The sequence below is a fragment of the Lathyrus oleraceus genome, chromosome 5 (assembly GCF_024323335.1).
Source record: "Lathyrus oleraceus cultivar Zhongwan6 chromosome 5, CAAS_Psat_ZW6_1.0, whole genome shotgun sequence".
Lineage (NCBI taxonomy): Eukaryota > Viridiplantae > Streptophyta > Magnoliopsida > Fabales > Fabaceae > Lathyrus > Lathyrus oleraceus.
In genome coordinates, this window is record NC_066583.1 from 479,693,146 (window position 1) to 479,765,234 (window position 72,089).

The 72,089-nt window shown below is 35.9% G+C and overlaps 2 long non-coding RNA genes across 3 annotated transcripts; one reads left to right on the forward strand and one right to left on the reverse strand.

The window, feature by feature from the left end:
- The first annotated feature begins 34,764 nt into the window (after positions 1–34,764).
- Positions 34,765–35,983, forward strand: LOC127085569 (uncharacterized). Its single transcript, XR_007789181.1, has 2 exons — positions 34,765–35,737; positions 35,837–35,983. It is a non-coding gene; the product is annotated as an uncharacterized LOC127085569 (long non-coding RNA).
- Positions 35,984–36,542: 559 nt separating this feature from the next.
- On the reverse strand, positions 36,543–39,354 carry LOC127085568 (uncharacterized). Of its 2 annotated transcripts, XR_007789180.1 has the most exons (7): positions 39,035–39,354; positions 38,854–38,884; positions 38,648–38,720; positions 37,429–38,243; positions 37,218–37,299; positions 37,009–37,108; positions 36,543–36,844 (listed from the first exon to the last, which is right to left on the reverse strand). It is a non-coding gene; the product is annotated as an uncharacterized LOC127085568 (long non-coding RNA). The 2 variants fall into 2 exon arrangements; XR_007789179.1 differs by having other exon boundaries at positions 38,648–38,884; positions 39,035–39,352.
- Between the last annotated feature and the right edge of the window lie 32,735 nt (positions 39,355–72,089).

Genomic DNA, 72,089 nt, shown 5'->3' on the forward strand with positions numbered 1-72,089 from the left:
AAAGACCACAGTTTCCAGCAGGATTCCAATTCTCCCCTCTTTTTCCAACAGTTGGAAAATACTCGTGAATCCAACACTGTTACAAAATAAAAACATAATAAATAAAACAAATTAAGTTACAATATTTTATAAAATGAATCCAACACTTAATTAACAAAATTAAATTATATACCTGTAGGAGAGTAGGATATCCACCGAGCTGTTTGCAACTGTACATGGACGCATCTCCAAGATATCGGTAGAGGGTAACTAGTGCAGCTGCTCCCCAACTATATCCTGAACATCCATCCAAGTCCCTAAACAGGAGGAGGTATCGTGCCTCTACAAGTGTAAAGGTCTTATCAGCAAATATGGTGGAACCCACCAACATCAATAGATATGCTCTAGTCGCATATGCCCAGCTGGAAGCAGCCCTATGATGTACGAATATATCATATAACCACTCCAACTTGTAATACGACCCCCTGCAGCTCCGAACATGTGACTGTGCCTGACCCTGTGACACTCCTAGGTAGTCAACAGCAAGTTCAACAGCTAGCTCTTCAGTCACATCCTGAGGACTCCAAAAGATACCCCTAATGGGCAAGTGAAGTAGACATGCGACATCATCTAAAGTAATGCTCATTTCACCAAACGGCATGTGAAATGAAGATGTCTCTAGATGCCATCTTTCCACAAATGCAGAGACAAGATTTGTGTCTATCTTGTTCAGACTCGTTCTCTGCAGTGAAGCTAAACCGGATCTAGATACCCAACTCTCCATCTGTGGTGGAAGAGCCAATGGAACCCTAGAAGTCAACTTCAGTCCATGTCCGGCAACCTTCAACTCTTTCTTTGGTCCTCTTTCCTAAAAACAATTAAAACACATATTAGAAAACAAATTATAAAATATTCAACTATTATTCATTTTCAAATATAGCCCGTTTACTTACCTCACCGAACCATATATGTCGAGCAACATGATGCTCGTACTTCACCAAAAGAGACGTATCGTACGGCCCTCCTGGATATCCAGTCGGCTCAGCTGCAGCTGCAGATGAAGATGCACCCCGGTCTAACGTGCGGACTGGAATCCGGCCATCTGCACCTCTTCTTCGAACCACTGCAAAAATAATGTTAAAAAAAATAATTAAAATTAAAAATAATAAAATAAAAAAAAAACGTACCGGAACACTTCCAAGAAGAGTTCCGGTTAGCAAAAAAACAAAAAGCCTTCCGGAACACTTTCTTAAAGAGTTCCGGTATACATCAATCAAACCGGAAGTCTTGAAGAAAGTGTTCCGGTATACAAGTATACAAACCGGAAGACTTTCTAAAAGACTTCCGGTTCAGTGTCCATTAAAGACAACAAACCGGAACTCTTTAGAGAAGTGTTCCGGTATACAAATATCCAAACCGGAAGACTTACTCTTAAGTGTTCCGGTATACAGTGCAAAAACGCCTAATATTTGTCTTCTCCGGAAGTCTTCAACTAAAATGGTAAAAAAATTTTGAAAGAAAAAATATACCCTATTTATATGAGGGTATTTTGGTCAAAAAAAATTTAATGTAGGGGTATGGGTACAATTGTAGGGGTATAGGGTAAAATTTTCTCCGTGGATGTGTGACCCGTGTGGGGTGCTTTGAAGTTGGACCTTTTGCCCAAGAATCTGAGGGCCCAAGCGTTCTTAGTGTTTATCCATGCCTCACCCCTATTTGATTCACCCCCTGGCCCATTATTGTTATGTTCCTAATCAAATTTTAATCCCTAATCCCCTTCTAATCTTAATTAATTAATTAATTTATTTTTAGTGTTTAATCATGCTACTTTTGCTTCTTTAATCTTGGTTAAAATTAGGATTTTTCTTGGTTTCTTGTTAATTTGGAATTAATATAGTTTTTTGATAATTAGGTTAATTCATCATTAGAATTGATTAGGTAATTAAATCTTGATTTTTAGGTTTAATCATCATGTTGACTTGATCTTGTTTTTTTTTCCAGAATTAATTCAATAGTAGTTTAATCATGTCATGCTCTAGTGTAATTTTTCATTAGGTTTTGGTTAGTTCTTTTCCATTTTATTCATGATCGATTAATATGCTTAATTGTAGAATTTTATCATGATTCGTTCTTTAATTACATTGTGATTTTCATGTCCATGTTCATGAGATTCAATTGTGATTTAGATTGTCAATTTGCCTTTGACTAATTTGATCCATAATCCATGTTTAGGTTAATTTTTCGATCGTTAGATTTAGTTAGGCTTTAATTGTCCATTTAATCGATTCATTTGGTTTGTGATCATCTTATAGAAATTGAAAATGCCATTTCAATTCATGTGATATATGCCTTGTGTATGTCCATTCCATTTGCCATGATCATGTGATTAGTCTTTGATTGTTTGTCCATGGTTAATCCATTTCCATTTGAATTGATAAAAATCTTTGAACATGTTTACATTTGGTGCATCATTCTTATTTGCCTGAATTTCATACTAACCCCACTTTCATGTATGTTTACATGACCATTCAGATTTCAAGTTTTGATCCAAGATACTATCCTTTAACCATTCATTTGCCTTGCATTGTTTGAGGGCACCATGCCACTTGATTTTTTTATGCATGGTGTTTGGTTTGTAACTTGTTAATCTTCATTCCTTACCTTTTGTATTGTATGGTTCCATCCCCCCATTATGGGTCACATGTCCCCCCATCTCATGCAAGTGTAATAGTTTAGGTTTATATGCTTTATAACTTCATGCATTCTAACTAAAAGATAAAACTAAATGATAAAAGCAAAACTTTCCAAAAGACAAAAAGCACATTTGATCCAAAGTCAAGTGTTTTCCAAATCAAACTTACTTCATAGCAATGCAAGTGCTTGATCCAACATCAAGTACCTCATTCCATTATCTATCATACATTCCATTCTATTCTACTTCTATCTCTATCTACATTCTTCTTCACACAAACTTTTTCACAATAAATTCTAAACACTTGATCCAACGTCAAATGCCTTTTCAAAACAACTTCTCGATAAACTGGAATGCAAAAATGGGGTGTACGTACTTATACACAACATTCAAGTACTTGGGTTATCGGTTGTACCTAGCTTGGGGGCCCGATGCCTGACTTTCCCCTCAAAACATCTAACAATAAAACAACTTCAATCCAACTCTCTTAAGAGAGAAAAAGAGTGGTTAGGATGCCACTTTCCTCTTAACTCCAGAGTATTCTAATTGTGGTTGTACTTAGCCAATGGTTAAATGCTTGTCTTCCTCTAAGTACCAATGATTAAACTTTCCAAATAATTTCAAAAATCAAACTTCTTTTGGATGAAAAATAATGGTTAGGATGCCACTGTCCTCTCAACTCCCAAGTATTCAGATTGTTGACCGTACCTAGCCAAGAGTTTGATGCTTGTCTCAGTACTAAAATCAACCCCAACCAGTCAAATCAATTTTCCTCCTTAGGTCATTTTTCAAATCTTTTCAGAAAAGGCGTGTTACTTCCGTTCTACCGTGAACGAAGCTTAAGCCTCAATGTGTGAGCAAGTAATGTTTGACTACTTTAGTGCGATCCAAGCACATCCATTCTATCACAAACAAACAAACACTTAACGCTCCCATGCTCAAGCATACAAGCAAGTGAAGAGTAGAACGTGAACGTCAACATTGTTTATAAAAACAACCAAACGAATACTCCATTTTGTAAGCGGAACTACGAAACTCTGACTTTCTTATTGCACAAATGAGGATACATAGGCACAAGGGTTTGAAACCTTGGCTAGCACAGTAAATTAAAAAATTATTTTCTCTTCCTATTTTATTCTCATCTCATTTCCCGATAGCAAGAAACATTCAAATAAACAACATCCATATGCATTGATACAAGCTAGTGGTTTCCATGGAGTACCATGGATGTGAGGGGTGCTAATACCTTCCCCTTGCATAACCGACTTCTGAATCCGCTCCTGGTTGTGAAGACCATTCTCTTTGGGGTTTTATCACTATTTTCCCTTTCCTTTGGAATAAATAAATTCCGGTGGTGACTCTGTATTTTTCACGGCGTAACACATGCCCTTCTCTTCTATGAGGTTCAATTGATCGAATCTTGTCTGTACCCATTCCGCCTCTTCCAATTTAGTTTCCATCAGGACTCTCAAAGAGGGGATCTCGACTTCAATAGGTTGTACCCATTAGGTGCCATATACCAGAGAAAAAGGAGTTGCTCCTATCGAAGTGCGAGCTGAAGTTCTATAGCCATGTGCCATACCCTAAAAGTTGCCTCCTCTTTCATTTTTATCTAAATTTTGGTTTGAGGTTCATCTACATTCATGAACATCCATATCACCTAGTGTTCTAACTGTTAATTCTCTATATGTGTGATTGGAGGTAATTTTGGTAAAACTAACTTAGCAGCAACATTTTGAACAAGATGTCCTAACATATGAATCCGACATCTTATCTGTTACATGTTTACATCTTGGTAACAGTTCGTTTGATTAACAGGTTACTGAATATTCTGGGAATATTAAGTAATCCTATATGGCATCCAAGATTGAGGAATCAAAGGTTCTGTTTCTATTTAAGTTATTCTGTTTTTCTAAATGTTGAGACATTTTACAAAACCCTTGATTGAAGACCTAATTTTATGTAGAATATTCTGCAAACTTTTAGCAACTGCCTTGATGCGATTTTGAAGCCCAAATCCAGTACATACTATGGTTATAAATAGAATGCCACAAACCTAATTGGAGCACATATCAAATATTGTTTCACTATTTGTATGTTCATGTTAATTGTTTGCCTCTCTAATATCATCATGGTATAAGAGTAAGACTGTCTCTATTAAGTTGTAAGTTCTGTCAATCACTCTTAAGATTTTAAGCATTGAGTGATTGTGTGTCTTTGAAGTGTAACTTCTGAAACTTTCAAAATAGTATTGTTTCATCACTGTTGTAATTGAAAGAGAAGTGAGATGGGTATCATTTAAGTACGGGTAGTGATTAGGGAGTAGATTGTAAACTGGAGATAGTTTGTTGAAGGTCTACAAACTGATACTATTTAGTGGATTTCCTCCCTGGCTTGGTATCCCTAAGATGTAGGTGGTGTTGTACACCAAACTGGGTTAACAACTATGTGTGTTCTATTACTTTCAGTACTCTTAACTGTATGTTATATTGTCATTGTGTTTTGGTCAGATATCAGTGTCTTGACATCTCTTAGGACATCTGATATCTGCATACCAAAATTTCAATTGGTACCAGAGCAGGCATCCTGCTCTGTATCTGGGTGAGATTCAGGGAAGATACTTTCTGGTACAATGGACAAGGAAGGAGGATTTGTGAACAGATCACTCATTCTTGATGGAACCAACTATGACTACTGGAAAGCTCGTATGATGACCTTTATTAAATCCATGGACAACAAGGATTGGAATTATATGGTCAAGGGATGGGATCCACCAATGGCTAGAGATAAAGATGGTAAGATTACTGATGTGCTGAAGGTTGAGTAAGACTAGGATGATGAAGATGATAAATTAGCTCAGGGAAACTCCAAAGCATTGAATGCTCTGCTCAATGGAGTGGACAAGAACATCTTTAGACTAATAAATAATTGTACTATTATTAAAGATGCTTGGGAGAACTTGAAGACTGCTCATGAAGGAACCTCTAAGGTGAAGATGTGAAGACTTCAACTTCTTACCACCAAGTTTGAGAACTTAATAATGAAGAAGGATGAGAACATTCATGACTTTCACATGAATATTGTTGAGATAACAAATGCCTCAAGTGCCCCGGGGGAGATGATGTCAGAAGCTAAGTTGGTCAGAAAAATTCTCAGATCTCTTCCAAAGAGATTTGACATGAAGGTAACTGCCATTGAAGATTCCCAAGATATAAACATCTTGAAAGTTGATGAACTTATGGGATCTCTTCAGACCTTTGAATTAGGGATAAGTGAAAAATCTGAAAAGAAGAAAAGCATAACCTTTGTTTCTAATGTTGAAGACTTAGAAGATGAATGTGACCTGGATACAGATGAAGGGATATCTAATGCTACTGTGTTACCTGGAAGACGATTTAACAAAGTGATGAAGAAGATGGACTGGAAGACAAGATCAAATGTCATGAACAAGTCATTAGACATCAACAAAAATCAGGATTTTGGGAGAAGGCCCAAAACTGAAGAAAAGTCTAACCAAGGAAAAGGAATCTAATGTCATGGATGTGAAGGGTTTGGACACATAAGAGCTGAGTGTCCCACTTATCTCAAGAAGCTGAAGAAGGGCCTGTCTGTGTCATGGTCAGAAGATGATTCTGAAAATGATCCTGAAGTGGAATCTGCCAAATAGGTTACTGCCTTGACTGGAATTTGTGATTCTAATGAAGAATCAAATTGCGAAGAACTCATGTTTGAGGAACTTGCTGAGTCATACAAGGAATTGTGCCTCAGAAGTGAAGAAGTGTGTAAACTAGGAGAAGATCAAAAGAATGTCATTGCTCAACTATAGGCTGAAAAAGTGGAGCATCCGTCTATCATCTCTAATATGAAGGATGGAGTTGTATTGCTCAATTCAAAACTTGACAATATGACTAAGTCTGTAAGAAAGCTTAACAGTAGTTCTGATGGTGTTGGATGAGATTCTTCAAACTGGTAAGAATGCTGGAAATGTTAAAGGTCTTGGTTATGATAGTCAAGTTGTGATAAACAAAGGAAAATGACCTGCAATGAATTTTGTTCATCCTAAAATAAAACAGGAACAAAAGATGCCAAATATGTCCCAACATCAGCAAAGACATCAAGATGATTACTCAGAAAGCAAGACCCAACAATGGACATGTCATCATTGTGGAAGGTTTGGTCACATAAAACCATACTGTTATAAACTATATGGCTATCCCAAACCTGTTTCACAATCCAGAAGAAAATATACTATTGTTAAAGTAAAGAAAAAGTGGATTCCCAGAAATGGCAATTCTGGACTCATAGCTCACACCTCCCTTAGAGCCTCTGCTAGAGAGGATTGGTATTTTGATAGTGCTTGTTCTAGACACATGACTGGTGTCAAGAAATTCTTGGTGGATATTAAATCATATTCCACTAGCTATGTCACTTTTGGAGATGGATCAAAAGGTGAAATAAAGGGTGTTGGAAAGCTGGACTGCCTAGTCTTGATGATGTTCTGTTTGTTAAAGGGATGAATGCTAATTTCATAAGTATTAGTCAACTTTGTGACCAAGGTTTCAAAGTTAAATTTACTAAATCTGAATGCCTAGTAACAAATGAGAAGAATGAAGTTATCATGAAGGGAGCCATATCAAAAGATAACTGCTATATGTGGACTCCTCAAGAAACAAATTATTTCTCCACATGCTTGATGTCAAAAGAAGATAAATCTAAGCTATGACATCAAAAGCTTGGTCACTTACATCAGAAAGGTATGAAGAAAGTTTTGTTAAAGGAAGTAGTTAGAGGTATTCCCAAACTGAAAAATTGATGAAGGAAGAATCTGTGGTGAATGTCAAATTGGGAAGCAAACAAAGATGTCACATAAGAAGCTCCAACATCTGACCACTTCAAAAATTCTGGAGCTACTTCATATGGACTTGATGGGACCTATGCAGGTTGAAAGTCTTGAAGGAAAGATGTATGCCTATGTTGTTGTTGATGACTTCTCAAGGTTCACCTGGGTGAATTTCATCAAAGAGAAGTCTGAAGTATTAGAAGTATTTAAAGAACTTTGTCAAAAGATTCAAATAGAGAAGGATTATGGTATTGTCAGAATTAGAAGTGACCATGGAAAGGACTTTGAAAATAGCAAGTTTAATGAATTCTGCCCTTCTGAAGGGATTAGTCATGAGTTTTCTTCACCCATCACCCCTCAACAGAATGGTGTGGTTAAACGCAAGAGTATGACTATTCAAGAATGTGCCAGGGTCATGCTTCATGCTAAGAAACTACCATATCATTTTGGGAAGAAGCCATGAACACTGCATTCTATATCCATAATATAGTGACTATCAAATCTGGTACATCTGCTACACTTTATGAATTGTGGAAAGGAAGAAAGCCAAGTGTGAAGTATTTCCATGTATTTTGGTGTAAATTTTATATTTTGGCAGATCGTGAGAAGAGGAGGAAAATGGATCCTAAAAGTGAGGAGGGAATTTTTCTGGGATACTCTACAAACAGTAGATCATATAAAGTATTCAACTCTAGAACTAAGGTGATAATGGAATCCATAAATATTGTTGTTGATGAATCAACTACAAAAGCTGATGTCACATATGATGTTGAGACATCTATGAATGATGTTCCTAAAGATGTTACGGACTCAAGTGGTAATACTAAACCTACAGAGACTGGGTCAGCTAACAAAGGACCTCCCATTAGAATTCAGAAAGATCATCATAAGGAGCTTATAATAGGAAATCTGAATGAAGGGATAAGTACCAAATCAAGGGAAGTTGTGTCAAATGCCTGTTATGTTTCAAAATTTGAACCCAATAATATCAAGGAGGCCTTCACTGATGAGTTATGGATTAATGCTATGCAAGATGAACTTGGTCAATTCAAAAGAAATGATGTTTGGGATTTGGTACCAAGACTTGAAGGGACAAATGTTATTGGTACTAAATGGATGTATAAGAACAAGTTAGATGAACACGGTGTTGTTTCCAGAAACAAAGCCATGCTTTTTTCTCAATGATACACTCAAATTGAAGGATGGGACTTTGATGGAACATTTGCTCATATGACTTGCCTAGAATCTATCAGATTGCTACTTGGACTGGCATGTCTTTTAAAGTTCAACTTGTTCCAAATGTATGTTAAAAGTGACTTTTTAAATGGATATTTAAATGAAGAAGTGTATGTTGAACAACCAAAAGGATTTGTTGATCCTACTTTCCTAAATCATGTGTTCAAACTAAAGAAGGCATTATATGGTTTCAAATAAGCTCCAAGAGCTTGGTATGAAAGTTTGACTGAGTTTCTCATCAACCATGGATATAGAAAGGATGGAATTGATAAGACTCCATTTGTAAAAGAGAATGATGGAAAACTTATAATAGAGGTTATGGTAAACATCAACAAGGAGAGCAGGTACATGATCTTCATCCCCAACTTTTACGACAAAAAACAAATTGATGGCTGTATAATCCATGAAGTCCTTTTCCGTGGGAACATGTATTATTTCGAAGGCAAGGAGGATCATGATATGTCCAAGGCATCCCACTGTAGGGAAGTTACAAAGTCATCGAACCTTTTCTCTAGATACTCTCTCGGGAAGCCCTTGAAGTCTCCACAAACCCTTAAGTTGGCTTGCAAGTCAGCTCCATGGATGCTAAGGTGATAAGCCATTTCTTCCACTGTATGGAGATACCCTATCATTTTGAATGGAGCCTTTTTGGGTTTAGAAGTCTATAGGATCTTGAGAAACTCTTCAAGAGTCGGAGCCAATTAAAAATATTGAAACTGGAAACACCTAAATGTAGGGTCAAAGAATTATGCTAGGGCAGTTAAGGTCTCCTTTTACACAGGGACACTCAAGAGGTCCAAGACTTTTCCATATTTGTAATTCAGAGAGTTCTTCGTACCTTTGCTCAAGCTCATGGCATAGTTCCATAGGTTATCTGTCTTAGATTCCCTTATCTTGAACTGAAGGGGCTTCCTTTTACCAAATTCTATTATACTTAGGGTGCTTGGATGATGATTAAGATTCCTGAAATGATTGAATGAAAAAAATGATTTTGATGGGAATGATGATATGATTTGTTTTCCCGTTTTTTTAAGGATAAGGGTAATATGCAAGCATGACCTAGTTTAGGGAGTCTTCTTATGATAGGCTAGCTCTACGTTTAGAATACCTAATCCCCTCACTTGTGAGATATAAAGATCAAGATAGTGGCCCTAAAGACATGGACCATACCCTTATTTTACCATGAGAAGGAGTAGGCCCTCCTATGGTAATCCTTCAGGATTAGTCTCATCTGGGCAGAACCCTAGTAACAACCCTTGGGGGTTGATAACATAAGGTCACCATGAATAGAATAGGTTCTAGAAAATGGTTCTCAAAGTCATGGACCACTTCCAAATCATTAACATATTAGGGGCTATCCCTACTATGAGGATATATTCGGGGGGTTTATTATGAGTGTAACTTCCATGTATCTTTGAGATGTGGCACCTCATAGAAAACATTTCAGTTCTACTTCTTAACTTAGGTTTTTTCTCCAAGCTTGGGTTTTAGTTTCTCACATAGTAACTTTCCCATCCAATGACGTGATAGTATAAATAATAAATTTAAAATAATAATAAAGGCATAACATATGGAAAGGAAAATAAAATAAATAATAGAGAAGAAAATAAATAAATAAAATAGAGAAAGAAAACACACGAAACCCTATAGCTAGAGGTTAGGATAAACTCTCTTTAGGGAAGTAGGACTCCCTAGCAAAGTCGCTAGTTGTCCCGGTTGGAAAATCACAGAGTCACCATCATATTTTATTTGTTCTTTAGGAATAGGGAAATAATGATAAAACATATAGTTAAAGGGAGAGACTAAGGTTCGGGAGTCGGTTAAGCAAGAGGAAGGTGTTAGGCACCCCTCACTTCCATTGTACTCAATGGGATCCTCCTTTAATTCTAGAGTTAATGTGTGTTTCTAAGGAAAGTTTGCTTATGTTATTTATTTACAAAGGCTTAAGTTATTATTCATAGAAAAAATTTATTATTACATAAAGACAAAGAAAAAGTTTTTGGTTATCATATTCGCTAGAGTGCTACGACTTTGTGCCTACGTACCTTCATGTTAGATGAAGGATCAAAGCAACATAGTTCTTCTAAAAATGTTTGTTTGTTTGTTTGATTTTAGATCTTTAAAAGAATCTCAACGAATCGGGGGCAAAGAAAGTGTTTAATTTGAAAATTCCTCAACGCACAAGGGCAGATGACTTAGAATTTGAATGTGTCGAGTTGATTTTAGTTAGTTTGTTAATTGCAAAAATATTACAAATACGTTAATTATAAATTAAGTCAAATGCTATATATTTATTAAGATATTACATATAATTTATTAACAAAAGAAATATTAACATCATCCTGATTAAACCCCTAATTAACCCTAATGACGTCTAAATGCAAACCTGAAGATTAATCACAGAATTATCCTAATAAACCCTAATTATAAAACATATATATATTTTTTTATTTTTTATTTATTGATTAGAAATAAAATAAACCCTTAATTATTAAAATTAGTTATTAGCTAATTTAATTAATTATTGATTAATTGCTAATTATAGAAATAAATTAACAAAACTATTTATTAAGAAAATAAGTTAAATGAGATAAATTAAATAAAAAGGACATGGGGTTGTATTTCGTATTGAAATAGCAATTGGCCTTTTGAGAGGGGTTTGTGAAAAGCAATAGGGCCTAGGCCCATTTTCTTTTGGAGGCTCACGCTGGAGGGAGGGTCCATGAGAGAGAGTCAACAATTGACTCTCTCTAGGGCGTCTGATAGCAATCTAAGGGATCAAGGTAGTTCATATCACAACCACTAGTTTGGTATACTGGTCAAGGTAAACACAATGAAAGGTTGATATTTAGAGTCAACACGACATATGATGGACGCATGTATACTAAGATTGGTCAGACTATGCAATTTCATTGGCTGAGAGAGACCCATGTGTCTCTCACCAAGCACCATCCATGGGGTGTATATAATCCATTTCCCCCCGTTTTCCATTTCATTTCCTCACTCTCCTTCTCTCTATTCCCTCTCGCTCTCTCTTCTTTCTTCTTCTATGAGCCTTCCTTCGACCACCACCCTCAACCCACAACCGCCCCTAAAACCACCACTAAACCCCAATTTTCGATTGAAGTTCAACTAGAAACTTCAAACCTTCATTTGGAATTTCCAGATCCCTGCACATTTCAAGAACCCTAACCCAAAACCCTTTAAAACCTAACCCTGGATGATGAACCCTAGTTGGGTTCAGATGAACCCTAACAACTTTGTGAGGAACCTTAACCATAAGAAGATGAATATTCATCTTCTACCTCCACCAAACCCTAACCTCTGCCCAAATCTCACCTTCTTCCACTCAGATCCACACAAAACCTTGGCAGATCCATAAACCGACCTTCCCTGTACCTTAATTAAACCTCCAAATTCTCAAAATCAAATAAAAAAATTACAACCCTAACCCTAAACCCCTTTTTAGTATACCCTAACCTTTCCCCTAAAATCAAACCCTGAACAACTACCACAATAAAAAAACCCACAATCAAGTACAACATTCTGTTTTAGGGTTTTGCAGAGGCAATAATGTGCTTAGGGTTCTAAATTTTTTCTTCCTCATTCTGATTTTTATTTAGGTTATTTATAGATTAGTTTTAGGGTTTTGATTTTAATTAGATTGATGTATTGGAAATTTGTAACCTGATTGATATTTGATTGATTTGTATTAGGAGTTTTAGGATTTGATTGCTATTTGATTGTAATTAGAAATTAGGGTTTCCAATTTGTAATTGATATGATTAAAATATATTAATGGATGTTTTTGAGTGAATTTGAAATTGTACAACTTTTGATTTACTCTATTGCCAATCATGCACGCCAATTAGGGTTTCTGGGGTGGAATGAGGAATTGGGAATGATTCTGGGTCATGGACTTGACTCGGTTCAACGACAGAGTTGGGTCAATCCTGACCCGACTCACTTGGACATTGGGTCATCCAAACTGGCCCAACTGAAGTGGACTGGGGCTTTGGTTCGGTCAACCCTTGACCAACCCATTAAACAAAAATATAAATATTATCAATAAGTCTGACTAATTAAAATAATAATCTTATTAAAATAATAAAAAATATCCTAATTACCTCATTAAAAAATAATTATTCCATACTTATTAATTTAGTTAATACCTAATGTATTATATTAATAATAATGTTAATCAATACTCTAATAAAAACTAATGAACTTTATTAATAAATATTAACTTAATTAATTTTAATAAAACTAAACTCCCTAATCCTTAACATAAATTAAACCATATTTTATTAACTTAATTCTAATTGATTTATTAATAATAATATAACATTTAAAATTACCCAAATTAATTCTACGAACAGAATGCTATCAGTTAACCAAGATGCATTAGAAAAAAAGTCAAAATGGTCCTCCATTGACTTTTTAGGTCATTGGGACTGACCAAATGACTTGTACCGGCTCTGAACGTGTTAGTGATCTAAACCTTAGGTTAGGATATAGGTGGTCAAAATTTGGGGTGCAACACTTCGATAATGCCAATGAACTCAATATTTATACTAGACAATGCTACACACTTTTGCATTTTGGACTACCAAGCCACAATTTCCCCAACAAAATTAATCACGTAGTCCAAAGTAAAATTTCTTGAATCAATGTCTCTAGCCATATCAGAGTCAGAGTATCCACTAGATTATGCTTATCTCCTCCAAAAAATGTTGCAGAAATAGTACCACAAAGATACCTTAAAATCCATTTTACAACATTCTAATGCTCTCTACCTAGATTTGACAAAAATCTACTGACTGTACCAACAACATGTGCTATGTCTGGTCTTATACACAACATTGCATACATCAAACTATCCACAACAGACTCATAAGGAAATTGTTTCATATAAAATGCTTCATCTTCACTTGAAGGACTTTGCTTAGAACTTAGCTTGAAATGAGTAGCAAGAGGAGTGCTTACCGCCTTAGAACTTCCATTTTTAATCTTTACATCACTCTTTCGATATAATATTCTTATGACATCCAAAATTTCTTCACTTTTCTATCACACATAATTCTAATGCCAATAATTTGTTTAGTTATTCCCATGTCTTTCATGGAAAATGACTCTCCTAATTGCTTCTTTAACTTGTTAATGTTAGAAATACTTTTCCCTACAATAAGCATATCATTAACATATAACAACAAGATAATGAAGTCATCGTTAGAAAATTTTCGAACAAAGACGCAATGATCTGAAGTAGTCTTCTAGTAACCTTGATCACACATAACAAACTCAAACTTCTTGTACCACTGCCTTGGAGCTTGCTTCACCCATATAAACTCTTTCTCAATCTACACACATGATCTTCTTTTCCTTTAACTTGAAAATAATTAGGTTGTTCCATGTAGATCTCTTCCTCCAAATCACCATGAAGGAAAGGCATTTTCACATCCATTTGCTCAACCTCTAAATCAAGAGTAGCAACCAAACTCAATACGGTTCTAGTCGATGACATCTTTACAACATGTGAGAAAAAATTGTTGATTCTAAGTATTGGCAGCAATTTTGGTAAAACAAAGAGTATTCACAAGATGTTATGTGTGATGTCTTAACATGAGATATCCTATGTACCTGCTGGAGTTCAAGAACATGTTCATGCAGGATTGTTTCAGAATGCCACATACAATGCCATGGCTTCTGATATTGGATGTACCTGCTAGAACTTAAATGAAAGACATGTTCATGCAGGATTGTTTCAGATGACATACACAATGTCATGGCATCTGATATGGTTGTACCTGCTGGAAGTTATAAAAGGAATTATTGGATTATGCAGGATTTTTCCAGGATGTCAGACCCGATGTCATGACATCCTGTACACAGAATATTCAGTGTGAATGTCTGGTGTTTTGTGATTGCACAATTAATGGCAATCTTTGTATGATTGAAGATATAATTAGCTGGCGCATTCAATCATGGATTACAACCAGATTTACTTATTTTCCAAGGAGATCTAACCAGCTGTTATAAAAAGATTTGATTGGAAAATAGATTTAGGGTTTTCAAGATGTCCAAGCCCAGCTGAAAGCTTCTATAAAAAGGGACTTAGAAAACCTGTTTGTACACACAACCAATACTGAGCGAAATATAGAGAGAGAGCTAGGGTTTGTGTCTGTTTAGTCGTGAGACTTGTAGGTCATTCAAGTTATCCATTGATGATTGAATTGGACTGATTTGTGGTTGTAATTTGTCACTCTAAAGCTGTTAAGCAAGAGCGTGTGTCTTCTTGATCAAAGCTGTGACGGAAGATCAAAAGTGTGTCTTCTTGATTGAAACTGTGAAATAAAATCAAGAGTGTGTAATTGAAAAGTATTTTCTTTTCACAAGGGATTGTTGTTTAAAATCACTGGTGTGTGATTGTAGGGAAGTGAGTGTGTTCTCATATCTAAGAGTGCTTAGGTAGAAATTGCACGGGTAGAGATTAGGTGAGAAATACTGTAACTTATTGAAGTGTACGGAGAGTCTTTGAACTAATTCTATTTTAGTGAATTTCCTTCCTGGCTTGGTAGCCCCCAGACGTAGGTGAGTTGCACCGAACTGGGTTAACAATTGCTTGTGTTATTTGCTTTACCATTCTGTATTTTTTTATCCATTGTGTGTTAACAGATATTAGTGTCGTGACATTACCTTCGACATCTTATATCTGATACCAGAATTTCAGTTGCTATCAGAGCAGGCATCCTGCTCTGGTTCTGGGTGATATCTAGGGGCAATACTTTCTGGTACAATGGAGAGAGATGGAGGATCTGTTCATAGGCCACCAATTTTGGATGGTTCTAACTATGACTATTGGAAACCTCGAATGGTAGCCTTTATGAAATCCCTTGATAACAAGGCTTGGAAAGCTGTGTTAACAGGTTGGGTGCATTTTGTCATTACTAAAGAAGGAGAAGCCACCACTGAGAAGAAGCCTGAAGAACAATGGTCCAAGGAGGAGGAGGATCTTGCTCTTGGAAACTCTAAAGCCTTGAATACAATATTCAATTGGGTAGACAAGAATATTTTCAGGTTGGTAAACAACTGTGAAGTGGCCAAAGATGCTTGGGACATTCTTAAGACCACTCATGAAGGCACCTCTAGGGTAAAGATGTCTAGACTTCAGCCGCTCACCTCCAAGTTTGAAAACTTAAGGATGAAGGAAGATGAAAACATTCATGAATTTCACATGAGTATCCTTGAAATTGCTAATGCTTCAGGAGCCCTGGGAGAGAAGATGACAAATGAAAAGCTGGTAAGAAAAATACTCAGGTCACTCCCTAAGAGATTTGCAATGAAGGTGACTGCCATAGAAGAGTCTCAAGACATTTCCAACATGAGGGTAGATGAGCTAATTGGTTCCCTCCTAACCTTTGAGATGGGATTGAATGATGGAACTGAAAAGAAAACCAAAAGCATTGCCTTCATATCAAACACATAAGGGGAAAACAGTCAAGATGTGGATAAAGAGTGGGCCAATGAAGTTGCAATGTTGGGGAGACAGTTCAATAGATTGTTAAAGAAAATGGATGTAAGATCCAAGGCAAATGTCAAGAACATCTCATCTGACATCAGCAATGGAAGAAGAGTAAGGTCATAGGAGAAACCCAAAGAAGGAAAAGAAGTAAAGTGCTATGAATGTGATGGGTATGGACACATTAGAACAGAATGTGGAACCTACCTCACGAAGCAGAAGATGAGTCTTGCTACCACCTGGTCAGATGAGAGTGATACAGAGGAGGCTGCAAATCTTGTGACTGCTTTGACAGGAAGATGGGGATCTGATGAAGACTCAAGTGATGGTGAAGTAACTTTTGAGGAATTGGCCTCTACCTACAGAGAGTTGTGTCATAAAAGTGTAGAGCTGAGCAAGCAGGTTTTAAACCAAAAGAAAGAAATAACTCAACTTGAGAATGAGAAGGTAGAATACTTGGAAACCATCTCCAAATTGAAAACAGAAGCTGTGGCTCTGAAGGTCAAGCTAGATGAGAGTCAACAAGTTAAGAGCCAGAAGATAGTACAACTGGAGAATGAAAAGGCAGAACATGTGGAAACCATCTCCAAGCTAAAAACTGAAGTTATGCTCTTAAACTCAAAACTAGAAGAGACAACCAAGTATGTAAGGATGCTAAACAATGGATCTAACTCCTTAGACAAGATTCTCCAAACTGGACTAATCACAGGAGCCAAATCTGGAATAGGGTACCATAAATCTAAGGCTGAAAGCAGTTACACTGGTTGCAAACCTCAAGCTAAACCTAAATGCAGCAATAGTAAGAGCAGTCCTAAGATGTCACATCATATGTCACATCATCAGAAGAGAAAACAGCAGAAAGGCAAACACCAAAGATGGAGATGTCATTACTGTGGGAAATTTGGACACTCAAGGCCCTTTTGCTATAAGTTGTATGGTTACCCTACCCCTGTTCATCAACAAACTCACTATCAACTCAGACCCAAACATCACAGACCTATCAACAAGAAGCAATGGGTTCCTAAGACTAATGTTACAAGTCTAATAGCTCACAAAGAAGAGTGGTATTTTGATAGTGGATGTTCTAGACACATGACTGGAAACTCAGACTTGATAACTGATCTTCACCCTCATGACATAAGCTATGTAACCTTTGGTGATGGAGCAAAGGGTGAAATAAAAGGGATATGCAAGCTTGAGTGTCCTGGATCTCCTAAACTTGACAATATTCTACTGGTCAAGGGCTTAACTTCAAATCTAATAAGCATCAGTCAGCTAGGGGATCAAGGTCTGAATATCATTTTCACTAAAACTGAATCTCTGATTATTAACAAAGACAGTGAAGTAATTATGGAAGGAATTAGGACCAAAAACAACTGTTACATGTGGAGCTCTCAAATGGATGACCCCTCTAAGATGAGTACAGTTGCTAGAAGAACCTTCAAGGGAAATGAAAAATGTCAGACAAGGATGTTACACCAGAAGCTAAGACCTAACTTCAAGGAAGAGAAGGTCATGATGGCCCAAACATTTGAAAAAAGGGAACATGTGACTGGTTGTATGCAGTCTGAAGTTAGTGAGAGCTTTGTTGGAACTGGGACACAAGGGGCTATTGAGATAGAAAGTATATCAGATGAAAGCAACAATTCTCAACCAGGTTGGATGAAACTACTGATAATTATATACAATGTCACACTCGATGCATGACATTGTATTATGACAACCTGTATGGTACAACTATGTCCAAAGATCATATTCAGCACAGTTGGACCAAGTACATTATTTGCTGTCATCACTCATTTAGAAAATATGTGGAAAACAAACTCATAGTTCTACAGCATGAAATGCAACTAACTAACAAGGCTGCAAGGGATTTGTATGATGTCCAACTAAAATATGAAAGGGGGGAATTAGGTGCTTGGTTTCTTGAGAAAATATGGCAATTAATGTGGAGTGGAAAAGGTAACAAAAATATTGTCTGTCCAATGAAAAGAAAAATCCACATTAATAATGAATCATCACCTAGTATTGGAAATAGTATCTATTTCATTTGCACGCTCTGCCTGAACACAATTCTTTCCATCTTCATCAAACTACTCAGAGAACCTCTGCTAGGGCAAAGAAATTTTCCTCAAAAGTTCAACAAAATGTCTCAACATCCATCATCATCTAGCTCAAAACCCCTTCATACAAGAACTCCCTCCATGGAGTTTCTAGATGAAGACTTGATAGACGTGACTCCTCTGCGTATGATACCAGGTGGCGTCCCAGGCTCCTCTTCCATGGCTGGAGCTAAGCAAGGTAACACTCCTGAAAAATCTTCTGATAAAGAGGACATGCACCTTACTGATCGCACCATAAGAAACCTAGTTACTAGGATACTGAATGAAGAACATGGAGTCAAGGATATGTTTACCCCTCTGTCCAGAAGGGATCCCTCTCCTGAGGTGGAAACCCAAGCTGAGAAAGATGATGACTCATCTAAGACTGAAAAGGAAGTAGCTGCTGAGGGACTACGTTCTCTTGGAAAAAACTTACCTAGCAGGTCTCCTGGTACTGCTCAGGATATTGAGGAAGAAAGGTCTGAGGAAGAAGATGACACTTTGGTCAATCTTGTGAAAACAAGTGTAGCTAATAAACTGAGAAAAAGGAAGAGTATGGCTGAGATAAGGACAACTAGAAGAGATAAAAAGGTTGCTGATATAGGTCCCTCCAAGTCTTGGAGTAAATTAGAGGTCAGGAAAAGGAAAGAAAGTGAAAGCTCTGAATCTTATGAGGATGTCGAAGACGATGTCCCAGACATCTCCTTTGTTAAAAGGAAGGCTGTAAAGAAGTCTCCAAATAAAGTGGTTGCTGTTCATCTAGACAATATCTCTTTTCACGTAAAAGATGGTGCTGCCAAATGGAAGTTTGTGACTCAAAGAAGGGTAGCAGTTGAAAGAGAATTGGGAAAAGAGGCAGTGGAAGTAAAGGAAGTAATGGAGTTAATTAAGGCAGCTGGTCTTATGAAAACTGTGACTGCTCTGCCTCAGTGCTATGAGGGGTTAGTAAAAGAATTCATCGTGAACATCCTTGAGGAGATTTGTGAAAGGAGCAGCAGGGAGGTCTGCAAAGTTTTGTGAGAGTTAAGTGTGTGAAACTTTCACCAACCATCATCAACAAGTTCCTAGGGAGAGGAACTGATGAAGGAGTAGATCTAGAGACCACAAACAATGAGGTCTGTAGGATTATTACAGCTGGCCAAGTTAAGGAATGACCTAGTAGGAAACACCTATCAGCTAGTAAACTAACTGTCAAATATGCCATCCTGCACAAGATTGGTTCAGCAAATTGGGTACCTACTAATCATGTCTCTACCATCTCCATTGTTCTTGGAAGAATCATTCATGCAATTGGAACCAAGATAAAATATGATTTTGGAAAGTTTTTGTTTGACCAAACCATCAGACATGCCTCCACAAATGCTGTGAAGTTACCCATTGCCTTCCCATCCATTATTTGTGGTATTATCTTAAGTTAACAACCAGGCATACTCAATACAAATGACATGCCAAGCAGAAGAAAAACCCCTCTATCCATTCATTATAAGCTGTTTGAGGGAAGTCATGTAAATGATGTTGTCATGACATCTGCCAGAAGAGAGCCTGCATCTCAAGGAAGCTTAATTGATCAACTGAAAGAGACCTGCAAGGAACTGGAAAATGGAATAAGAGTAGCCAAGGCAAGAAAAGAAGCTTTGGAAGTTCTTATTTGCAACATGGAAAAGGAAGAAATGGAGAAGGCTGCTAGAAATTCAGTTGCAAAAGCACAGTCCAGTGGCAGATCTGAAAGTTCTGAAGGTTCTGAAGGTGAAAGTAAAGGTGAAGGTGATACTTCTTCTTCTGATTAATGGTTCCTGACTGTGTTGAAGACTGGTAAGGTGAAGTCTGTGAGGAGTGCTGGAAAGAGTGATGGAAGTTGGTCTGCTGTTTGGAAGGCTGATGTTTTTACTGTTTTTTTTGAAAAATGTAATGTGTGGCAGTCCTCTTTGCTGCCTGTTTTGTAATATTTAGGGCTCTTGAAGAGTTCCTTGGATTTGTTCATTATCTCAGCTATCACAACTGTGTATAATGATGGTTTGTACTTCCTGAATATTATGTTTTAACATGCTTAATGTTATAACATCTGATCTAACACTCTCTGCTAGGCTAATAGACATTTATTTTGTCTGATTGGTCACCTTTGGTCAATTTTGACTTAAATGGGGGAGAAGTGGATATATGGAAGTTGTTGTGGAAGTTGTGATATGTATGTGGCTGGACAGAAGGACAACTATTATTAGTGCACAAGAGGTGTTAAAACAGAATGCTATTCTGTTTACAGATATCAAAGAGGATGTCTCATATGGTGCACAGGTGTTGTTGTTGAAGCAGATGTCAGAATGACATTCTGGCTGGTACAGGTGCTGGAGTTACAGTAGCTGTTATGTTCATGAAGACTGTTTGTTGTGTGCACAAATTTAGGGGGAGAAGGAGTACCCTTGTGCATTTGTGTGTCTTACTAGTTACATCCATAACTAGTAATTCTGTTTTTATTGCACAAATTTAGGGGGAGGAGAAGTACCCTTGTGCATGTGCGCATTACTATAGCCATAGATAGTAAGTGTTTTGCTTCTGCTGCTGATTAAACTACTGTTATGTTGTTTAACTGCTGATAGTTTACCTTGTGAACAAAAAGGACAGATATATGTTTTAGCCAAAATTTGCCAAAGGGGGAGTTTGTTGATTCTAAGTGTTGGCAGCAATTTTGGTAAAACAAAGAGTATTCACAAGATGTTATGTGTGATGTCTTAACATGAGATATCCTATGTACCTGCTGAAGTTCAAGAACATGTTCATGCAGGATTGTTTCAGAATGCCACATACAATGTCATGGCTTCTGATATTGGATGTACCTGCTGGAGCTTAAATGAAAGACATGTTCATGCAGGATTGTTTCACATGACATACACAATGTCATGGCATCTGATATGGCTGTACCTGCTGGAAGTTATAAAAGGAATTATTGGATTATGCAGGATTTTTCTAGGATGTCAAACCCGATGTCATGACACCCTGTACACAGAATATTCAGTGTGAATGTCTGGTGTTTTGTGATTGCACAATTAATGGCAATCTTTGTATGATAGAAGATATGATTAGCTGGCGCATTCAATCATGGATTACAACTAGATTTACTTATTTTCCAAGGAGATCTAACCAGCTGTTATAAAAAGATTTGATTGGAAAATAGATTTAGGGTTTTCAAGATGTCCAAGCCCAACTGAAAGCTTCTATAAAAAGGGACTTAGAAAACCTGTTTGTACATACAACCAATACTGAGCGAAATATAGAGAGAGAGCTAGGGTTGGTGTCTGTTTAGTCGTGAGACTTGTAGGTCATTCAAGTCATCCATTGATGATTGAATTGGACTGATTTGTGGTTGTAATTTGTCACTCTAAAGCTGTTAAGCAAGAGTGTGTGTCTTCTTGATCAAAGCTGTGAAGCAAGATCAAGAGTGTGTCTTCTTGATTGAAACTGTGAAGTAAAATCAAGAGTGTGTAATTGAAAAGTATTTTCTTTTCACAAGGGATTGTTGTTTAAAATCACTGGTGTGTGATTGTAGGGAAGTGAGTGGGTTCTCATATCTAAGAGTGCTTAGGTAGAAATTACACGGGTAGAGATTAGGTGAGAAAGACTTTAACTTGTTGAAGTGTACGGAGAGTTTTTGAACTAATTCTATTTTAGTGAATTTCCTTCCTGGCTTGGTAGCCCCCAGACGTAGGTGAGTTGCACCGAACTGGGTTAACAATTGCTTGTGTTATTTGCTTTACCATTATGTATTTTTTTATCCATTGTGTGTTAACAGATATTAGTGTCGTGACATTACCTTCGACATCTTATATCTGATACTAGAATTTCAAAAATAATTAAAATCACCATCTTTTCTTTGACGGTAACCTTTCACCACTAATATGGCTTTATATCTTGGAGACTTGGAGTTGCTCTCATGTTTAACTCTATAAGTCCAACTGTTTTCCAAAGCCTTTTTTCCCTTTAGGAAACTTCACTAAATCATAAGTGTGATTATCATGCAATGATTTCATCTCATCATGTAATGCATCCAAACACCTTTGATTTTCATCACTTTCCACGGCCTCTTGAAAACACTCAGGTTCACCCTCATCAGTAAAGGTCACATATTCATCAAAATTACACCTTGTAGAAGATTGTCTCTGCTTGTTAGACCTCCTAAGTTGAACTTGAGATGATTCTGGAGCTTCACTAAGATTCTCATCCTGTGACATATGCCTCTCCCCTTGACCATCATTAGTTAGAATATATACCTCATCTCCAATTTGTTGATCATCAACATAATCATATGGCTCACCATTGTGATCATCACCATTAATAGCATCCATATTATGACTAGGTAACCGAACTGGATCAATATTAGACAAACTGATATCTTTCTTGGGTGTAACCTTCTCTACCTTATCAATGTATTCAATAGTTTGGTATTCCATAAACACCACATTGCAGCTTCGAATAAGCTTCTTCCCAACATGATCATACAACATGTAAACAAACTCATCTTGCCCATAAACGATGAAGATACATTGTTTTGACTTTGCATCTAACTTGGATCTTTCATCCTTTGGAATATGCACAAAATCCTTACAACCAAAGACTCTCAAATGATAATACTTGACATTATTTCCAAACCAAATTTTGTTTGGAACTTTACTCTTCAAAGCAACAATATGAGTGAGATTAAGAACATGTGCTGTTGTGTAAAGTGCCTCGCCTCAATAATGATTAGGCATATTAGTTTCAGAGAGCATACACCTTACTCTCTCAATTAGTGTTTGATTCATCCTCTCAGCGAAACCATTTAATTAAGGAGTTTTAGGAGGTTTATTTTCATGTGAAATACCATGCTGCTTGCTTATAGGAATCAAATGGTCCACAATACTCTCCACCATTGTCTGAACGAACACATTTCATCTTCTCGCCTGTCTGCCTCTCAACCAAAGCATGGAATTCTTTGAACTTTTCCAACACTTGGTCTTTTGTCTACTAGGAATAAACCCATAGTTTTCTGGAGAAGTCATCAATAAAGGTAGCAAAATAAAGTGCACCACTTAAGGACTTTACCTTTAATGGACCAAAAACACCATAATGTACCAATCGAAACAACTTTGACTTCCTTGACGGAGGATGTCTATTGAAAGATACTCTAGTATATTTACCATCCGTGCAATGAGAGCACTTTTCCAAATTTGCATTATTTAATCAAGGAAGAACATCCATTTTAGCCAAAACATTTAACCCCTTTTCACTAATATGACTAAGCCTTCAGTGCCACAAAGATGCTTCCATGCCGATAGTATTCATACTAGTGTTCGCACGTGGTTTTTGTGCAAATAATCTCTAGCCTTCCTATCGAGGTTTACTTGTAGGAACGGCTACAAAGTCCTAGACTAAAATGTGTTGAGTATATGGTGTGGTTTTTTGGTGAAGTGTCTGGATCAAGAAATGACAGGTAAAAATGGCTTGTAAGAAAGGGTGCAACAAAAGTATGCGGATAAAAAGCAAGATAAAAATGTAAATAAAACAAAACAAATGAAATAACTTGATAAGTTAAATGGTTGGAAAATAAATGTGGAAGTAAGTGTACATTTTTGCAGGAAGTTAACTCTTTTCTCTTAGACGCTTGATATTTCAAGTGTTTTCCTATTGCAATGTTACAAATGCCACCTCTAAAACTGAAAATAAAATCTACTTAAATAGTGATAAAAAATAACTACTATGTGGTTATTGTCCATTCACGATGCGCCACACGTTATAGTCTATAAACCCACGTCCTTAGCAACTTCCTCCATGTTCTGCTTTAAACAACTTGTATCAATCCTGACACGTTTCACTTCGACTTCGACAAGATCACCCCCTCCCGTTGACTTTCTTTCGACCTGGCTTAGGCCCATCCTGATCGTCGAACCGCTTCGACTGCATTTCTCCTGCTTTGATTTTCCTTCTTCGGCGTGGTCGAAATTTGCTAGCTAACAAATAACAACCAAAGCTTTTGCCCAATACAATTTAGAAAGCTTTTCCCCTCTAGCCACAACCAAGCTACCTTTGTTGAGTTTCCACTTTCCAGAACCAAAGTGATTTTCATAACCACAATCATCAAGCATATGCACAAATATTAAATTAAATCGGACATTTGAAGCATGTTTGACACCTCTAAGAAACAATTGCATTCCCATGTTGGTTTGCAAGACCAATAACAATGACCTTAGATACACCATCAATACCCATATTCAACACTCCAAAATAACCAGAAGTATAATATGTGAAGAAATATTTCCTTGGTATAACATGCAATGTAACACCACTATCAACTATTCACATACTCTCGTCTGATATAAGATTAACAGACTAATGATCACGGAGAATAACAAGATCATCACTAGTAGCAGTAGTAATACGATCATCATTATAGTATTCATGGTCTCTTTGTCTAGACTTACCCTTCTTTCCTTTGTTATCTCGTTTCCACTGATAGAAATACTTTTGTATGTGTCATGTTTTTTGACAATAATGACACTCCAGATTCTTGTATCATGGCTTGGACTTGCTTCTGCTATTCTCTATACCATCATTCGGTTCCTTTTTATGACTTTTCCCCTTATTTTCAGTGACCAGTGCCTCATATTTAGATGAAGAACCACATGCATTCCTTCTCATATCCTTATTAAGAGTATCACCCTTAGTAGTTTCCAAAGAAACAACACCTCTAGGAGGATAATTTGTGATAGAAGCCTGAAATGTCTCCCAAGACTATAGTAAAGATAGAAATATAAAAACTCACAAATTTCAACACCAAATTTGATACTCATTCTTAGAATCTGATTAAGGAGCCTTTGAAATTCATTTAAGTGATTTGAAATAGAAGTCCCCTCCTTATACTTCAAACTTATGAAGCTATTCAACAAGAACAATTTATTATTCCCTGATTTAGAGGGATACAAGGACTCTATCTTCTCCCATAAATCTTTTTCACGTGTCTCATTATCAATATGATTATAAACATTATCTTCTACATATTGTCGAATAAAACCACATACATGTTAATGTTCAAACTCCCATTCTTCATCAGACACAAAATCCGACTTTGCGGAACTAAAAATTGGTAAATGCAATTTCTTCACAAATAGTAAGTTTTTGATCTTGCCATTCCATAAATGGTAATTAGAACCATTAAATAAACCATTTTTATCTTTTTGTTTGACTCCATAATTCAAACAAGTAAAATAGTCCTTAACCAAGAGCTCTAATGCCACTCTGATGGGAAATTAAGACAAAATAATAAACCAATACATAGAGAATATAAAATTTTCCTCACTTGTAGGAACCTTGAGGATCAACAACAAATATAAGATGACAAATTGAACAAATAAAGGCACAAAAGAGCACTGCTATTTTTAACGTGGAAAACCCCTAAATATGAAAGTAAAAACCATGAGTCATCCATACCAAAGAAATAACTCCATTATAATCAATTAAGGGTACAAGAGAGTCTTAAAGTGATTCACAAACTAGTGCTAACAACCGCAAATCACAAAGCAAACTAACTTACAAATAGGAATAAAAAAGATGAAAAATGACCAAATCGGCAGTTCAGTGCGAAGTAGATATCTCTCGTCTCAAAACCTTATTTTGAAATTCTGAATGGTCAAAAGTTATATACATTTGTTTGTGAAACCGTTCTCCAAATTTGAATTCGATCCAACGGTTAAGAAATCGAGGATATTCGATTTAGTGAAAATGGTTGCAAAAAAACGAAAATAGGTTTCTCTCCTCTTTTTTCTGTTTTGAATTCTTATTTTCTCTCTATCTCTCTAAACCCTAAATTGATCTCTCCACTGAAATAAATGAGACAAATGTGCTAATCATATTTGGTCCTTTCTCCACATAGGTAGGGAGCCCAAACCCAATAAAATTGAACTTTAGAAGCTTAAGAAGATAACCCATCTTCTCCTTCGTAAATGGAGACAAGTGATCATCAATGGTCAAAAATGTAGGATGTTAACAAAACTTACCAACCTTGCCATAGTTTGGCCTTCCATGAAGTTTGGAAAAAAATCCTGAATGTGACGATTGCAACCATAATAGTTTCAAAATAAATGAGTCTCGTCTCCACCTCGCTGATAATGAATCAATTTGCAACTAACATGAGAAACGACTAAGGAAAATCCTTTGAAAGGTGCAAGGACATCAACTGTCCTTTCTCTAAGCATCACTTGCTAAAGAATCTCTTCGAGACATACTTCTACAATAGCTTCACCAATAGGAGGAATTGGATTTTTTCTAAGAATCCACCCATGAACCTCATCAAATTAAATCTTTAAATCCGCAAGGAGCTTAAATACATAGCTAACGTTCAACATCTTGCAATATATTTTTTCCTTGCGTGACTTCCATTGATACTCATTAAAAAAATTCAAATCTTGCTAAATACGTTTTGAGAATTGAAGTATTTGTTGACTCAAAATCTTCAACTTGTTGAATTTCTCCACTTTGAAGAATTAATTCAAAAATTTGAGATTGATTTTTCAAATTGGAGTACATTTGTAAGTGTAACGGGGTATTCGTTACCTTTAGATTTATTGACTAAATCAAAAGTAAATCATACAATTCGAGTCTCCGCCGCACTTCTATTTATCCAAAGGAAATGTTAGAAAGCAAACAAAAACCGAGAAGTTTTATCTAATCAAAAACTAATAAAAATGTCAGAGATCTGGGTAAGGGGGTTCGTTATGCAATGGGAAGGTTTTAAGCACCCAAAACATCCTTAGTACTCTAAGGGAGCCCTTTTCACCAATGTTGTAAGGTAGGTTGGTATTTGTTAAAATATTTGTTCAAACATGATTGAGGAGATGAGAAAAGAATATACAATTTATTTACAATTTTGTGTTTGAATGGATAAACCCATTGTCTACGTACCATCTTAAAAAAAGATTAGGATCAAAACCTCGTAGTTCGGGGTAAAAATCTCAAAAGAAATTGGTGAATTGATTGGTCAAAAGCCTTAAGGTCTTTTGTTATCAAAGGGAGAAAACTCAACCTAAAACCACAAATCCACCATGTGAGGAGAGCTTCAACATGCTAGTGAGGGGTTAACCCTATAATAAGCATGGAAGTCTTATAGTCCATCACTAAGGATATAGGTGAGTATTATATCAACCTCTAGGATAACTCAAACCTAATAGCTAATGTTTATGAAAAGTTTTTGGCAAAAGTGGCCATTGAAACCACAAAACACTTGAGTGAGTTGTATTTACAAATGAAAAGTATTCACAAAGTAAGGTCAAAGTTGACTTAGGATTTAATTCAAAATAAGTGTTATGAAAAGAGTTTGAAAAAAATCAAAAGCATAGTGCTTTGGTTTCTAATTTTTGAAAACAATGTTAATGTTTGCACAAAAGTTTGGCTTGGGTTAGAGTGGAGAGAAGAAGAGAATGTCTAGGTCCTAAACATGCAAAGATGAAGGAAGAGAAATAAAACCACATTGGAGTTCCCTTCTTGAGATCATAAAGATGATCCAAGTTGCTCCCATCCTTTGGAATTAGCAAGCAATAAGCAAATAACTCAAGCAATCAAGCAAATAACAATCAAGCTCCTAGGAATCTTCCAATGGCTTTTGTATCTCTCACTTTGGATGCTCATGACAATGGTTCTTCTAATTGGCAAGTTTGGATCCCTAGCACACAAGAACACAAAAATCAAAAAGTTCCATAATACAAATAAAGAATGGACAAGAGTGAGTTTAGAATTAGGTCCTTTCAATGTCTTCTTCAAGATTAAGCATTCTAAAGGCATGAGGCCTAGTTGCTCTTTGACAATTTTAGTACTCTAAAGGCATGAGGCCTAGTTGCTATTCAAACTCCATTAGCATAGGTAAGGTCCTAAAATCTAAGTCCTTTGTCCATTTGCATTGGGTTCAAACAAAACAAAACAAGCACAATAGTATATACACAATAATGTGCTCAAGTGAGCAAAAGACAAATTGCATTAACATAAACATGAGCTCAAGTGAGCAAAGGGCAAAAGCAAATGAACTAATGTGCAAGAAATTAAATTGCATAAAAGTAAATTGCAAGAATTAAATGACTTAAATTAAAAGTTAGTGTTAGTAGTTAATGTTAGTATGCCATAAGGCAATTTAGCGCTATGTTAAGCAATCGTAAGTGGACTAATGTAGTAGTCACACCTATCTAAGGCCGGTCAATAAAACTATAGGCAACAAACACAAGTTAGAGACCATGACTAGTAAGCCAAGCTCCTACAACTTGCCATGCCAAAAGAAAAGAAGAATGATCTTGTATTGATTTAGGTTTTTTGCTTGACCAAGAAGCAACCTATCCTTAATGCAAAGCAATTCACTTGATCTTTGATCAAGATGAATTTGATTTGAACCAAGGAAGGTTAAGCCTCTCATATGTCAAGGCTAACCACCAATCTTTAACTCATTGGTCAAAAGAAAAAGAAGAAGAAGAAGAAGAAGAAGAAATGGAAATGTACATAAATGGAATTCAAATGACATAAGCAAAATACATTGACCAAAGATGAATGGAATCAAAGTCAATCAATGGTAAACAGAAGCAATATGAAGCTTAGAAGTCAAGAAACAAATAAAATAATTTTGGTATTTTTTTGAAATTAAAATAATACTTGAATTAAAATAAACAAATAAAGGTCAAACTTCAAATCCATTTCAAATAAACTTGGAAAAGTCCAAATGGATCATCCTAAGTTCAACAAGGTCAAACAAAGTTTGACAAATTTTTTCATCATTTTTAGAAACCAGAAACTAATTTTAAACAATTAAAAATGAAGAAAATATAATATAATTGAACGAAAATCTCAAATAAATCTCAAATCAATTAAGAAATTGATGAGAATATTTTTCATGGATTCATTATCATTCAAAGATGTTAAGAAAATATTTTAGCATTTTTTGAATATTGGAAACTATTTAAAATGAATTAAGAATAACCAGAAAATAGAAAATTCACAAAAAATATTAAATGACATCATAAAAAATATTAAAAATCATTTTCAAAAATTAGAATTAAAAAGGGAAATAATGCAATTGGTTCCATATTTTTTGAATTTAAAATGAAAGAGTTATGAATTTTTGAAATGAAATGAAATAAAAGAAAATAGAATAGAAAATCAGAAAAAGCCTGGCGCGTTGGATCAAGTTCATTAATTGACATGTCCAATCTGAGGACTGTGAAGCGTGCACGTATGATGATCCAAAGTCAAATAAGAAACACAATGCATTAAAAAAAGTCATAAGATCCAAAGGCTATGATTCAAATTGGAAATAGCATTCAATGGTCCAGATGCAATCTGGAGTGGGGGACGGTGGTGTACACCACCGTCTTCTCCGGCGAGCAAGCCAACTCCGGCCAGAGTTGCAGGTTTGCAAAACCTCACCAAAATACACGATCCTCATATCATTGGAAAGATGGGGTGATGTACATCACCCCTGTGCCATTGGTTTCTACTCTAGACTCTCATAGAAGGAGAAATCTGAGATAGAAAATTATGGAGTTCAAATTGAACTTGATCAATTCATGAAATTAAATGCACAGATCAATTGCCTCTTATGAGAGGACTTCAGAGGAACCAACAAACACAAGAAATGAGCAAGATCCAGGGAGTTTCGAATCAAAAAAGTTTGAACAACAACCTTTGAAGTGCAGCTTTACAAGACACGATCTCTTCCAATTCTTTGTTGCAGCTTGATCTTGAGATGAAAATGAAGCTAGGCTTAGGAATTGAAGCTCAATAATCAACCAAGGAAGTTGAAAACTGAACTGAAAAATTGAAAGTGAAAACTCAAAATTCCTTTGGGTGAAGGGTGGGATTTCAATTCTGCAGAGTGTTAGGCGCCTTAAGATTGGAATTGAATGAAGCCAAGCATCTGTATTTATAGTGAATGATGATGCAAGCCATGGAAAATTCGTGTGCATGTGGAATGAGGGCCTCCATGCATGGGCCTGCACAGGCGCATGGGAGGCCCAAATGCAATTGGTTTAGCATGCTGAAGTGTAATTGAAGTGTTTTGGACGTGTAAATGTGATTGAATTAGCTTGTGCACAAAGTTTCAACATGTTATGCATAAATGAACATAAATCTTCATCTCTTCGAAAATGCACTTTGCCAAATTGAAACATGGTCATGTGGGTAATGGTTGGAAAGGTATTGACATGAGGAACAATTGTTATGTTGAACAAAAATCCATTTGGAATTGGGAAATTTATGAAAACAGGCCATGAAGTTCAAGGTGCAAAACATGTGCATGGGAATTTTGCCAAAATGGACCAACTTCAAGCCCTTCTGTTTCAATGATGCAAGCCTCAACCAACAAAACCTTCAACATAAACATTGTATATATTTTCAATACAATCAATTTGGACTTATATTTTTCATCATTTGGATTTTTTATGAGAAAGTTATAGGCACTTGAAGTTGGACTTTTTCACATTTCAATGACTTTGGTCCAAAGTGACCTATAATGTTTTGCATTATCACATGTATTTATTTTAGGATTATGAAATTTTGTCCAACATAACAAATGAAGTAGACATCATAAACTTTCCAATTCATTTGATACCACCTCAAAATCATGAAAAATGAGTGAGTTAGGTCCTTGGGAAGCTGACCTAAAATTAGGGTTTCAGTCAAAATGACCTATAATGTTTTGAAATGGATGATGACCTTCCATGTTTCAAATCAATTTTTTATGAACATGAAAGTTGTTCATATGGTTCTTAAGAACATTTTTTATCTTGGGGGTTATCTTCATATGACAAACACATCAAAAGTTAGATCTCAGTGGATTTCAAAATAGTCAGATGAATTGACTGATCAACTTCTCAAGTCCAAACTTCAAATCTTGATGAATTGATGATTGGGGACACTCACATAAGATAAAATATGCATGAAATGATGAATTAAAGAACTTCCCTTGATTGTATTTGATCATAGGTTGAGGTTGCTTCATGAGCAAGGCACAATCAAAGCATAGTTGAATTAGGGTTTCCTTGGGAAACAATCCTCAAGCCCTTTGGTTTATCTTGATAAAATTGACAAATTGAGATACTTGGGAGGCATATATGATGATTGAGAGCTTTGGGAACCATTTTCATGCTTGCTTTCAACTTCATCTGGCCACATCATTGAGCATAGGGGCCTCCTAGGAGCCTTGGATTTTATGATTGCTCAAGCTACAAAACAAAAGATGTTAGTGCCATATTTTTGTGCTTTTGGTTAGTGAACAAAATAAGAAAAGCAATAATATACAATTCAAGCATGCTTGGTGGTCTCAAACCAACTCACACAAGTCCCAACCCTAGGGTAAGGAGCCAAGATGCTATGATCCTTGAGGCAAATGCAAATGTGCAATGATATGATGCCATGAGGGATCTTAGGGTCAAAATTAGGGTTTTACAGTAAGACGCCTTTATATTTGTTTTATTTGTTGTTGTAGATTGCAATTACCCTAAAACAACAAAGAATTTTCTCAGACCCCAAGCTCTTTCAAGGCTTCAATTCTTGTCTTCTACATTTCTATTCTTGTTAGCTTGAGATCAAGATTTTAACTTTAGTTGGTTTTCTTTTAATATCATTTCCCCCAAAAAAATATTCTGTGATTTGCTATGCACGCTTAATTGTTCTTGAGCAAATTGGTGGTGTAAAGGATTTCGCGATTTTGATTGGTACAAGGGTTACGACATAGATTGTGCTTGTCGCATTGTGAATTATCCAAAATTTATTATTTATTACAAAAGCGATGAATTACGATATCAATATCGACATCTTATGATATTTTCTTTGTAAATCATTTTCTCTCTACAATTTTAAAACCTGGTTCTGAGCTTCTATATGGTGTTATTCTAGTTAATTTTCTTGGAAATAAGCTTTTTTTTTTCTTCATTTTTTTTAACTTTTACTTTCTTCTTTCATAATGGTTAGAATTATAAATCTAGTTTATAAGAGTATTTGTTTCTTATATAAGATTACTTGTTTCACCCTTTTTGTAGGCTACTTTTTAAACATACGTTCATTGTTCTTAGCTTTAAATATGATTTTATTATACTTAATAAGTTTGGATGAGCGTTTCAATTGCCACTACATACCCACATATCAATGCACTTTTTAAAGTGATTTCAAGAAGCTTCAAGTCTTAGCTTCTGCGTTAATATGATTTTTTGGTGTGATTTTGGTTGAATTTCTTTTTAATTTTTTCTTTTTTCGTTTATGAAGGCTAGTAGAAGTCCATTTTATTTCTCATAAAAGATTCCAACTAGTGACCAAAGTAAAAGTTACTTGTATCTATTAGAGATAAGCTAAGTCTATGGTAGTTATAATTGACAACTGTCAATATTAGTTTGTTAAGCAGGTTACCTGATTGATTTTATAAAATTCAATCAGTTGTAACCCTTTGAAGTATTGAAAATATGAAAAAGTTATTTACGATAGAATTATGAACAATTCAATCATAACTTTCTAACATGGCATCAAATTGCTAACATGATCTCTAACCATGATCTCTTCAGCAGTGGTGTTACTGCCGTCTTCCGCTCAAGTATCGACTACTTCGGTACCGACAACTTCATCTACCAACGAAGATTTGTGTTGTCTCAATTTCACACTTAAAATCGCTCATAAACTCGATGAAAATAATTTCCACCTATGGCGTTAATAAGTTGAGCCTTACATCAATGCATATAACCTCACTGAATTTGTTATTTGTGTGCGCGTTCCTCCTCAATTTTTGGATGACGTTGCTCACAATTCTTGTACGTTTAACCCTACATGTTTGATTTGGATTCAAAAGGATCAAATTCTATTGTTTTGGCTTCAATCTACTTTGTCTAGAGAAAATCTCTCTCGAGTTTTAGGATGTTCACGTTCGCATCAACTGTGGGATCGATTGTTTAACTACTTCCAAAAATAAACCCGTGCAAGAGCTCGTCAATTGAGATTGGAGTTACGTGATATCATGTTGGATAATTCATCTATTCAATATTATCTCCTTAAGATTCACATTATTATTAATGCTCTAGCTTCAATTGGTGATCCAATTTCAATTTCACATCACATAGATGTAATACTTGAAGGTTTACTTGTGGATTTTGCACCTATTGTCTCGTATTTGAAAGCAAGTTCGGAGTTATGGATCTTGATGAGTTGGAAATTTTGTTAGTTGCTAATGAGATTCGTCTCACCAAGTTCAAAAAAGCTTCAGTTCCTGACTTAGTCTCTCTCAATCTCACTCATACTTTATCTTCTCATCCTCCTCATGATGAAGTTCAAACTGTCAGCTCAGATTCCTCTCAATATCTAATGCCAACTTCTAAACTTCCAATTTTGGTAATGATTATCAAGATCTTTATGGTAGTTATGGCAGAGGAAGAGGTAGGCGTGACAAAGGCAGAGTGAAATTCTATTCCTCAGGGAAAATATATCGAATACGATGTCCTAGACAACTAGCTCGACAAGTTAAACTGGAAACACCATAATTAACACATAATAAGTTGTACAACATGATGGAGCAGAAAAGAAATAAAGGACATCGATTCAACATCACCTACGTCTGGAGGGTTGGCTTCCAACCTGTCATACCCTAATTTTGTTCGGGCATATTTAAAACTTTCGTAAGTTTGATTTTATTTTCAGTCTGTATCATCTGTATAGCATAACATGCATTTCATCATGAATAATACCTAAAATATCGATTAGAATAAATTCTCGAATATACAGACAGACCGAATGAATCATTTCACAAATGCATGAAAAATCAGCGTGTAAAAAATTTCGAAATCAAGCTTGTAGACATCAGCATTATTAATCTATAGTTCACGTAGTTTAATCTTGTATGCTCATTTTATTTCTTCGACGACTTTTTCAGTCGCCTTTTGATCAGCTAGAGCCTGTTTTACCGATCAAAATTTATTTTAAAATTAAGTCAAACGTTGTATGTTTCCGAGAGATTTACTTCGCACTTATCATTTTAGTGCATTCAATTTAATTTTTCGAGAATATTTGTGTCCGACTTTTTTTTTATCTTCGATCCGTTTATTTATATTTTTTAACCAAGATATCATTTGAATAAATTAGAATTAATTAAATAATCAGTTTGAATTTATTTTAATTAATTAATTTTATTTTTAATATAATTACTAACTCTTTATAATTTCTAAAATTCAAAAAAAGTGAAAATAATAAAATATTTAGTTTGATTCTCTACACAATTACACATTGACAGCTAGCAAAGGAGAAGATATTTTTTCTCATTATCTCAACTAGACACGTGGCATGCTTGTATTGGAGGATGAAAAGTGGTATTAACCCCACTAGAGGACGAACACGCGTCGCTTCTCAAGGGGGGTGACCGGATTTCCCTCTGAGGTTATCCTTCCTAATCCACTCCTAACAACTTTTTTTGGGGACCAATCATAACACTCACTCATTAAAGAGGATTTCCTCTATCTTCCAACGAGAAAAACAACAAGCATAATATCCCATTCTTCTCAAAAAAGAAGACACTTTCACTTTTCGTTTTTGGATCATCTTCTCTACCCCATAAAAACGTGACCCACACCCTCATCTCCCTCCGATCCATTCACCGCTCCGCACCACCGTTACCTTTCTCTTCCTTCAAAAAACCCTCCTACGGCCATCACAACACGACCTCCGTCCTTAGCTTCCATCACCGTTTTCCTTTACCTCTTTATCACTACCTTCGTCCAAATGCCGCCGACCCCCTCACTCCTCCCGTGCCGGCAAAAAAAACCACACACGGTTCACCCCTCCGCCATTTGAAGCTTCTCCGAACTGGATTTATAAACCTCCGCTTCCATCGTTTCTCCTTCGCCTTTAGCCTTTGAACATCATTTACCCATACATTCACTTTCAGTGCCCTGTTTCTGATTCCATCCATACAATCAAAGTGTCGAAACAACCTTTTAGTTTCTCGCCAAGATCTCTGAATACTCACCTTCAACAGAAAGAGTGTTCTTCTCATGCTTCGTATTATATTCATATGATGTGAACATTTGTGATGCCACTTTGAAGATCGGTGGATCTAACAGTTCTATTTATAACAAGGAAAATTTTCCTCACGGTGCAATAGATAGTAAGGGAAGCTCCGTTTTTCACTTGTTTCTCACCATCATGACTACACCATACGAAATCATCAGCTCACCTCACTCTTCTCCACACCAACATGAAGCTAACAACCTAAACCACAATGTGACTTAACCTGATTCCAGTAGCAATCGCATCGGCAATACGTTGATGTGTGTTATAGTTTTGGTTAACTCTGATTAACTCGTGACTATTCGATAATTTCCAGCCATTGTTCCACAACGGTAACGATTCAGATCGATTTCTACTTGTTTATGCCATTTGTTGTCTTGTTTCAAGTTAGTTTGGTGTGTTACAATAAACTTAATAATGTTTTGGTGTAGGTCGTTTGGATCCAAATGTTGTACTTACAAAGGTTTTAATTTGACAAGTTATTTTGCTGCCATTATATGGATCTTTATTATATGATACATGTTGTAATATGATTAGTATTTTAGTGTGTGCAAGGACTGTCATTATCTTGAGTTTAAGATTTAGTGCATTATGTTGTTTTGAGAGGAGCAAGGATTTAAAGTGTCTTTCTTGTGCAATGTCATTACTATCTACTGGTTTAGGAGTTGAAGTTTTGAATATGGAGAGGTTTTGATGGTAAGAAAATAGAGTGGAAAACTTGTTATTCTTTCTGTTTGATCATAAGAATAGAAAGACTAATATTTATTTTCTATGAATGCTTGAAATTCTATTTTCGATTAGTAGAGGTAGGGGTGGACAAACGGTCGGGTCCGGTCGGTTTCGGGTCCAAAAACCCAAACCAAGATAAACCGTGGATGAAGAAAATAGACCCAATTTTGGTTAATTTAATATCGGTTAAATTCGGTTTCGGTTTGACGGGTATCTCGGTTGGATTTATACGGGTTGTGCCTATTTAAAATTGCAGCCCAACTACAAGAAAGTTAACTTTTCTTTTAATATTTTAAAATAATTTATTTTCACATAAAATTGACTAGTCAGATTTTTCTATATCTATAACATCATTCATCACAAAGTCATTGAATATAGGATATCATTATATAAAATCAAATCCATATATCAAGCTCAAGGCTATTAATAAATATATTATCAATCACATGTCTAATTATCTTAACATTTAGCATTATAACAACACTATTAATATAGACACAACACATCTAAAGTTATAATTACAATCATCCATAGTGAGTATCAAAGAAGTTTAAAACCATCCAACAAGCAACATGATCAATAATTCATCCAACAAGAAGGACAAATATTGTGATTGTAGTTCTTGAGATAAAGATATAGATAAACCATTATGCATTGTTGAATTGGCATATTTGTTGAATTGGGGTATGTTGAATCTGCATATGCTGAACCTAACAATTTAATACAATAAGGGAAACATGAATAACATTAACACTGATTGTTGCAAAGTACAACCAAAAATAAAGGAACAGCCAAAATATTGATGCAGTGGTTTTTGACATAACATTCTTTTAATTCTTATTTCAATTGATTGTTTAATAGAGGAAATAAATACCTTGATATCAACGGAACCTATTGTTTGTACACCAATTAAATCTATTGAGCATTCACTTTCCCATGGTTCAACTCAGCAATGCCTATTCTAGAGCTTGACCCTATAAAGAGGAAAGAGCATGGGAAAATTATAAGGTTCCATTCTTGATAAATCATCATTTAACAATTACATGAAAATTAAATGAAACAATATTTAATTATAACAAGTACCTCAATCACAACTACATGGAAATTTAATGTTGCTTGGAACCGTTACTTACTGTTATAGAGTTTTGTGGCTTTCAATTCACAACTACATGGAAATTAAATGAAACAATATTTTAAAACTACAGGAAAATGTATTAAATGAATTAAGTCAGTTTTGATAAATCATCTATTCACAACCACATGGACAAATCAGTTTTGTTATAAAATAAAGTACCTCTTTGACAAATGAGCAGTCTCATAGTAAGCAAGCCAAACATTTGAAAACAAAATGCCAAATTCCAACAAGCAAAACATCTTAATCTGAAGTGATTGTAGACACATTTCTAAGACCCCATTCCCTCAATACATCCTCAAGTTTTCTACCAATGGTCTCCCCTTTGTGATTAGGAACTAAACTAAAGCTAATGATTCTTTTTTGGTAGTTCCAATCATTGTCAACAAAGTGAGCTGTAACTGTTATATAGCTAAGGTTTTGAATGGAAGTCCAACAATCTGTAGTAAGTGCTACCCTGCTGCAATCAGACCTAAAATAAGCTTTCAATCGCAACTTCTCATCTAGATACAACTGAAAACAATCCCTAGCAACTGTCCTCCTAGATGGGATAGTCAAAAGTGGTTCTAATTGATTACATAAGAATATAAAACCCTCACCATCAACTACTCTAAATGGGTGTTCATCAAGGATAACAAACAGAGTTATTGCCTTTCTACAAGCTTCTTTATCAAACTTTGGGCTAACAGAAATCAAGCCACCACTACCAAAAGCAAGGTTGGTTTGTTTCAGGTCATTTTCTAGGTAAGGATTTTTGTAACAAATTTTGGAGTGGGCGAGCATGTTAGACGTTCCGTGTGATTTAGGATCACATCTATATCGTTTATGGCAATGCTTACAGGCAGCAGTTCGTTCCACAACATCAGTTAATTCGATAAAATGGTCCCAACATGAAGATTTTTTCTTGGGACCATCCGCATTAGGCCTCCTTCTCTTTCTACTATGGTCAATAGGAGGGATAAGAGCCTCAGTTGCAGCTGCAAACGATTAATAAAGCATACAAAAATACACTTAGTAAAACAAAAACATTTACATAAAAAAGAACACTAGTTAATAAATTATTTATTTTTCACATACTGTATCTACTAATGAGCATGAAAGAAACACTAGTAATAAGTAGTATTAGATTATTAAAAGGAATACTAGTTATATATTTGTTTGTTCACATACTGTACAAACACAAAATCAGGTTAAAAGGAATACTAGTAGTTTTAAAATATTGTATTAGATTATTAAAAGGAATACTGTATTATATATTTGTTAATTCATATCAGGTTTTTCAAAACACAAAATAAAATTAACATTTGAAAACTTCTAATAGCCTAACCAATATTTCACATTCAAACAACATAGGCAAAAAATAGAGTTAATTAACACTTACTGTCTTGTTGTTCTTGCTCCATAATTTCCAACCCAACTGGTGGTACTTCTCTACTACTATCTCCTTGCTCCATCTTTCCAATTTCCAGTCCATATAATAAAACATGTCAAAACAAAATCCAACAAAATAATTAATACAAATAAATCAAGAATCAGAGAGATAACATTAGCTATTAAATCAAGAATCAAACAGAAAAGTAACATTACCTGATTAGAGTTTTTTAGAAGAATCAGAGATCTAACATGTCAAAACAAATAAATAATGTTAGTTTATAACTTTGAAACATTAAAACTCAAATATTCATATGAAAACTCATGAACAAAGTAAAACCCTAAATATATAGAAGAAACAAAAGACTGAAAAAATAGAAGAAGAAAACGAAAATACCTTAAAGAAGATGATGAAGAAGAGTTCAGTGAACAATATACACGGTTTAGAAGAAGGATCTATGCCATATTAAGGTTTTTGCAGCGGCGACGGTGGATTAGGGTTTGAGAAGATGAACAGTTCTTGAAGAGAAAGTGAGAGAGCGTGAGATGAGAAAAGTGAGGAAATGTGTGTTTTGCTGAGTCTGAATGGAAAAAGGCTAGGGCCTTTGTGAAATTGCCAGCATGTAAAATTGTGAATTAAACCGGTTCGGTTCGGTTTTAAATGGTTCATATATATAGGTCCGAACCGGTCCAATGCTACCCATATTAAACTGTTTGGACCAACCGATTAAACCGTTTAACCGACCCAGCCCAATCCCTTTTCATTTTTTTTTCCGGTTATGCCGGTTCCGGATCGGGCTTGGACCGTTTGTCCAGCCCTAAGTAGAGGAAAGGTGTTCTTTTTTCCGTTTCCTTTCAGATGCAGAGAGAATGTTTGTCTCTAGTATTGGTATTTGATTTGAGTTTATTTTTTTTAGCAAAGGTAGAAATATTTTAATTTTATTTGGAAAAGTCAATTTGATAACTTATTGAAATAAAATTGAATCCGAATGAGTGAAGAGGGCGACCGCCCTATGTGCTGATTTCCTCCTTTTTCCCCTTTAATAAATCAATTTAATTACTTTGTTTTTTTAAATGTTGATTAGAATATTGGGCCTCCTTTGGGCCTACTGTCATTTATAAATACACCTCATACCCAATTGTTTTGTACCTCCCTTATGTTGTAAATAAATTGCTAAGCATTGTAATATTGTGCTATTGTTGTTTGATTTTGTCCCATTGTGTTAAATCAGACTTTATCTCGGATTCGAAAATTACATGTCGTTATGCCGACCAACTTCCAATACATCAATAGAATATTTTCACCGTGTTTTGATTTTACATATGATATTACTCATGTGGTCATTACGTACGAACCGGTTTTTTTGAGCACATTATCGTTTTGGATCGACATTGTTACTTATTCTGTTTTCATTCTAATTAAATTAATTAATTAATTATTTTTTGTTTAATTAGTTAATTTGGATTAATTGGTTTTAATTAACTTGATTATTTGATTTAATTAAATAATTTTGATAATTAATATTAATTAACTTAATTAATCGATTTAATCAAACTTTAATCAATTAATTTGGATAATTAAATGATGATCGATTTCTTTCACTATCACCATTTCAAATCATCCTCAAATTCAAATCCATTCAATTTCATCATCAATTCAAAACCATGATAAAATCATTTAAAGATCACACAATTCTCGATTCAATATCGAGCCCCCAATTCCATACCTTTGTAAGCCGGTCTCTTTTATGCATCGCCACCAACCTCACATAGCATTCAATATCGAGCCCCCAATTCCATACCTTTGTAAGTCGATCGCTTTTATGCATCGTCACCAACCTCACATAGCTTACTCTTGGACTTTCTTACAATGAAACCTATTCGATTTTAATTAATCAAGTAGATGATTGATACACTAAATATAATCTAAGTTATCCGCAAACACAATTTCAAACCTCGATCCAACATCGAGTATTTTTATCCAATTAAAATACCTAATCGCAGTTACATACCATTTCCTTTAGAAATGAAAAGGGAAATGGTTTTGAGCCTTCATCTCCTCTCCTCGATTGTTTGAATACGAGTTCTCTTACTCGGTTAGTCAAACAATTGTCATTTCTCTACAAACTTCTAACCCGACTAAATCAAAACATTTTCATAATAAACTAAACGAAAAGGGAAATGGTCTTGAGCCTTCGATCCTCTCCTCAAATACTTGGATATGAGTTATCTTACTCAGTCATTCAAGTACTTGTCGTTTATCTAAAAACATCAACCATACATAAACTTATTTTTATAATCAATTAAGGATGAAAAGGGAGATGGTCTAGAGCCTTCGATTCCTCTCCTCGACTATTAGGATACGAGTTGCCTTACTCGACTATCCGAGTATTCGCCATCCATTCAAAACACCTTAACTATTATCAAATCCTTTTACAATTAAGGATGAAAATGGAGATGGTCTAGAGCCTTTGATTCCTCTCCTCGACTATTTAGGTACGAGTTACCTTACTCGACTATCCGAGTAATCGTCATCCAACAAAAATATCTCAACACATCAAATATATCTTTTTCTCGCCCATGTGCGATCGAAACCAATCAAACAAAACATTTAACATATCAAGTCCAACTAGTCACCCCCGTGTGACCAAAACTCTTTTCAGAAAGAACGCTGTTTAATCCCTTATAACGCGCATAACAAACTAGTGATTAAGCCTCCGCTGAGAGTAATGTTTAGCCTTTAGAACACGATCTAAATAGTTGTTCGCTAAAAGACACCAACCAACCGTAGTTCCCCGAACTACGAATGCTCTGATTTTCTTATTGCACCATAAGGATACATAGGTAGGAGATTGCTAGATCTTCGCGAGCAAACTAATAAAAAACCTCCCTTTTCCCTCCTTCTGAGGTTTCCATTCATCTCTATTTTTAATCTTTTTATCACTCAAAGAAAACAAATAACATTAGCTAACATTCAAATCACAAATTAAACTAAAAGGTTCCCGTTGAGTATAACGGACGAGAGGGGTGCTAATACCTTCCCCTTGCGTAATCGACTCCCGAACCCGAATATGGTTGTGACGATCATTATTCTATTTCTAAAGGTTTTATAGATGTTTTCTTATTCCTTCATTGGAATAAATAAAGTTCGGTGGAGACTCTGTTTGAACTATTTTTTCCACGACCATCACGAGGAATCAAATTTTTCGAGATGCGACACAATCCAAGAAAGGAAATACACTATTAGTAGTGTAGTACAATCAGTCTTATATGAACCAACAAACCCTATGTTATTCAAACCCTCTTCCTAACACTACCCAATGACTTTTTATTTAAGACTCCCCTTAAGTATGAGATCCAAACTGATATAAACCAACCACCATTCAACAACCAAGCAACCCGAGCATCCCAATTCCAATGCACCGCTGCACCAAACATACGTTCCAGGGCAATAACTACCTAGTAGTCGAGAATTAGAGGACAAGTACCAATGGGACACACAACAAAATAATCAATTAGATTTGTTATTTATCCAATTCCATAAACTCCTTAGTGTTGATTCAAACACTTGCTCTAATAAAACGTGTATGTTATTGAAAACTTTATCGTTTCTTGCTTTCCATATGCTCCAAATACAAGTAAATCACATCACTTTTAATTTGTTGGCATGCAATCTTTCATTTCCAACATGCAATCTTTTGATTCGAATAGCATAAGACAGGACAACCATTCTCTTTTAAATATTATGGATACGTTGATCCAGCTACAAACCATATACCATGTGAAATTCTGGTATCAGATATGAGATGTCAAAGGTAACGTCACGACACTAATATATGAATAACAACTAAAATATAAACAGGATAAAAGACAAAGAAACAATAGAACAAGTGACACAAGCAATTGTTAACCCAGTTCGGTGCAAACTCACTTACGTTTGGGGGCTACCAAGCCAGGAAGGAAATGCACTAAACAGAATTAGTTCAAAGACTCTCAGTAAACAACTTCAAGTTACAGTCTTTTCACCTAATCTCTATCCGTGTGACTTCTATCTAAGAACTCTTAGATATGAGACCCTACTCACTCCCCCTCAATCACAACAGTGATATAAAAACAAATATTATAAAGAAAGAAGACACTCTTCAAGAACACATACTTGATCTTGCTTAAAAGCTTCAACCAAGTAAACACACACTCATGCTTCAAAGCTTAGAGTGGACAAATTACAACACAAAAGGCAGTCCAATTCAATCATCAATAAAATGAATGAATGGCTCACAATTCACAAGCTCACACAAGATTAAAACCCTTAAACTCTCTCACTATTTCGTTCATTTCTTGTGTGTTAAAACCAGGTTTTACACGGCCTTTAAATAGAAGCTTTTAAATGGGTCTGGGCATCATAAAACCCTAAATCTATTTTCCTTACGTATCTTCTCATTCACGACAGCTAATCATCCCTTAATGGAAAATAAATCAATCTGGTTTTAAATCAAAGTACTCCTTGAATAGCGCATTCAATCTCCACATAATCACACACAGATTTGTATGAAAAACGCAATCTTAAGATACATAACATTCAGACTGAATGTTCTGTATATGTTTTAACATCGGGTCCGACATCTTAGCTAAATCCTGCACAACCATATTCAAACATCCTGCAGGAAACTGATATCACATGTCAAGACAACACGCGTGACAACTTGTGATAACTCTAGGTTTTACCAAAATTGATGCCAACACATAGAACCAACAAACTCCCCCTTTGGCAAATTTTGGCTAAAACATACATCAGGTCATACGTTTCACAAGAAAATAACCACAATATCAGTTCAGCAACAGAAGTAAACATACACACATTACTAGTAAAAATAGCAACTAGTAAACACACAGTAAACACACATGCGCTTGTGCTCAAAACACACCACCTCCCCCTTCAGCTAGCACCTGTCTGCTATACACAGACACAACACTTCCCCATCCAACATCATCTCCAACATCATCATCTCCAGCATCATTTGTAACAATATCTATAACATATTTCTACTTCTCCCCCTTTTTAGCCAAAAGAGACGAAAGAGACAAAATAAATGTCTATTCAGTCAAGATTCAGAATGTCAAAAGTTAAGGGTTACAGAACCAAGTACAAAGCAACTTTAAACAAGCCGAGATACAAACCAAAAATCCAGAAAATCCATAAACATAAACATCAAAGCAGCAGAACAATACTGCCAAAATCCAGAACATCCATCAACACAGCAAGAAAAACATCATCACATGAATGTGGGTCAACTTCAAAGGAGCTAATCAGAGGAGCTTGAGCTTGCAGCTTCATCAACTTTTGAAACATAATTTCCACTTGTCTCATTATTAGTTACAAACCTCTCACTAGAGGTTTGGGCTTCAGCTTCCTTAGCCTGTTCAATATTCTCACCTTCAGCTCGCTCCAAGCTTGCAATCAGGGCTTCCAACGATTCTTTCCTAGTTGTTGCTACCCTTATCCCTGCACCCAGCTCTTTACACGTTTCCTTCAACTCAACAATATGTCCAACTTTTGAGGCTGGCTTTTTCACAACAGATGTCATGACAATGTCTTCGACATGACTGCCTCAAACAATTTATAGTGTACTGACAGAGCAGGTTTTCTTCTACTTGGTAGGTCATTAGTGCTCATAATCCTAGGGTGTTGACTCAAGATAATCCCACAAATGATGAAGGGAAAGGCTATAGGCAGCTTCACTGTGTTAGTAGAAGCATGCTTGACAATTTGTTCAAACATAAACCTACCATAGTCAAATTTGAGTTTGGTTCCAACAGCAAAGATAAATCTTCCAAGGGTATTATTAGAAATTGTGGAAATGTGGTTGGTAGGCACCCAATTTGTAGATTCTATTTTATGCAATATGTCATACTTAACAGTCAGCTTCCTAGCAGGAAGATGCTTTTTACTAGGCCACTCTTTCACCTGCCTTGCTGTAATTTCTCTACAGACTTCATTGTCTATAGCTTCTAATTCACCTGCACGCTCTATACTTCTTCCTAGAAACTTGTTAATGACAGTGGGAGAAAATGTGATACACTTACCTCGCACAAAAGCTTTGCAAAATTCCTTGCTGTTCTTGTCAGCAATATCTTCAGGAATATTGACAATGAATTCCTTAACCAATCCCTCATAGCATTGAGATAACCCAACCACAGTCTTCATTAACCCAACATTCTTAATTAGGTCTATGACCTCTTTGACTTCAACAACATCCTTTCCTAACTCTCTCTCTCTACAGCCACCCTTCTTTGAATTACAAACTTCCATTTGGCAGCTCCATCTTCAAGATGGAAAGAGATATTATCCAAATGCACAACAACAACTTTCACAGGGGACTTCCTCACAGTGGTCCTCTTCACATGGGAGATGTCAGGGACATCTTCCTCAACATCTTCGTCAGACTCAGAAACTTCTCTAACCTTCCTCTTCTTTACATCAACTTTGCTCCAAGATTTGGAAGGACCTACACCAGCAGTCTTCTTAGTTGTTTTAGCTGACATCATTTCAGCCATAGATCTACCTCTTCTAGTCTTCATACGCTTAGCTACAACTGGCTTTAAGTGATGAAGTAAGATATCATCTTGATCATCAGACCTATCATCCTCTAGGTCAATCACATTGTTTGCAGAATCATGCTTCTCAGAATGTGAAGCATTGACAGTTGTAGATGCCACAGATTTTTTACCAGACACAGTTTGCCCTAGAGAGCACAAACCTTCAGCAGCCATGTCCTTCTCAGATCTAGAGGAATCGTCATCCTTCTCACTATGAGGTTCAACCTCAGAAGAGGGGTACATTCTAGACAGGGGAGTAGAAACTCCCTTCACAGAATGTCCTTCATTAAGGGTTGTAGTGACTAGGTTTCTTATGACACAATCAGTATGGTGCATATCTTCCTTAGAGCTAGTGGCATGAGTAGAGCTAGAAGGGATACTAGAGTTGTTACCTTGATTGGGGCATGCAGAAGCATATGCATCCATGGGATGGTTTAAATCAAGGGCTTCTCCTGGAATAATTGACAGAGGAACCACATCTAAAACCTCATCATCGAGAAAGTCCATGGAAGGAGTGCTATCCTTGTGAGTAGGCTTAGTAGTTTTTGAACCAGATGGAGTTTGATGTTATGACATCTTGACGTTTCTGTGGAATTTTTTTAGTTTCCCTAGCAGAGGAGTTTGAGGAAGAAGCATGGAGTTGGAAATGTTGGAGTAGGTAGTGAGGTTGCGTGTGAAAAGGTAATAGATGGTATTTCCAAGACTAGGTGATGATTTACCATAAAGGGAGCGCTTTATTTTAAGAAAGCAGACAATAATTTGATTACCTTTTCCACTCCATATTAATTTCTACAAATTTTCATAAATACAAATCCCTAATTTTCCTCTTAGGAACTCAAATTGATTTGCATCCAAGGTTTTTGTAAAAATATTAGCTAACTGCATCTCAGTAGCAACATGCTCTAGGGCTACAATTTTATCCTCCACGAGTTCTCTAATAAAATGGTGACGTATATCAATATGTTTTGTCCTGCTGTGCTGAATAGGATTCTTAGAAATCTTTATAGCACTCAGGTTGTCATAGTACAATGTCATGACATCTTGCGTGACATTGTATTCAGTCAGTATCTGTTTCATCCACACCAGTTGAGAGCAACTACTTCCAGCTGCTATGTATTCAGCTTCAGCAGTGGACAGAGACACACAATTTTGTTTCTTACTAAACCATGATATTAAGTTGTTCCCCAAGAAGAAGCATCCTCCTGATGTAATTTTCCTATCATCAGCACTTCCAGCCCAATCATCATCACAATATCCAGACAACACAGATTCAGATCCATGAGTGTATAGCATCCCATAGTCACTAGTGCCATTGACATATTTCAGGATCCTTTTCACTTGGTTTATGTGACTCACCTTTGGTTCAGCTTGATATCTAGCACATACACCTATAGCAAAAGCAATGTCAGGTTTTCTTGCTGTGAGATATAGAAGACTCCCTATCATGCTTCTGTAGAGACTTTGATCCATACTGACACCATTTTCATCTTTAGACACTTTTAGATGAGTAGGAGCAGGTGTCCTTTTGTGGCTTGCATTCTCCATGCCAAACTTCTTAACAATATTTTTGGCATATTTGCTTTGAGATAGAAAGATATAATCTTCCATCTGCTTGACTTGTAGCCCAAGAAAATAGATTAGTTCTCCAACAAGGCTCATTTCAAATTCAGACTGCATTTGTTTAACAAAATGTTGAACCATCTTATTTGACATCCCACCAAACACAATATCATCCACATCTATCTGAGCCACCATGAGCTTTCCTCCTTCATTTTTGACAAATAAAGTCTTATCAATGCCTCCCTTCCTGTATCCAATGTCAATGAGAAACACTGTGAGTCTGTCATACCAAGCTCTAAGAGCTTGTTTCAACCCATAGAGGGTGTTCCTCAACTTGTACACATGCTTTGAAAGATTTGGGTCTGTGAACCCTTTAGGTTGTTCAACATACACTTCCTCATTTAAGTAGCCATTTATGAAGGCACTTTTCACATCCATTTGGAACAATTTGAATTTCAGAATACATGCCACTCTGAGCAGTAATCTAATGGACTCCAGGAGAGCTACAGGGGAAAATGTTTCATCAAAGTCAACTCCTTCAACTTGAGTGTATCCTTGTGCTACCAATCTTGCTTTATTTTTAGTAACCACACCTTTTTCATCGGATTTATTCTTGTAACCCCTTTTGTTCCAATAACATTTATTCCTTCAGGTCTTGGAACCAATTCCCACACTTCATTTCTCTTGAATTGGCCTAACTCTTCCTGCATGGTATTGATCCAGAATTCATTAGTTAAGGTTTCTTTGACATTCTTGGGCTCAATCTTGGACACAAAACAGGCATGTGAGATCACTTCCCTTGATCTAGTGGTGACCCCTTTATTTGGGTCTCCTATAATGAGATCTTTCGGATGATCCTTCTGAATTCTGATAGAGGGTCCCTTATTAATTTTATCAGCTTCAGGTTCAGCTTGAGTGGATTCACTATCATTACTTTTGTCCAGGAGATCAGCTGGGGCATCATTCAGAGATTTTTCAACATCGTCTGTGACATCAGTCTCTTGATCATCAACAACAACATTAATGGATTCCATCATTACTTTTTTTCTAGAATTAAAAATCCTAAACGCTCTGCTGTTTGTTGAGTAACCCAGAAATATTCCTTCATCACTCTTGGGGTCCATTTTTATTCTTTGTTCACGATCAGTCAGGATATAACATTTACTACCAAACACATGGAAGTATTTGACAGTAGGTCTTCTTCCCTTCCAGACATCATATAAAGTGGTTGGGGTCCCTTTCTTCAAGGTTACTCTGTTGTGAACATAGCAGGCCGTGTTCATAGCTTCAACCCAGAAATGGTAAGGCAACTTCTTAGCATGAATCATAGCTCTAGCAGATTCTTGGAGAGTTCTATTTTTCCTTTCTACCAAACCATTTTGCTGAGGGGTAATAGGAGATGAGAACTCATGACCAATTCCTTCAGATGAACAGAATTCAGCAAATTTACTGTTCTCAAATTCTTTCCCATGATCACTTCAGATTCTGATAACCTGACTCTCTTTTTCTCTTTGAAGTCGTAGGCAAAGATCTTTGAACACCTCAAACACATCAAATTTTTCCCTTATAAAATTTACCCAGGTATATCTAGAGAAGTCGTCCACCACAACATAAGCATACCTTTTCCCACAAAGACTTTCCACCTGCATAGGTCCCATCAAGTCCATGTGGAGAAGTTCCAGCACTCTAGATGTGGTGTCATGTTTGATCTTCTGATGTGACATCTTTGTCTGCTTTCCAATCTGACACTCACCACAAACTCTTCCTTCATCAATATTTAATTTTGGGATTCCTCTGACAGCTTCAACAAATATAATCCTCTTCATTCCTTTAAGATGCAGATGACCCAGTTTTTGATGCCATAGTTTCACTTCTTCTTCTTTAGCTAGAGGACACATTGATGAATAACTAGTCTTTTGAGAATTCCACATATAGCAGTTGTCCTTAGACCTGACTCCTTTCATGATCACCTCATTTTTTTCATTAGTAATCAAACATTCAGTTTTTGTGAAGTTCACATTTAGACCTTGGTCACATAATTGACTGATGCTGATCAGGTTTGCAGTTAATCCTTTAACAAGCAGCACATTATCAAGGTTAGGGACTCCAGGACAGTTTATCTTTCCAATGCCCTTGATTTCCCCTTTTCTCCATCAACAAAAGTCACATAGCTGGTGGCATGAGGTTGAAGGTCAATTAGAAGGTTTTTGCTTCCAGTCATGTGTTTGGAGCATCCACTGTCAAAATACCAGTCTTCTTTGGCTGAAACTCTAAAGGAAGTGTGAGCTATCAAGTTAGTAGCACCGGCCCTAGGAACCCACTATTTTCTGTTAACAGGGATATGGTGTTTGGGTCTAGGTTGATGATGAGTAGGACTAGGATAGCCATACAACTTAAAGCAGAATGGTTTTATGTGGCCAAATTTCCCACAATAATGACATCTCCATCTTTGGTGTTTTCCTTTATGTTGTCTTTCCTTGTGATGTTGAGACACATGATGTGACATCTTTGCTTTTCTACCAGTGTGACTACACTCAGGAGTGGATTCATTGAACCCAAGGCCAGACTTGTCTCCTTCCATCTTTCCAGTCTAGAGGATTTTGTCTAAGGTGTCAGATCCATTATTTAGCATTCTGACATACTTTGTCATCTCATCCAGTTTGGAGTTCAGGAACACGACTTCGATCTTCAACTTAGAAATGGTTTCTAAGTGTTCTGTCTTCTCATCCTCTAGTTGGGTTATCATTTTCTTCTGATTCTCCACTTGTTGACACACTTCTTCACTTCTGTAGCACAACTTTCTGTAGGTAGTAGCTAATTCATCAAATGTTACTTCATCATCACTTGAGTCTTCATCAGAACCCCATCTTCCAATCAAGGCAGTCACAAGATTGGCAGACTCTCCTTCTGTTTCACTTTCATCATACCAAGTAGCAACAAGACTCTTCTTCTGTTTCTTGAGGTAGGTCCCACATTCAGCTCTAATGTGTCCATACCCTTCACATTCATGGCACTGAATTCCTTTGCCCTGTTTGGATTTTTCTTAAGATTTTGTTCTTCTTCTAGCATCATTGGACCTACTGATGTCAAATGAGTTATTCTTGACATTAGACTTTGACCTTACATCCATCCTCTTCAGGAGTTTGTTGAATTGTCTCCCCAGTAATACTACATCATTTGCCAGATCTTCATCAGTATCCTGACCACTGTCTTCCTCTTTCTCTTCAGTGTTTGACATAAAGGCTATGCTTTTGGATTTCTTTTCAGATCCATCACTCATTCCTAACTCGAATGTTTGGGGGGATCCAATTAGATCATCCACTCTCATATTGCAGATGTCTTGAGATTCTTCTATGGCTGTCACTTTCATGGCAAATCTCTTGGGAAGTGATCTGAGAATTTTCCTCACAAGTTTTTCATCTGACGTCTTCTTACCCAGAGCTCTTGAGGCATTAGCAATTTCGAGGATATTCATATAGAAGTCATGAATACTTTCACCTTCTTTCATCCTCAAATTCTCAAACTTAGAGTAAGCAGCTGCAATCTAGACATCTTCACTCTAGAGGTACCTTCATGAGTGGTTTTGAGAATATTCCAAGCATCTTTAGCCACCTCACAGTTGTTCACTAGTCTGAAGATGTTCTTATCAACCCCATTGAATATAACATTCAATGCTTTAGAGTTTCCAAGAGCTAGTTCATCCTCCTCCTTGGTCGATTCTTCCTCAGCCTTCTTATCAGTTGTAACTTTTCCTTCCTTAGTAATGAAGGGATGTTCCCAGCCTGTTAGAACAACCTTCCAAGCCTTATTATCCAAAGATTTCAAGAAGGCTACCATTCCAGGTTTCCAGTAGTCATAGTTAGATCCATCCAAAATTGGTGGTCTGTGAACAGATCCTCTGTCTCTATCCATAGTACCAGAAAGTAACGTCGCAAGATCTCACCCAGAACCAGAGCAGGATGCATGCTCTGATACCAATTGAAATTCTGGTATCAGATATGAGATGTCGAAGGTAATGTCACGACACTAATATCTGAACAACAACTAAAATATAAACAGGATAAAAGACAAAGAAATAATAGAACAAGTGACACAAGCAGTTGTTAACCCAGTTCGGTGCAAACTCACCTACGTCTGGGGGCTACCAAACCAGGAAGGAAATCCACTAAACAAAATTAGTTCAAAGACTCTCAGTAAACAACTTCAAGTTACAGTCTTTTCACCTAATCTCTACCCGTGTGACTTCTATCTAAGAACTCTTAGATATGAGACCCTACTCACTCCCCCTCAATCACAACACTGATATAAAAACAAATATTACAAAGAAAGAAGAGACTCTTCAAGAGCACATACTTGATCTTGCTTAAAAGCTTCAACCAAGTAAACACACACTCATGCTTCAAAGCTTAGAGTGGACAAATTACAACACAAAAGTCAGTCCAATTCAATCATCAATACGATGAATGAATGGCTCACAATTCACAAGCTCGCACAAGACTAAAACCCTTAAACTCTCTCACTATTTCGTTTGTTTCTTGTGTGTTAAAACCAGGTTTTACATGGCCTTTAAATATAAGCTTTTGAATGGGCCTGGGCATCATAAAATCCTAAATCTATTTTCCTTGCGTATCTTCTCATTCACGACAACTAATCATCCCTTATTGGAAAATAAATCAATCTGGTTTTAAATCAAATTACTCCTTGAACAGCGTATTCAATCTCCACATAATCACACACAAATTTGCATGAAAAACGCAATCTTAAGATACATAACATTCAGACTGAATGTTCTGTATACACATGTCTTAACATCGGGTTTGACATCTTAGCTATATTCAAACATCCTGCAGGAGACTGATATCACATGTCAAGACAACACGCGTGACAACTTGTGATAACTCTAGGTTTTACCAAAATTGATGCCAACACATAGAACCAACACCATGTACCTACTAAAATGGGACACTAAAAAAAGGTTAGACATTGTTTGGTCTATAACACACCCACCAACGTATAAATGTGAATCTAGGCCAATGAAACCCTCACTAAGTTCTCATTAGTTGGGAACCTATTATGAAACATTCTCCATACTAAGTAAGACACTTTAGAAGGCATTACTTTGTGCCAAATCTTTGACAAAAACCATTAGGTTTTGTCCTATTTTCAAGCATCATTACCCTATAATTCTCTTTAATCGAATATTATTCAGCATAGTCTATAGAAGTTATATCCAAGTTACATATATTTATCCACCATAACAAACATTTTCCATTATTTAAATTCAAAAACCTTCGATCTCACCATATCTACAAGCCAATGTTCTATACCACACACCACTCCTATCTCATATGATTTTCGACCTCCATTTATCCAAAAGGTCCTCGTTAAAACTCTCAAAATTCTTATACCCAAGTCTCCCTCATTGATTGGCTTGAAAATCCTATCCCATTTCACCCAACTAATTTTCCTCTCATACTTTATCCCACCATACAAGAAAATTTTAAACATGCATTCAAGTTTTGAGACAATACCTGACGGAGCTTTACAAAAGGAGAGGAAATAGACTAGAATAGTTGATAGTTTTGTTTTCTAGAACCTTTTCTACAACCTTATAGGTTCAGCCTATTAGAAAAATTGGACTAAACTCATATAGTTTTGTCGGATTCTTCTTCTTTGGGATTAACACTATGAAAGAAGAATTTTCTTCTTTGACTATCCGCCCATGACTATGAAACACCAACATAATCATGATCAAAATAGTTTTGATATCCTCCTAAAGTTCTTTCACGAAGCCAAAATTCACTCCATTCGACCATGAACTCTTTAAAAAGTTATTTTGTGTTTCAACTTTTAACTCTAGGAAATGAGTATTTTGATACTCGAAAGTGCAAGAGCCGAACTATTTAACCACTTACAATATAGATTATCATTCAATTTAGTCCCTCTGTCATAACATATTTTTAGGAAATATTGAAACCTTACGAATATTGTGTTAAATTACATACAAAATGATCAAGCTCTGACCATATTACTTGTTTACAAATTTTAATATATTTTTTGATGTTACAAAATTAAGAACTTACAACAAATAGTATAACTATATTTTTTCTTTAATAAAAAGTATAATATTTGTCCAGTTAAGGCAATTCATTAGGTAGCTATGTGAATACATTCGGCTATGAGGGCGTGGGTTCAAACCTTCGACAACCCACTTAATTCTAATCATTCGGCTACTAAATAAAAAGTAAAAGATTTTTTTTTAGTTCTTTTGTGAAATTTATTTGAGGCATCAATAAATTCAATTTTTATGTGATATTTTTATATGAAAAATAATATATATATATATATATATATATATATATATATATATATATATATATATATATATATATATATATATATATATATATATATATATATATATTAGATAATAAAAAACATAACCTAACACAAACCCTAATTTACCGAAGTCCTTATAAATGAGTGGTTTCGTTTTGTTTTACAAGACAAACAAGAATCAACGCCGATTCTCCAAATTATATCGATGGATATCTTGATCCCTTTCCAAACCCTGCCATATCCCATCGATGTAGAGAGGTAAATATGATCTTTACTATTGATTTTTAGCTCATTAGATTATATATTATTATGATTGAATTGATTTTGATGATATGTTAGCAATAATTATGCCATTGGAACCATCGTTTTTTTAAAACCAAGATATACATGAAAAATCTCATATCATTTGTTTTGTTTTGGAATTAACTGCATCTCCTTTTTAGTTATCTTCTTTTGTTTTGTTTAATCTTAAATTGCGTCATCTTGTTTTTACTAGATCCAGTTGAGAGGCAACAAATGAGTGGTTTTGCTAAGTTATACATGACAAACCAAAATCAACGTTGATCATCAAAACTATATTGATGGAGATATAGATCTCTTCTCAAACCATGCTATCTCGCATTGATGTAGAACAATAAATATAATCTTTATTGTTGATTTATAATTCATTTGCTTATATGTTATTATGTTTGAATTGGTTTTGATGATATGTTAGCAATAGTTAAACGCTAATAACATTGTTTTGTTTTAAAAATTATCATTCATTTTTTTTCTTATAAATATGCATTTTCCTTTTGATTGTCTTCTTTTATTTAATTTAATCTTAAATTGTTATATATTTTTTTTGGCTAGATCCAACTGGGAGGCAACACAAATCAGTTCATCAAACGACGAGTTTATGCTTGATCTAATAAAAATAATCAATGTTCTCCTAAATTTTTACACTTCCACCATTATGTTATACTCTATTGTTCATTTTGGTAATGTTCAACACAAGTTTATATCGACTGTGATTTCCTTGATTAAACACAAAGCATTGAGAAGAGGGTTAAGAGCGTGCACAATCTGATTATTCTTTCAACACACACTCCTCTAGAATAATTCATTGGCATTTTACCTTTTAGGCCTAAGAATTTAAGAGTTGACCAAGACTATATTTGCATCATTGAACATCATTTCCAATAGAAGTTAAGGATGAAAAATATGTCTATGGTTGTTGAATGTCAACATCAACTTGGGTCAAACTTTCTTTATCTTTAGCTTGTTGTTATAGTTAGCTTAATAATTCTTTGAGATTTTGTCCAATTTGAATCTGTAAGGAAGGACTGTGATTTTCTTGATTAATAACCAATGTAATTTGGTGGTGAGAGGAATTAAACTTGAGCCCACATGACACTTTTGATTCTTCTTTGAGATTTGTAAGATTCTAGATGCCATACAAATTATATATATATATATATATATATATATATATATATATATATTGATTTATTTATAGAAAATCGAGGATTTGAGTGTATGATATAAATTGCGATGATAGAAAAAACATGACAACAAACTTTGTCAAGTCATTAAATTCAATTCTTAAGGATACTCACAACCTCCATATCATAACATTGGTCAAAACAACCTACTATAAAGGAGACAATGGCACCGAAATAAATGGTGAGGCATTATAAGTTGTCAAATTATCCTTAATTTATTTTAATTATCAAGCAACACATATCTGAATCTTGATTCTCCTTCAGCTGTACACAACTTACTAAACTGCAAATCTTTTAAGATCTTCAATCTTAAATCAAACCACCTTCTCATAACCAATTCACTCTAAGATTTAGCTAAGTGACAAGTTTCACAATGAAATTGGGAATAATTGATTTCTTTGGAAAATTCAGGAAATAACCGCTTAAGATAAGAAAAACTATGATGACATAATTGTTTATGTCATAATATAACTTGATCCTGATCGAAAACCATAAATCATTGTACAACTCATTTATCTCTTTAGAAATTCCTATTATCTTCCCCAAGTTCAAGTCCTAAAAATCACAAGTAGAAAAACGGAAAAGAATAAAACAATTATTCTCTCTAGAGAATTTACGAGCAAACAAAAGATTTCAAGAAAATTTATGAACATGTAAAATATATGACAAAGTGATTTTCCTTAAAGTTTTTAAAAGGAATTTTCCTTCAATAAACTAACTACCACTCAGCTATCCTAACGTTTTAAGAACATGACCTAGAATAAAAGGAACTGAGTATATGAGAATAAGTAATCATTTGTTCAAATGCATCTGAATCTATTATCCAAGGGCTATAGTTGTTTTGGGAAGACAATGCCCAAAAACCCTTATCTGTTTGTGTTACTGTTCCAAGAAAAACATTAGAGGATGAATTTGATGGGAAATTAAGATACAATAATAGACCAATATGTAGCAGATATAAAATTCCCCACACCTGTAGGAACTTTGAGGACCAATAACAAATATAAGACGGTAAATCGAACAAATAAAAGCACAAAAGAACAATGATATTTTTAACGTGGAAAACCCCTCAATATGAGAGTAAAAACCATGATCATCCAAAATAAAGAAATAGATCCACTATAATCAATTAAGGGTATAAGAGAGTCTTAAAGTGATTCATAAACTAGTGCTAACAACCGCAAATCATAAAGAAAACTAGATTATAAATTAGAATAAAAAAGCTAAAAAATTACCCAAATCTACAACTTTAGTGCAAAGTAGATATCTTTTGGCTCAGAACTTGTTTTGAAATTATGAACGGTTAAAAGTTAGAAAGATCAGTTTCGAACCAACACTAATAATTTGAGCTTGATCTGACGATTAACAAATCGAGGATCGTCAATTGAGTGTGTCTGGTTGCAGAAAAATGAGAATAAGTTTATATCCTCTTTTCTCTCTTTTGAATCCTTATTTTCTCTCTATCGCTCTCAACCTTAAATTTATCTTCTTCACTTAAATAAGTGAGACAAATGGTCTAATCATATTTGGGCCTTTCTCCACATAGGAAGGAAGCCCAAACCTAACAAATATCCCTCTCACAATAATATGGAGGAAATCACTAAATCGATGACATCACAACAAGCTTCAAATTTACCTCTTGGTAATGATTTAGTAATCATATCAGAACCATTATCGTTTGTATGAACTTTAGATAACTCTAACAACTTAGCATCCAAAACATAATCTATCCAATGATATCTCACATCAATGTGTTTGGACCTATTAGGAAAAGTCAGATTCTTACCAGGATGAATAGAGCTTTGATTATCAACAAATAACACATACCTATAAGGCAAGACCGGTTGCAAAAGGATATAAACAAATTCATGGGGTTGACTATGATGAAACCTTTTCACCAATTGCAATTCTTAAATATGTTCGGATTTTACTTGCTATCACTACATATCATGATTATGAAATATGGAAGATGGATGTCAAAACTGCTTTCCTTAGTTGGAGTCTTCTTGAGGATGTGTATACTAGAAGAAGCCTAAAAGGTATGAAAGTTATAGAGATCAATCTATGGATTGAAGCAAGCTTCCAGAAGCTGGAATCTTCATTTTGATGAAACTATAAAACAATATGGATTCATCAAGAATGAAAATGGGCCTTCTGTCTACAAGAAGGTTAGTGGGAGCATGATCGTCTTCCTGGTATTATATGTAGATGATATATTACTCATTGGAAACGATGTCCTTATCCTTCAAAAAGTAAAGACTTGGTTGGGGAAATGATTTTCTATGAAGGGCCTAGGTGAAGCATCCTATATATTAGGAACCAGGATCTATAGAGATAGATCATAAAAACTGTTTGGCCTAAGTCAGAGTACATACATAAACAAAGTGTTGAGACGCTTTAATATACATGATTCTAAGAAAGGATTCATACCTATGCAACATGGCACGTGTCTATCAAAAACACAATCCCCTTCAACTAAGGAAGAAATGGATCGCATGAATAAGATTCCATATGCATTTGCAATAGGATTTATCATGTATGCCATGTTATGTACTCGACCAGATGTATCGTATGCTTTAAGTGCAATGAGTAGGTACCAATCTGAACCCAGTGATGCTCATTGGGTAGCTGTCAAGAATATCTTAAGTACTTGAGAATGACTAAGGACTCATTCTTGATATATGGAGATCAGGAAGAGCTTGTTGTAATTGGATACACCGATGCTAGCTTCCAGATAGATAAGGATGACTTTAGATTGCAATCTGGTTATGTGTTCTGCTTAAACGCTGGCATTGTGAGCTTGAAAAGTTCAAACTAAGATACAGTTGTTAATTCTACAACCAAGGCTGAGTATATTGCTTCCTCAAGTGCATCAAAGGAAGCTATTTAGATCAAGAAGTTCATTAGTGAACTTGGCATAGTTCCTAGCATTGTGGATCCCATTGATCTCTATTGTGATAGCAATGGTGCTATCACACAAGCTAAGGAGCCTAGATCTCACCAACGATCCAAACACATACTTAGGCGTTATCACCTCATTCGAGAGATAATAAATAAAGGAGATGTGAAAATATGCAGAGTACCTACACTCGACAATATTGTTGACCCACTGACAAAGCCTCTTGCGCAGTAGAAGCATGATGGACATACTAGATCTATGGGTATTATGGGTATGTCTAATTTTCTCTAGTGCTAGTGGGAGATTGTTGGTGTAAGCCCTAGAGGCCAATACTTTTGGTACTTGTATCAAATTATTTATTAATAATAAAAGGGTTTTTCTTTATTATGCTTGTTTAATAAAGTCCCTAGAATAGCTAGTCCGTTTAATGTATCAAGTGTGACTTAATCATGAGATCCCATTAAACATAAGGACATTATTCTTAAAGTATCCATAGTCGAGCTTTGTTGTGAAGTGACATAACATTAAAGCATTAAGACTATTATGTATATAGACTGATGATCACATGATCATGGATAAGGAGTTATCAAGTCTTAAACATATGTATAAATATTAGGAGTAATATTTATACTGGATTGACCCGCCATGACCAATTATTAAGGTTAAACTATTCTTAGAAAGTCGTGGAATTCATTGAGACATTACAGGTCATTTTCAACCATGAAGCACTCAAATTTTTCTAAGTTATATGATCATTTTTTCATGCCAACTTCAACATGACATAAATTTGTGCTCAAGCATCCAAATACAACCTTTCTTGGCACATTCTAATATTTTCCATGATATTAACACATTGCAAAAAGAATGGGATAAAAAAGTCTCCTGAGTAGGGTTCCCCATTGGGTTGAACATTGTAACTTGCAACTAACGAAATTGCCATTGCCCGAATTTTGAACTTCACTAATCTCAAATCCAAGCCAAATTAGAATGTTTTTTGGACCTAAACATGTTTAACCAAGTCTCCATAAGTTAATTGATCCTTGAAACACATCATTTGGCTAAGTTTTGATGAGTTACAAGTCACACTTTTCTAACATTTGGGTCAAATTTGTTTTGCACGAATTCAACATCATTCCACACGTATTTGGATCCAAACACATTCCCTATAAATAGAGGAAGTTTCTGCATTCATTTTCAAGATTTTGAGAGCCAAGAAATCCCTGCTACAACATGAAATTTTCCAAAAAAATTCAACTATCGTGTTTTGAGTTTCAGCTTGTTTCAATCCAATTTCTTGATTCCATTAGCATCTTCGGCATCCTCTGAAGCTTATACAAAAATTCGCAAGCTCTGAGACCTTCTGAAGTGCTCTGACCAGATCGAGTTTCATCAACTTCTGATCACCATCTGGACAAGGAAGTTCTGAGCATCATTTAAACTCAAACAAGTTACCACAATGTAATTCTTCACTCTCTGATGCTTTTCTCTAACTTAGCTGGAGTTGATTGATCGCGTTCATCATTTGATTTTATTTTTCGTGGCTTGCTTGCTTCTGAAACTTCTCTAAAATTCCCTTTGCTCAGTCTATATAAATGAATTTGGAACATAAGGTGGAATTCAGGATAAGAAGAGGATCACAATGGTGGTGGTCTCGTGTTCTAAATTTACCAAATGATGAAACTCCGGTGAGAGCTCGTCGGAGAAGATGACCAGAGTGTTCCAGGTCATCTGAGTTCGGCCAAACACGTTGGACATTTGAAATATTCGGATTGGTTGGATTTGAATTGGTTTTTGTGTGCTGCTTGTAGCGTGTTCCATTGCGCACCCTAACCTGATGAGTGTTGGATCTGCCACGTCAATTAATGAGGCGTGATCCAACGCTTCGTGTTTTTTCTGATTTGAATTATTTTTCTTTTAAAATTTATAGTAATTCCATTTTCATCCAAAAAATCCCCAAAAATTTTCTAAAATTCTCTTTTATTTTTCTTCATCTGATTTTTATTTTTCCACATTTTATTTCACTGATTTTCTATTTTTTATTTATGAATTTTATCTTTTCTCCTTTGTTTTAATTGGTTAAAAAAATACTTTTATGCATTTTTAAATTCTAAGAAAACTATTACATGTTTCTTATTTTATTTCCAACCTTCCATAATTTTCTTGGCCATTTGAAGAACTTTATGGATTTTTCACTTTATTTCTATTTTAAAATTCATTTAAAAATACTTTTGGTGCATTTTTATTTTATTTAATTGCATTTGATATTTGTGTGGCCTTTGTGAACTTTTGTTGGCCTTGGATCATGATGGTTTGGACCATAAGTCTCATCAAACTCAATGGATCTTAGGTGTTGATGGGGTGAAAACCCTAATCCACTAAAATGGATGGTTGATTTTAATGATGACTTGATCAAACCTTTGGTCCAATTTGCGTGTGACTTCTCTTGTTCCCTTCTTCTTCATCTCTTTCTTTACCCTTTGATCAATTGGATGGTTTGTGTCCATGTTGTTCATGATGTATGGATTGGTACTTGATAAACTTTCACCATTTCAAATCTACCTCATAATTGATCATGGATCATTTAAGATACTTTGGATTGATGCATAAGTTTTTCCTCAATGTCATGACATGTGGAATGAAGTAATGGACCATCCTCCTAGCCTTTGTGTTTGATCATTCCTTTTTTTTCTTTTTTGTGTGGCATGACTTTAGGAGGAGGATTTACATATTATTTCTCTAACATATATTAACACTAACATTAATATTGACCGGCCTCAGATAATTGTGACTTCTACATAAGTCCAATTACAATTGCTTAACATAACGCTAAATTCGTCCATAAAGCAAAGGAATTTTTATAAGTGAGATTGTAAGTCTCCTACTCCTCATGGTATTGTATGAAAACATTTCTCCCTTTTTCATTTGTGAGAGCTAGTGGCATACTTGTTGATTTTTATCCAAGTTTGACCCCTTCTTATAATGATGTATAGGTTCATGTTTTCATGCTTATGAGTGAATAGTTGAGTGTTTTCTAAAAAATGACCAAACCATCTTTCATTTTGATTACTAACATCATTTACTAACATTTTACTTGTATTAAATTTTACTTCCAAGTCATTTACTTTATGCTCTTTTATTTTATGTCATTTACTTTATATTTTATATTTAGAATTTCATATCATATTATTTGTGATTATGTCATTTGTTCTTTGTCCATTTTGACTTCTTTCCCTTTAAGACACTAATAAATAAAAACCTAAAAGGAAATTGGTTCTCCTAATTCATGGACTTGTGATGTGAGACCTTGGAATTAATCTGATACATTTGACTTTGGACTTCCTTTGGAGACTTAGTTAAGTTACTTTTGTTTCATTTGATACACTGATTATTATTTGCTTATTTGGCTTGCTTGAGGCTTAATCCAAAAAAGGGAATTCTTGCTTGACTTATGTCATAAAGTTTGCTATTTCTTGGTGAGATCTTTCCTCCATAGCTTTTACTTCATGCTCTAGGATAGTCTCTTCTTATCCTCTCCTTCTTAAATTTTTAAATCTCCCCTCTCTTTTTTTCAAAACATTTTTGTTTTTCAACTTGGACCACTTTCTCAATAAACCTTGACCCTTTTCAAGTGATTTTCAAAACCATTTCCTAATAAATGTTAACTCATCTTAAGCATATTTAGACCATTTTCAAATACTTAAAAAATGCATGAACTCATTCAAATTATTTTGTTCCCTATGTGCACTTTTTCTTTTAAAACTTTTCTCAAAGTTTAAACATGAGTCATTTCCATAGTTGAGATATAATTCTCATATCTCTATAGTATTGATGATGATTCTTTTCCATCTAAGAGAGATAATGGCATACTTGTAGATTTTTATCCAAGTTGGAGCCATTCTCATGATGATGGAAAGTTCTCATACTTGTGAGGGACTAGTTGAGTATTCTCCTTAAAATGACCAAATGTCTTTCCCTTAAAAAATGAATCAAAACAAGCATATTTATTATTTTAACATCTTTTCAAGCATTGAATACCTACTTTCGCAGTCGGTGACCTTCTTTTCCACCTGTTTCATCATGTTGACCGATAACACACTCCATGGATCCCTTAAGAACCGTTAGGTACATGATAAGGGGTCTTTCTTGCATATGAGGCATTAGAATTGGAGGTTCTTGCAAATACTCTTTGATCTTCTCAAAAGAATTTTGGAAATTGTCATTCCACATGACTACCTGATATTTACGAAACAACTTGAATATTGGCTCACATATGGTCGTGAGGTGAGAATCGCCACTGAACTTATGTATTTCCTCAGCTGAGTCAGGTATTCTTAGCCTTAACTAAGAATAGTCATTGTACCTTCCTGAGAAATATATCCCAATCAGGGTCACGTATTTCTAGCCGTTGTTAGGAATCATCGCGGAACTATTTCGATTTATATACCCAGTTGAGTCAGGTATTCCAGTTGTTACTAGGAATCGCCAGTGAAAGACTTTTTTCCCCACTGAGTCAGGAAGTTTAGTTATTTCTAAGAATCGTCACCGTACTTGTCATTTCTCTCTAGTTGAGTCAAGTATTCCAGTTGTTGCTACGAATCATCGTTAAAACCAGTTATTATCCCCGCTGAGTCAGGTATTCTAGATGTCTCTAAGAATTGTTGTTGAATTTACTTGTGTAAGACCCAAATTTTGACCCTAAGATCCCTCATGCCATCTCATCATTTGCATTGGCTTTGGGATCACACCTTGGCATCCTTCTTACCCCTCATTCATTGGGTTTGCATTGGGAGAGATCACCAAGCACATTTAATTGTATCATGTAAGACCCCAATTTTGACCTTAATATCCCTTATGCTATCTCATCATATGCATTAGCATTGGGATCACACCTTGGCATTCTCCTTCCCCCCTCATTAATTGGGTTTACATTGGGAGAGATCACCAAGCACTTTTGATTGTATGATACTTTGTTTTTCATTATTTACTAACCAAAATACCAAAAATATGTCAATGCATAGTTTGTTACTTTTATAGTTTGTTATTCTATCAAGCTTATATCTAGGGTTTGAGACCCCTAATGCAAGAAGTTCAATCAAGAAATGGTTCACTTTGGCTCTAAGCATCATATATGGATCCCCATGATCTTCACATGAAATTTTGATCAATAATTCATCAATAGTTTAGATTTTGTTTGCCTTGGAAATCCTAATTCATATGGGTATCAAAATATTTCAAGGGATACTTCATATTACATCATCCTACACATATATGATCATATTACAACAAGTTTCTCTAACAATTAATCAAATATTTCAATGGATACTTCATATTACATCATCCTACACCTATATGATCCTCCATGAGTCCCAAAAGTCAAGAGAATGTCAAGTTAGCAAGTTGGTTCATGGTGGTTGACCAAGGAAAGTCAACTGGTCAAAACTGAGGTTCCCTAGACCCTATCTTCTACACTTTTTGTCATATTAAAATGATTTCAAGAGAAAAGTTACTCAAAATGACATTCCAAACAACTTTCATGTTGAGGTCAAGATCTAGTTTTTCTTGGAAATTCATTTGTTATGGTGAAAGATTATAGGTCATTTTGTCTGAACCCTAGTTTGGAGGTCAACTTTCCAGGACCATAACTTGCTCAATTTTTATGATATGAAATCCATTCAAATTCCATGATCAAATTAAAGATGTCTAATTAAACGTTTAGGTTTGTAGGAAGTTCAAATTCAACTTGCAAATGCATGTGCCAAGAGGAAACGTTATAGGTCACTTTGGACCAATGCCATTGAACAAGTGATTTTCCTCAACTTCTAAAATGAATAACTCCTTCATTCCAAATCCAAATCAGGTCAAATTTGTGACCAAATTTAATATTTTTGAAAGAGCTACAACTTTGATGAAGAAACGTTTCTCATTTGAAGTCCATAGAAAATGTTATTCAAGGTGGAAGAAGTGAACATTTGACTTGGGACTTAGAAAATTTTCAAATATGTTTGATTTCCCAAACTTCCACCTCAAAATTCATCATTATCCAAGATTCAAATGGAAAAGTGTTCAACATGAAAGTTGTTCCCCTTGATCTCACCTTTCCAAAAAGTCCAAGATCATCTAACACTTTTGTTAGGGGATCCTTAGGATGATTAGTTTCATTTTCTCTTGTATTTGTAATTTAGTTTCTGAAATCGTACTCAGTGTAATCCTTCCAAATTATATGAATAAAAGCGATTTTTATGGTCAATCAAATTTTTATTATTGTTATTATATAAATATTTTCAAATAGAACTTTGTATGTTCCTTGAAATAAAATTAACAAAAATATTGCATCTCATGCATCATTTGCATAACAAATTTTCTTCTGCCAGATGTCTTATCAGTTATTCTTTTGTGCTTTAGCCAAATTGACTCACCGATACAACACTCACGCCAATCAACGCAGAATTGTGGAGCATTTGGAACAGGAGAATGTAGAACTGAAGGATGAGGTTGCTCGACTGACTGCCATGATGGAGTCTGTTCTGGTTGTGCATAATCAGTCTTCACCAACTCCCACAAATCCTCCCCAGAGGACTGTCATCTCCGAGGTTACTACTTCAACCATGCCTGTTGCTACTAATCAATCCGATCCAACTAGGCCTGCTAGATTCCCATGAGGGATGCCACCAAATTTAATGCCTGAAGGGTTTGGGCCTACATTTTCTTCTATGTCGGCATCTAGCCTGGTCATGTCTGTGCCACCTCTCGTTGTTCATACCTTACCTCGTGTTGAGGATACCATCTACCATTATGAGTCGTCTGAGGGCCTAGATGTTTACGAGAAAATGGATGAAATGAAAGATCAGTTCCTTGAGCTGCGAAAGGAATTGAAGACTCTGAGAGGAAAATACATGTTTGGTAAAAGTGCTGCCAAACTTTGCTTAGTACCGAATGTGAAGATCCCAATGAAGTTCAAAGTCCCTGACTTTTAAAAGTATAAGGGAAATACTTTCCCATTAAGTCACCTTGTTATGTACGCCAGAAAAATGTCAAATCAAACTAATAATGATCAATTATTGATTCACTACTTTCAGGACAGTTTGGCTGATGCTGCTCTAAGATGGTATATGGGGATAGACAATGTAAGTGTTCGCACGTTCAACGATTTGGGTGAGGCTTTTGTGAAGCAGTATAAGCATAATATGGATATGGCGCCTGATAGAGACTAGCTGAGGTCTATGTCTCAGAAAGATAAGGAGACGTTTAAAGAATATGCTCAAAGATGGAGAGAACTTGCCGCACAGATTAACCCTCCATTGGAAGAAAAGGAGATGATGAAGATTTTTCGGAAGACCCTGAGTTCGTTTTATTACGAGCACATGATTGCCAGTGCCCCTGGTGACTTTACCTAGATGGTAAATATGGGGATGAGGTTAGAGGAAGGAGTCCATGAAGGACACCTATCTAAGGAAGAGGTGTCGTTCAGTAAGAAGTATGGAAGTGGTTTTTCCAGAAAGAAGGAATGGGAAACCAATGCAGTGTCCATGGGGAGGCAGAGGAGGCCTCATGTCAGAAGAAATCCTCAACCGCGTCAGCATCAACATCAAGTTTCATTAGTAATCCCAGTGTTTTCAAACAATTCCAACAATCAATTAGTTCCAATTCAACAACAACGTCAACAACAACCACAACAAAGAACCAACTACAACAACTTTAACAATAATAATCAACAATAAAACTTCGAGAGGAAGAAGGTCTCTCTTGACCCTATTCCTATGTCATACACCGAACTCTACCCATATTTGGTTCTCAAGAATCTACTTCAACCAAGAAATCCACCTCAAATTCCCAAGCCACTTCCATGGTGGTACAAGCCTGAAATCCGCTGTGCCTTTCACCAAGGAGCTCTCAGCCATGATATTGAGAACTGTTACCCGTTGAAGTACGAGGTACAGAAACTTGTGAAGAGTGGGATGGTGTCCTTTAAGGACCATGCACCGAATGTGAAAGCCAATCCGTTGCCCGCCCATGGTAACTCTTCTCTCAACATGGTAGATGGTTGTCCTAGAGGGTATAAGGTTTATGATGTTCGCCATATCAAGCAGTATTTGGTTGCAGTTCATAGAGATATCTGTTTGGTCACTGATTGTGAGCATGACCATGATGGTTGTGTGATATGTAGCATGAACCCTCGAGGATGTGTCATTGTTAAGAGGGACATTCAGAGATTAATGGATGAAGGGCTTATCCAAGTTTATCAGTCAAGGGAAGTAGACGATGTCAATGTAATTGTGCCAGTGTTTAAGACCCCTGAGCGGGAAGTAATTCAATTTGATAGTAGTAGCAGCAACAACGTCAATAGATCGGTATCACCATTGGTAATACGGTTTGCGGGCCCTATCCCATATACATCCAATAAACTTGTGCCTTATCAGTATAATGCCACCATGGTGGAGAATGGTCAAGAGGTTCCATTGCCTACGACAAATTATGTTGTAAATATAGCTGATATTGCGAAGGTGACCTGTAGTGGACGTGTGTTTGGCCCAGTCTTTCCAAAGGATGTAGAAGAGGTTGCAGTCAGTAAGAAGGTGAATGTACCTGTGGTGAATCCGGTTAGTGCTCTAGTTTGTCAGTCGGGTAAATCCAGCAAGCTAAAGCCTAATGATGATAATGAGGTACTACGATTAATCAAAAGAAGCGAGTTCAATGTTATGGAGCAGCTGCTCCAAACTCTGTCGAAGATTTCGGTGTTGTCTCTGTTGATGAATTCTGAAGCGCACAGAGTAGCATTGCAAAAAGTGTTAGAGCAAGCCTACGTTGAGCACGATGTAACTGTGGATCAATTTGACCACATTGTGGCTAACATTACTTCTTGTAACAATATGAGTTTTTGTAATGAAGAGCTTCCTGAGGAAGGCAGAAATCACAATATGGCATTACACATTTCAATGAATTATAAGGAGGATGCGTTGTCCAATGTGTTGGTCGATACCGATTCTTCTTTGAATGTACTCTCGAAATCAACTTTATCCAGACTTTCCTATCAAGGCGCCCCAATGAGGTATAGTGGCGTGATTGTCAAAGCGTTTGATGGTTCTCTCAAAACCATCATTGAAGAAGTGGACCTCCCAATAAAGACAGGTCTGAGTGATTTTCAAATTACATTTCAGGTAATGGATTTCCACCAGACCTATTGATGCTCAGAAAGCTATTGAGGTAGGTAATACTGACCAGTGGGGCCATATGGTAGAAGTTGCCGAGAATAAGAATAAGGCTAGATTGGGTTTTCAACAAGGGCCATTCAATGTTAAAGCTGAAGAAGTACAACCAAGTTTCCGTAGTGGAGGCTTCATTCATGGTAATGAACAACACTCAACTGCTGTAATTGAGGATAATGAAGATGAGTATTGTGCCAAATTTGTGACGCATGGCCAGACCTGCAACAATTGGGTTGCTGTTGACGTTCCTGTTATTGTACATCGCTCTAAGTAATTTGTTTTTCATGTTTTAAGAAAAATCCTTTTCCTTTTCCTAAGGAAGAAGTGAACATTGTTAGGCATTTCTCAATTACCATTAATAAAATACAATTCTATTCATCCACATCTATGATGTTTTATTTTACTTTTTTCCTTTCTGAAAATGGTAATCACAAAAAACATAAATAAATAAATAATAATTGTCCATATGCATAATATTTGGTCACAATTCACTTCTCTAAAATCAAAATATCAAATCATTATGCAAGTTGGTTCCCAAACCCATTTAATACAATGATCCTACTCCCTCTCCAAACTTTGATTTCCCTGTGTTTGAGGCTGAGGAAGAGACTGATGAAGAAGTATCTGATGAATTGTATCGTCTACATGAGGATGAGGAAAAAGCCATTCAGCCGTTCGAAGAGCAGATTGAGTTAGTCAACTTGGGTTCCGAAGATGATGTGAAGGAAGTCAAGATTGGGTCTCAACTATGTCCAGAGGCTAAGAAGGGGTTGATTGATCTTCTTTGAGAGTATTCGGATGTGTTTACTTGGTCCTATCAAGACATGCCTGGTGTGGATTCTAAGATTGGGGAGCATAAATTTCCGTTGAAGCCAGAATGCCCGCCAGTCAAGCAGAAATTGAGGAGAACTCATCCTGATATGGAAGTGAAGATCAAAGAAGAAGTGCAGAAGCAGATTGATTCCGGTTTTCTTGTTACCACCGAATATCCGCAGTGGGTGGCCAATATTGTGCCTGTTCCAAAGAAAGATGGAAAAGTCCGTATGTGTGTTGATTATAGAGATTTGAATAAATCTAGTCCGAAAGATGATTTCCCTCTGCCACAGATTGATATGTTGGTAGACAATACAACTAAATTCAAAGTCTTTTCGTTTATGGATGGATTTTCCGGTTATAATCAAATCAAGATGGAACCCGAAGATACGGAGAAGACCACATTCATTACACCCTGGGGAACATTCTGTTTTAGAGTGATGCCTTTCGTTTTAAAGAATGTTGGTGCAACATACCAGAGATCTATGACCACTCTTTTTCATGATATGATGCATAAAGAGATCGAAGTTTATGTCGATGACATGATCACCAAATCAAGTGATGAAGAAGAACATGTTCAACATTTGTTGAAGTTATTCCAGCGTTTGAGGAAGTATAAACTCCGCTTGAATCCCAATAAGTGTACTTTTGGTGTCTGTTCTGGTAAGTTGTTGGGCTTTATTGTCAGTGAGAAGGGTATTGAAGTTGATCCTGCCAAGGTCAAAGCAATACAAGAAATGCATGTGCCCAAAACTGAGAAGTAAGTTAGAGGTTTTCTCGGCTGCTTGAATTATATCTCAAGATTTATATCGCATATAACTGCCACATGTGCACCTATATTCAAGCTTCTTCGATAAGATAAGTCTTGTGATTGGACTGAAGTTTGCCAGAAAGCTTTTGACAGTATCAAAGAGTATCTGTTTGAGCATCCAATTCTTTCTCCACCTGTTGAAGGAAGACCTTTGATCATGTATTTGACTGTGCTTGATGTGAGTATGGGTTGTGTTCTTGGTCAGCAAAATGAAGCTGGAAAGAAAGAACATGCAATATACTACCTCAGTAATAAATTCACCGAATGTGAGACTCGGTATTCTATGCTTGAAAAGACTTGTTGCACATTGGCTTGGGCTGCTAAGTGTCTGTGCCAGTATATGTTGAATCATACTACTTGGTTGATATCCAAAATGGATCCAATCAAGTATATTTTTGAGAAGCTTGCTTTAACTGGGAGGATTTCCCATTGGCAGATGTTGTTATCAAAGTATGATATTGAATACTGATCTCAGAAAGCTATCAAAGGAAGTGTCTTGGCTGATCATTTGGCTCACCAACCGATTGAAGACTATCAATCAGTACGATATGATTTTCCTGATAAAGAAATTTTGTACTTGAAAATGAAAGATTATGATGAAGAATTGCTTGAAGAAGGGAAAGAACCTGGTTCCCGTTGGGGCATGGTATTTGATGGAGCTGTTAATCAATATGGTAATCGCATTGGGGCAGTGATCATTACTCCTCAAGGAACTCATTTTCCATTTACATCTAGATTAACTTTCAAGTGTACGAATAACATGGCTGAGTATGAAGCTTTCATTATGGGGCTTGAAGATGCCATTGATCTCAGAATCAAGTATCTTGACGTCTATGGAGATTCAGGTTTGGTTGTGAATCAGATCACAGGTGAATGGGAGACAAATCAACCCGGTTTGATACCATATAGAGATTATACAAGGAGGATTTCAACTTTCTTTACAAAGGTTGAGTTTCATCACATCCCTCGAGATGAAAACCGGATGGCAGATGCTCTTGCAACACTGTCTTTAATGATTATAGTCAAGTTATTGAATGAAGTTCCTAATTTGACTGCGATGCGTCTTGATAGGCCAGTCCATGTGTTTGCTGTTGAAGAATTTAAAGATGAGAAGCCGTGGTATTTTAATATCAAGTGTTTTCTCCAAAGTCAGATTTACCCGTCTGGGGCATCTTTGAAAGATAAAAAGACTTTGAGGAGATTAGCTGGCAATTTCTACCTGAATGGTGATGTGCTTTACAAAAGAAACTTCGACATCGCTTTGCTCAGATGCTTGGATAGACACGAAGCAGACTTGTTGATAACCAAAGTCCATGAAGGTTCCTTTGGTACTCATTCCAATGGACATGCTATGGCCAAGAAGATGTTGAGAGCAGGTTACTATTGGTTGACAATGCAATCTGATTGTTGCAAGTTTATGAAGAAATGCTACAAGTGTCAAATATATGCATATAAGATTCATGTTCCTCCGACACTATTTCATGCCATTTCCTCTCCATGGCCCTTCTCCATGTGGGGAATTGATATGATTCGCATGATTGAGCCTAAAGCTTCGAACGAACATCGATTCATTTTGGTGGCTATTGATTACTTCACAAAGTGGGTTGAAGCGACATCGTATGCGAATGTAACCATGCAAGTTGTTGTGAGGTTTATCAAGAATCAGATTATATGCCGGAATGGTGTGCCAAGTAAGATCATTACTGATAATGGATCGAACTTGAATAATAATATGGTGGAAGCTCTTTGCAAAGATTTCAAGATTGCACATCATAATTCTTCTCCCTACACACCTAAGATGAATGGGGATGTTGAAGTTACAAATAAGAACATCAAGAAGATCATTCAGAAAATGGTTGTGACCTACAAGGATTGGCATGAGATGTTCCCATTTGCTTTGCACGGGTATCATACATCCATCCGCACTTCAACAGGGGAAACCCCTTTCTCACTCGCTTATGGTATGGAAGTTGTGCTTCTAGTAGAGGTTGAGATCCCATCATTACAGGTCTTGATGGAAGCCAAGTTGACAGAAGTTGAATGGTGCCAGACCAGATATGACCAGCGGGATTTGATTGAAGAGAAGAAGTTAATTTCCATGTGTCATGGTCAGTTATACCAACAGAGAATGAAGAAAGCTTTTGATAAGAAGGTCAAGCCTCGTGTATTCAGAGAAGGTGACCTTGTGCTCAAGAAGATTTTATCTTTCAAACCGGATGCTAGGGGCAAATGGACTCTTAACTATGAAGGCCCATATGTTGTTAAGAGATCCTTTTCCGGCGGTGCTTTAATTCTTACAACTATGGATGATGAGGAGTTCACTCGTCATGTGAGTGCCAATGCAGTCAAGAAATACTTCGCCTAAAAATAAAAGAACGACTCGCTAAGTTGAAAACCCAAAAGGGGGACTTAGGCAAAAATGAGCGTCTCGGTGGATTGAAATCCCAAAAGGGCGATCCAGGCAAAAATTAGAGACATGAAATAGAAAAATTTATCCCGATAGATTGAATACCCCACCTTGGGGAAATTTATGCAAAAAATAGGGATTATGGCAAGTAAATGCACTCGGTTGATCTCCGGTCTTGAGCAAATCAGTCAACTCAGATTCATCATTCTCAACCGAAGCCAAGAGCACAATGAATATTGAAGTCGATAGAAGGAATAATGATCATTGTATTCAATATAGGCCTTTTCCATGTAAATTACCACTTTTCAACTTTTGTAAAGATCTATGGAGTCTTGTCATTTACAGACTACCATTCTATTAAATAAAGTTGAGCTTTTTATCCAATTGTTTCTACTCTTATTTATTATTCAGCTAATTAGAATTGAATTTTTATGATGATAATTTTGAAAATTTGAAATAATAAAAATCATTTTTTTAGAATAATAAAAGCAATTATTTTTAAAAGCAATCGATTTCATTAAGGAATATCAACAGCAGTCTAAGAACAGGTAAGTCTTGAAAGTGAGAGACATTGTTGGTCTTCCCCAAGCAGTTGGTTTGGTCACTTTTCCCCCCAACACCAAGTCATTTTTTCCCAGCTGAGTGGTAATCGCCTCCCCAATTAAGTTGTAGGCGCATATTCTCAACGGTTTGCATAAATCCAGCACCGAATTTTGATTCCCTCCGATCGCCAGTAGAGTTCACTCTTGATCCCCGTCAGCACTGATTCTTGAGTAGTATTCTTGGTCCTCTGTTAGGTTATCTCCCATTCAGTATGGTGTTGACCAAAAATTCCCCGCAGAGTTGATGAGTCAGATCCTCAGAAAATCTTTTCTCCTTCCTCAGTAGGATTTGAGATGATCAGAGATGGATAAGTTATGTTCATCCCTAACTTTTTCTCCAGTTGATGCCTACACCCTGTCCAGATTAGCCGAGTGTTATGGCGATAATTCAAATAAATGACATATGTATCCTTTGTGATTGTTTTTGTCAGCATAATCATCCATCATATATACATATACATTCATACATCAGATATTTCATTATGCATGATTTTGCATTTGATTCCTTATTTTCTGATCCTCTGCCATGGTGACATTGTTCTTTCCCATGCAGATTTGGTGCGTCTGTCCTCCCTCAATTGTAGAGTGTTATCCCCTTAAGCAGAAAGAATTTAACCTTCCTCATTCCCCATTGAGTTATTTCCTCATGGATGACTATTATTTCAGCTTCCTCCCCAGTTGATTATCTAGACGGAACCGTTCCCCCTGAGTTGTATCCTCACCGAGTCGAGTCTCAG